Raw genomic sequence first — 72,089 nt, 5'->3', positions numbered from 1 at the left:
GAAACATACTGAAACACAAGAACCCTGAAGAGGGCACTTTTGATTGAAAAGAAAATCTGAAGATGACAGGAAGGCAGAAGCATTTAAAAGTAACTTATCCCTATTCTGACCGATAGAGATGCATGTTAAAGATTTAAGACCCATGCCTGTCTGTTTCAACAATAGAGACAGCAAACAGAATTGAGAAACTGCGAGTACTACGCGTTTTGGTGGACCAATGAGATTTATGTACATGTGGACTTTCAATGCCTAAAAATCGACTTTATTCAGACTGAAAAGTGGACATCCTTTTGGAGTACAAAATGGACTTCGTGACTCTGCAAGTCCACATCACAATGTATTCGAGATGCATATAAACCATCCAGAGTTCTGGCGCAGTTCAGATTGCTGAAATATTCTACTTTCCTGAGAACTAATTTTACAACAAAACAAGAATATGTATTCAGAAGCTAATCGTGGGTCAGAATTCAGAAAAGTTGCTGACAGATTAGGCATCCCAGGACGTAGGTGTTATGCAGTTACGCACCGTCACCGGTACAACAAACAATTCCGGCATTTCTGGGCTGGCCTGGCTGCCCATTGATGGAGGAAGAGAAAGGACGTATACGCAAGAGGAGCGCGCACTTACAGTTGGGGATGACGCAGGGCAGGAACCTGAGGCTGTCGCCGACGTGCATCTGCTTCCACCCGGGCTCGCAGTCGCACCTGTACCCCGGGAGGCCCGTGGTCACCGTGCAGTTCCCCTTCCCGCAGGCCACCGCCTTGCATAGCGACCCTGCTCGCGTCGGCCACACAACCCCAGGTCAGAAACCACGGCCAAGCTCGTAGTAATTGACATCGCCGGCGGCGTTGGGAGAAGCGCGCGGGGAGACTTACCCATGACGGGGGCGAGGAGGGGGCTGAGAGGGGAGAAGAAGTCGGCGGCGGCAGGCCTGGCGGTGATGGCCAGGAGGAGGAGGAGGAGCACCAGCGCGGCGCCGCCGGCGAGTCGTCTCATCTTGGTTTCTTGGTTTCTCTCTCGACTCTGCTGCAGCCGCAAGTACCGCCGACTAGTACCGCTCTGCTGCTGCCCGTTGGTGTTTCCGGTCTCTGCGCTCCCGTGTGTGTGTGGGTGGTTGTTATGATGGAGCTTAAAGAGGCGGATGGATGTGTACAGTTAGTTGGTAGGGAGATGAGGAGGTTTTATGGGGGCTTCCAATATTGACTTGGCAGCGAGGAGCCAAGCAAAGTCAAGGTGGGTTCCGTTTCAAATGGCGCGCTCCTGGATACTTTTCAAATGTATTGTCTTCTGTTTTTCGTAAACTATTGTTCAAATTAGTGACTATAGCTCGATGGATATGGAAATAGTTTTGTTATTTTCAAAAAAGCTACGGGAGTATTTAGCCCAGTTCGCGGTAAACATAGTGACAAACGAATATCCAACGGTTAGGAATGTCCATCATGTGAAATCGCACGGCTAGGAACACTCAATTCGTGAGAGGGCGGATGCTGTTTTACTATTCTTAACTAAGAAGACAATAAATTGTTTATTTAATTAGCGAAAAACGGACCGACTCGTCCACATTGACAGCATAGAGCACTTTGGCCAACCTGGCTACCGATGAGAATGTCCCGGCGTTATCGAGAAGAAAAACACCCGTCAAGAGTGCATACGAGTGTCGTCGTCTCACTCCAAATTCAATTTACTGTAGAGCACCATCAACAAAGCGCTATTCGCGAACTACATGGATCTTGACGTCGACACATGTCAATAGTCAAACACACACCAGCATGAGATGGCTCCGACTTTGATGGTGAGCTTCACAAGAGAAATATGCAAAGTCAGATGCAGATCGAGTTCTTCACAAATGACCACCAAAAGAAAAATAGGTGCATACATTTAATGGACATGGTTGGATGGCCACTTACGTATCCATGTCCCACGCCGTGTCCGCGAACTGATAGCGAGCCCGACTTGAGAAACATTGTTGGAGATGCCCTAACCCCCTGATGTATCACATTTCGGCCGCATCACCCACTCACCCCTAAAAACCAGAATGTTAATCGCGCAAACTTCGTAATACCAGAGAAAACACCCTCTTTGTTGTTCTCTTTGTCTTGCACTCTGGCACGGCGACCTCAAAGGCTTCCCCTACCTCCTCGACTGCCCAAATCATATCCCCGCCGTAGCCGTTATTCTTCATCCCCGTCAGGGGCTCGAGGTCGACCTTGTCTGCACACGAAGTCTTTGCGCCTTCACAGAGCTCTGATGTGCCCCTACCCGTTCCTCACAGCGCACAACATCATCGACATGTGCCTTCACACATCGTTTTTGAAAGTGCAACTATCACTAGATGGTTTTGGTAATTCATAACAACATATAGCTCATTGAGCTAATGCTATTTCAAGATGATTATTTCAGGAAAGCTCAATGATTGGCATGGCATGGATGTGAAAGTGGAACCCTCAAAATGCTAAGGACAAAGGATTGGCTCAAGCTCAAAAGCTCAAGACTCTTCATTTTATATTTTAGTGATCCAAGATCACATTGAGTCTTTAGGAAAAGCCAATACTATCAAGGAGGGATGAGGTGTTGCTTAATGAGCCTCTTGCTTCATGTGCTTAGTGATATGCTCCAAAACCCTCAACTACTTTCCCATATCCACATATGACCTAAACCCTAAGCCAAACTCGGTCCTACCAATTCTTCCTATCCGGCGCCATCGAGTTTCACTTGTCATTAGCCACTGCCAAACCCTAGCAATTCGGTTCTACCGATAAGGATCTCGGTCTCACCGAAATGGGGTTGCAAACTCTCTGTTTCCCTTTCGTAACTTTTCGGTCTCACCGAAAGAGCGAATCGGTCCCACCGAGATTGCAATGTAAACTCAGTGTTTCCCCTTTGTAACTTTTCGGTCTCACCGAGTTCCACTCGGTCTCACCGAAAGAGCAAATCGGTCCCACCGAGTTTGCCTGACCAACTCTCTGGTTAGCTAATTACCAAATTCGGTCTCACCGAGTTTGTGTAATCGGTCTCACCGAGATTACGTTATGCCTAAACCCTAACCATATCGGTCCTACCGAGTTGCATGTCAGTCCCACCGAAAATCACTAACGGTCACTAGGTTTACATTTTCGGTCCGACCGAGCTTATTGATTCGGTCCCACCGAGATTGGAAAACTGTGTAACGGTTGGATTTTGTGTGGAGGCTATATATACCCCTCCACCTCCTCCTCATTCATTGAGAGAGCCATCAGAACACACACACCATTCCAACTCATATGTTCTGAGAGAGAATCACCTACTCATGTGTTGAGACCAAGATATTCCATTCCTACCATATGAATCTTGATCTCTAGCCTTCCCAAGTTGCTTTCCACTCAAACCTTCTTTCCACCAAATCCAAATCCTATGAGAGAGAGTTGAGTGTTGGGGAGACTATCATTTGAAGCACAAGAGCAAGGAGTTCATTACCTACACACCATTTGTTACTTCTTGGAGAGTGGTCTCTCCTAGATTGGCTAGGTGTCACTTGGGAGCCTCTGACAAGATTGTGGAGTTGAACCAAGAAGTTTGTAAGGGCAAGGAGATCGCCTACTTCGTGAAGATCTACCGCTAGTGAGGCAAGTCCTGTGTGGGCGATGGCCATGGTGGGATAGACAAGGTTGCTTCTTCGTGGACCCTTTGTGGGTGGTTGCTTCTTCGTGGACCCTTCGTGGGTGGAGCCCTGTGTGGACTCGTGCAACCGTTACCCTTGGGTGGAGCCCTGTGTGGACTCGCGCAGCCGTTACCCTTCGTGGATTGAAGTCTCCATCAACGTGGATGTAGGATAGCACCACCTATCCGAACCACGAGAAAAACATCCGTGTCTCCAATAGCGTTTGAATTCTCCAAACCCTTTTCTTTACATTCTTGCAAGTTGCATGCTTTACTTTCCGCTGTCTATATACTCTTTGCATGCTTGCTTGAATTATGTGATGATTGCTTGACTTGTCCTAAATTAGCTAAAATCTGCCAAGAACTAAAATTGGGAAAAGGTTAAGTTTTTATTTGGTCAAGTAGTCTAATCACCCCCCTCTAGACATACTTTCGATCCTACAATTTTGCTTCCACCCTCCTCTTCCTCGGCGGCTGCAGACACAACACATGGTAGCATCGCAAGCTATGGTGGAGATGTACGACTCAACAACCAAAGGCCGGCCTCTAGAATCCTCGCCGGAAGAGGAAGCGTGATTGCCAGGGCCGTGCACCTGTGTTTCATTCTTTATTTGTAAAAAGCGAGCAAAAGCTTTTTTCCATGAAAGCGCGACCAGGTAACCCCTATGCCGACGTTGATGCTGAAGCTGGAGGCGGTGAGGACTCGACGGGTGACGGGCGGTGATGCGTCTGCCTCCTCGCCAGCGAGGCGGTTGCCGTGCGCGAGAGGCAAGCGTGGGGGTCTTAGAGCAACTCCAACATTTTTCTTAGAAAGCATGATGTAAATTTTAGGAAAAACAATTCCTGAGAGCTACTTTTGTCATATCTTGTAGAGTAAACTTCTTCCTCTAATCCCAGCAAAAAAAAACTTCTTCCTCTAAAATATGTTTTTTATTTTATTTTTCTTTAATTAAAACTAGATAATGGCCTAGGGTCTGCCATTCAGTGACACGTGTGACGGCCTCCGATGAGACAGTGCGGTTGCGGCTGGCGACAAGCGGTGTGGTGATGCGGGGCGGTCGGGTGGTGGCTCCACAACACATCAGCATGATAGGCAGTGGCAGTGTAGCTGCATTATGATGGGGCCGACGACTGGTCAACGGCGTGGTGGTGTTTCGATGGGCAGTGGCTGTGCGGTGAAGTTGCGGGAGGTTATTTTACCGCCAAAAGTTTACGGGAAGCAAAACTTTTCCTACACCAAAGGGAAGTTGTGGTCAAGTTGATAGGATCCTGTAAATTTATCCACGTTTTGGGATCCGTTGGAACTTTGTGTGTTGGAGTTGTCCTAGCGCGCTTGGACAACTCATTGGCGGCGACGGAGATCGGCGCACGGCCCTGGGTGAGGTGCACGGCGGCGACCTTGAGCCATCCTGAGCCCAGGTTCGGGTGCGAGACGAGGCTGAGAGCATAAAAATCGGTGTTTCTACTGTGTGTTACCGAGTGCGTTTCCAGCCGGAACAGTCGATCGAATCGACCCGCGTACGTGCGCGTCTAGTCAGTACTCCAGGCCAGGCAACCAAAGCCAGGTCCAGATGTACACGGACAGCAACACCGGCCTGTGAAACATCTGGAACCGCTCTTGTAGAAGTACGCGACGAGCCGGGCCACCGGCGCTCCTCCCGTGGACCGACACGGCAAAACCGGTGCGGCGTCGTCCGTCGACGCGGGCAGCCCCGCGAGTGAGAAAATTACATCTACAGTAACTGGACTTGACTCTAGCATTCACTTTGATCACTGTATTCACGAAATCGCAAGTTACGGTCACCGGACTCGCTGAACCGGGTCACTATACGGTAACCCATACCGTTTTGGCTCGTATCACGTGCACGTGGACGAATTTGACGAAAAAAAACGCTTGGACTTGCCAGCTATACAGGACACGTCGAGGGTTTCTTCATCCTCTCCCCTCCTCTGCCGATTCCCATCTCGTTCCCCTCATCCGACTGCTAAATCCCTAGCGCAATCTCTCATCCCCTCCCATGTCGCTTGGATCCAACAGTTGCATCCTCTGCTCCCATGTCCGGCGCGGGTAGCTCATCGGGGGCCGGTGCGGGTTGGCTTCCTTTGATTCAATGCCCTGATTGCAAGATTCGCCAGATTAGGAGGTTTGAGTCCACCACTGAAAAGCATCCTGGGTGGGTCTTGTACAAGTGTATGAATCATAAGGTTAGTACAAGAACATTGACTGGATGTTGTTCTTCATTTGATTTTCATATTTGTTCTTGATTTGATTTTGAGATTTGTTCTTGATTTTGTGAAATAGGTAGGGAAGAAACCTTGCAACTTTTGGCACTGGGAAGCTAGTTACGTTGATTATTTGAAGGTAAATGGACATCTGAGAGGTGAATCTGTGGATAGTAAAGTAGTAGAGATGAAGAAAAAGAAGAACACGACATAAGTGGATCATGAAGATATGATGTGTTGGGGAACGTAGCATAAATTCAAAAAATTTCTACGTATCACCAAGATCAATCTATGGAGTCATCTAGCAACGAGGGAGGATTGGATCTACATACCCTTGTAGATCGCGCGCGGAAGCGTTCAAGAGAACGGGGTTGATGGAGTCGTACTCGTCGTGATTCAAATCACCGATGATCCTAGCGCCGAACGGACGGCACCTCCGCGTTCAACACACGTACGGAACGGAGACGTCTCCCATGCCTTGATCCAGCAAGGAGGAGGGAGAGGTTGATGAAGATCCAGCAGCACGACGGCGTGGTGGAAGTAGCGGGATTCCAACAGGGCTTCGCGAAGCGCTGCGGGAGGAGGAAGATGTGTCACGGGAGGGAGAGGGAGGCGCCAGGCCTTAGATTGGTTTGCTCCTCCTTTTCCCCACTATATATAGGGCCAAGGGAGAGGGGGAGGCGCAGCCCTTGCCCCTTCCTCCAAGGAAGGGTGCGGCCAAGGGGGGGAGGAGTCCATCCTCACCAAGGCACCTCGGAGGTGCCTTCCCCTTTTAGGACTCTCCCCTTTTTCTCTTCTCTTGGCGCATGGGCCTCTTGGGGCTGGTGCCCTTGGCCCATATAGGCCAAGGCACAACCCCTACAGCCCATGTGCCCCCCCGGGGCAGGTGGCCCCACCCGATGGACCCCCGGGACCCTTCCGGTGGTCCCGGTACAATACCGGTGACCCCGAAACTTGTCCCGATGGTCGAAATAGCACTTTCTATATATAATTCTTTACCTCCGGACCATTCCGGAACTCCTCGTGATGTCCGGGATCTCATCCAGGACTCCGAACAACATTCGGGTTACCGCATACTAATATCTCTACAACCCTAGCGTCACCGAACCTTAAGTGTGTAGACCCTACGGGTTCGGGAGACATGCAGACATGACCGAGACGTTCTCCGGTCAATAACCAACAGCGGGATCTGGATACCCATGATGGCTCCCACATGTTCCACGATGATCTCATCGGATGAACCACGATGTCAAGGACTCAATCAATCCCGTATACAATTCCCTTTGTCTATCGGTATGTTACTTGACCGAGATTCGATCGTCGGAATCCAATACCTAGTTCAATCTCGTTACCGGCAAGTCTCTTTACTCGTTCCGTAACACATCATCCCGTGATCAACTCTTTGGTCACATTGCGCATATGATGATGTCCTACCGAGTGGGCCCAGAGATACCTCTCCGCTTACACGGAGTGACAAATCCCAGTCCCGATTCGTGCCAACCCAACAGACACTTTCGGAGATACATGTAATGCACCTTTATAGTCACCCAGTTACGTTGTGACGTTTGATACACCCAAAGCATTCCTACGGTATCCGGGAGTTGCACAATCTCATGGTCTAAGGAAATGATACTTGACATTAGAAAAGCTATAGCATATGAACTACACGATCTAGTGCTATGCTTAGGATTGGGTCTTGTCCATCACATCATTCTCCTAATGATGTGATCCCGTTATCAATGACATTCAATGTCCATGGTCAGGAAACCGTAACCATCTATTGATCAACGAGCTAGTCAACTAGAGGCTTACTAGGGACATGGTGTTGTCTATGTATCCACACATGTATCTGAGTTTCCTATCAATACAATTATAGCATGGATAATAAACGATTATCATGAACAAGGAAATATAATAATAACCAATTTATTATTGCCTCTAGGGCATATTTCCAACAGTCTCCCACTTGCACTAAAGTCAATAATCTAGTTCACATCGCCATGTGATTAACATTCACAGGTCACATCGCCATGTGACTAACACCCAAGAGTTTACTAGAGTCAGTAGTCTAGTTCACATCACTATGTGATTAACACTCAATGAGTTCTAGGTTTGATCATGTTGCTTGTGAGAGAGGTTTTAGTCAACGGGTCTGAATCTTTCAGATCCGTGTGTGCTTTACAAATCTCTATGTCATCTCCTAGATGTAGCTACCACGTTCTATTTGGAGCTATTCCAAATAACTGTTCTACTTGGAGCTATTCCAAATTGTTGCTCCATTATACGTATCCGGCATCTCTACTCAGAGCTATCCGGATAGGTGTTAAGCTTGCATCGACGTAACCCTTTACGACGAACTCTTTTACCACCTCCATAACCGAGAAACTTCCTTAGTCCGCTAGTTACTAAGGATAACTTTGACCGCTGTCCTGTGATCCATTCATGGATCACTCTTGTACCTCTTGACTGACTCATGGCAAGGCACACTTCAGGTGCGGCACACAGCATAGCATACTGTAGAGAGCCTATGACAAAAGCATAGGGGACGACCTTCGTCCTTTCTCTCTATTCTGCCGTGGTCGAGCTTTAAGTCTTAACTTCATACCTTACAACTCAGGCAAGAACTCCTTCTTTGACTGATCCATCTTGAACAACTTCAAGATCATGTCAAGGTATGTGCTCATTTGAAAGTACCATTAAGCGTTTTGATCTATCCTTATAGATCTTGATGCTCAATGCTCAAGTAGCTTAATCTAGGTTTTCCATTGAAAACACTTTCCAAATAACCCTATATGCTTTCCAGAAATTCTATGCCATTCTGATCAACAATATGTCAACAACATATACCCATCAGAAATTCTATAGTGCTCCCACTCACTTTTTTGGAAATACAAGTTTCTCATAAACTTCGTATACACCCAAAATCTTTGATCATCTCATCAAATCATACATTCCAACTCCGAGATGCTCACTCCAGTCCTTAGAAGGATTGCTGGAGCTTTGCATACTTATTAGCATTTTTCAGGATTGACAAAATCATCTGGTTGTATCACATACAACCTTTCCTCAAGAAAAACGTCGAGGAAACAATGTTTTGACATCCTATCTGCAAGATTTCATAAATAATGCAGTGACTGCTAATATAATTCCAACAGACTCTTAGCATCGCTACGAGTGAGAAAATCTCACCGTAGTCAACTCCTTGAACTTGTCAGAAAACATCTTAACGACAAGTCGAGCTTTCTTAATGGTGACATTTACCATCATTGTCCATCTTCCTTTTAAAATCCATCTACACTCAACAGCCTTATGACCATCGAGCTGTTCTGTCAAAGTCTACACTTTGTTTCCATACATGGATCCTCTCTCGGATTTTATGGCCTCGAGCCATTTATCGGAATCCGGGCCCACCATCGCTTCTCCATAGCTCGTAGGTTCATTGTTGTCTAGCAACATGACTTTCAAGACAGGATTACGTACCACTCTGAAGTAGTACGCATCCTTGTCATCCTACGATGTTTGGTAGTGACTTGATCTGAAGTTTCATGATCACCATCATAAGCTTCCACTTCAATTGGTGTAGGTGCCACAGGAACAACTCTTTGTGCCCTGCTATACACTAGTTGAAGTAACGGTTCAATAACCTCATCAAGTCTCCACCATCCTCCCACTCAATTCTTTCGAGAGAAACTTTTCCTCGAGAAAGGACCTGATTCTAGAAACAATCCTTTATTGCTTTTGAATCTGAGACAGGAGGTATACCCAACTGTTTTGGGTGTCCTATGAAGATGCATTTATCCGCTTTGGGTTCGAGCTTATCAGCCTGAAACTTTTTCACATAAGCATCGCAGCCCCAAACTTTTAAGAAATGACAGCTTAGGTTTCTCTAAACCATAGTTCATACGGTGTCACCTCATCGGAATTACGTAGTGCCCCTTTTAAAGTGAATGTGGTTGTCTCTAATGCCTAACCCATAAACTATCGTGGTAATTTGATAAGAGACATCATGGTATGCATCATATCCAATAGGGTGCAGTTATGATGTTCGGACACACCATCACACTATGGTGTTCCAGGCTGTATCAGTTGTGAAACAATTTCCACAATGTCTTAATTCTGTGCCAAACTCGTAATTCAGATATTCATCTCTATGATCATATCATAGATATTTTATCCTCTTGTCACGACGATCTTTCAACTTCACCTTGAAATTACTTGAACCTTTCAATAATTCAGACTCGTGATTCATCAAGTAAATCTACTCAAATCATCTGTGAAGTAAGAACATAACGATATCCACTACACGCCTCAGCACTCATTGGACCGCACACATCAAAATGTATTACTTCCAACAAGTTGCTTTCTAGTTTCATTTTACTGAAAATGAGGCTTTCAGTCATATTGCCCATGTGGTATGATTTGCATGTCTCAAGTGATTCAAAATCAAGTGAGTCCAAACGGTCCATTTGCATGGAGTTTCTTCATGCATATACACCAATAGACATGGTTCGCATGTCTCAAACCTTTCAAAAACGAGTGAGCCCAAAGATCCATCAACATGGAGCTTCTTCATGCGTTTTATACCGATATGACTTACGTGGTAGTGCCACTAGTAGGTGGTACTATCATTACTATCTTTTGGCATGAACGTGTGTATCACTACGATCGAGATTCAATAAACCATTCATTTTAGGTGTAAGACCATTGAAGGTATTATTCAAATAAACAGAGTAACTGTTATTCTCCTTAAATGAATAACCGTATTGTGATAGACATAATCCAATCATGTCTATGCTCAACGCAAACACCAATCTCGATGGTAGAGGGAGCGTGCGATGCTTGATCATATCAACATTGGAAACACTTCCAACACATATCGTCAGCTCACCTTTAGCTAGTCTCCGTTTATTCCGTAGCTTTTATTTCGAGTTACTAACATTTAGCAACCGAACCGGTATCTAATACCCTGGTGCTACTAGGAGTACTAGTAAAGTACACATCAACACAATGTATATCCAATATACTTCTATCGACCTTGCCAGCCTTCTCATCTACCAAGTATCTAGGGTAATTCTGCTCCAGTGGTTGTTCCCCTTATTACAGAAGCACTTAGTCTCGGGTTTGGGTTCAACCTTGGGTTTCTTCACTAGAGCAGCAGCTGAATTGCCGTTTCATGAAGTATCCCTTTGTTCCCTTGCCCTTCTTGAAACTAGTGGTTTCACCAACCATCAACACTTGATGCTCCTTGTTGATTTCTACTTTCGCGGTGTCTAACATCGCGAATATCTCAAGGATCATCATATATGTCCCTGATACATTATAGTTCATCACGAAGCTCTAGCAGCTTGGTGGTAATGACTTCGGAGAAACATCACTATCTTATCTGGAAGATCAACTCCCACTTGATTCAAATGATTGTTGTACTCAGACAATCTGAGCACAAGCTCAACAATTGAGCTTTTCTCCTTAGTTTGTAGGCTAAGAAAATCGTCGGAGGTCTTATACCTCTTGACGTGGGCACGAGCCTGAAATCCCAATTTCAGCCCTCAAAACATCTCATATGTTTCGTGACGTTTCAAAAAACGTCTTTGGTGCCTCAACTCTAAACCGTTTAACTGAACTATCACGTAGTTATCAAAACGTGTATGTCAGATGTTCTCAACATCCACAGACAACGTTCGAGGTTCAGCACACTGAGCGGTGCATTAAGGACATAAGCCTTCTATGAAGCAATGAGGACAATCCTCAGTTTACAGACCTAGTCCGCATAATTACTACTATCAACTTTCAACTAAATTTTCTCTAGGAACATATCTAAACAGTAGAACTGAAGCGCGAGCTACGACATAATTTGCGAAGACCTTTTGACTATGTTCAGGATAATTAAGTTCATCTTATGAACTCCCACTCAGATAGACATCCCTCTAGTCATCTAAGTGATTACATGATCCGAGTCAACTAGGCCGTGTCCGATCATCACGTGAGACGGACTAGTCATCATCGGTGAACATCTTCATGTTGATCGTATCTTCTATACGACTCATGCTCGACCTTTCGGTCTTCTGTGTTCCGAGGCCATGTCTGTACATGCTAGGCTCGTCAAGTTAACCCTAAGTGTTTTTGCTGTGTTCCGAGGCCATGTCTGTACATGCTAGGCTCGTCAACACCCGTTGTATGTGAACGTAAGGATCTATCACACCCGATCATCACGGCGTGCTTCGAAACGACGAACTGTAGCACCGGTGCACAGTTAGGGGAGAACACTTCTTGAAATTTTAATGAGGGATCATCTTATTTACTACCGTCGTTCTAAGCAAATAAGATGTATAAACATGATAAACATCACATGCAATCAAATAGTAGTGACATGATATGGCCAATATCATATAGCTCCTTTGATCTCCATCTTGGGGCTCCATGATCATCTTGTCACCGGTATGACACCATGATCTCCATCATCATGATCTCCATCATCGTGTCTTCTTGAAGTTTTCTCGTCATCGACATGCAAGTCGTGATTCCATTGACAAGAACATGATCAATCTCATACATCACATATATCATTCATCACATCCTTTTGGCCATATCACATCACATAGCATACCCTGCAAAAACAAGTTAGACGTCCTCTAATTGTTGTTTGCATGTTTTACGTGGCTGCTATGGGTTTCTAGCAAGAACGTTTCTTACCTACGCAAAGACCACAATGTGATATGCCAATTGCTATTTACCCTTCATAAGGACCCTGTTCATCGAATCCGATCCGACTAAAGTGGGAGAGACAGACACCCGCCAGCCACCTTATGCAACTAGTGCATGTTTGTCGGTGGAACCAGTCTCACGTAAGAGTACGTGTAAGGTTGGTCCGGGCCGCTTCATCCCACGATGCCGCCGAATCAAGATAAGACTAGTAACGGCAAGCATATTGAACAAAATCAACGCCCACAACTACTTTGTGTTCTACTCGTGCATAGAATCTACGCAATAGACCTAGCTCATGATGCCACTGTTGGGGAACGTAGCATAAATTCAAAATTTTCCTACGTATCACCAAGATCAATCTATGGAGTCATCTAGCAACGAGGGAGGATTGGATCTACATACCCTTGTAGATCGCGCGCGGAAGCGTTCAAGAGAACGGGGTTGATGGAGTCGTACTCGTCGTGATTCAAATCACCGATGATCCTAGCGCCGAACGGACGGCACCTCCGCGTTCAACACACGTACGGAACGGAGACGTCTCCCATGCCTTGATCCAGCAAGGAGGAGGGAGAGGTTGATGGAGATCCAGCAGCACGACGGCGTGGTGGAAGTAGCGGGATTCCAACAGGGCTTCGCGAAGCGCTGCGGGAGGAGGAAGATGTGTCACGGGAGGGAGAGGGAGGCGCCAGGCCTTAGATTGGTTTGCTCCTCCTTTTCCCCACTATATATAGGGCCAAGGGAGAGGGGGAGGCACAGCCCTTGCCCCTTCCTCCAAGGAAGGGTGCGGCCAAGGGGGGGAGGAGTCCATCCTCCCCAAGGCACCTCGGAGGTGCCTTCCCCTTTTAGGACTCTCCCCTTTTTCTCTTCTCTTGGCGCATGGGCCTCTTGGGGCTGGTGCCCTTGGCCCATATAGGCCAAGGCACAACCCCTACAGCCCATGTGCCCCCCCGGGGCAGGTGGCCCCACCCGGTGGACCCCCGGGACCCTTCCGGTGGTCCCGGTACAATACCGGTGACCCCGAAACTTGTCCCGATGACCGAAATAGCACTTCCTATATATAATTCTTTACCTCCGGACCATTCCGGAACTCCTCGTGACGTCCGGGATCTCATCTGGGACTCCGAACAACATTCGGGTTACCGCATACTAATATCTCTACAACCCTAGCGTCACCGAACCTTAAGTGTGTAGACCCTACGGGTTCGGGAGACATGCAGACATGACCGAGACGTTCTCCGGTCAATAACCAACAGCGGGATCTGGATACCCATGATGGCTCCCACATGTTCCACGATGATCTCATCGGATGAACCACGATGTCAAGGACTCAATCAATCCCGTATACAATTCCCTTTGTCTATCGGTATGTTACTTGCCCGAGATTCGATCGTCGGAATCCAATACCTAGTTCAATCTCGTTACCGGCAAGTCTCTTTACTCGTTCCGTAACACATCATCCCGTGATCAACTCTTTGGTCACATTGCGCATATGATGATGTCCTACCGAGTGGGCCCAGAGATACCTCTCCGCTTACATGGAGTGACAAATCCCAGTCTCGATTCGTGCCAACCCAACAGACACTTTCGGAGATACCTGTAATGCACCTTTATAGTCACCCAGTTACGTTGTGACGCTTGAGACACCCAAAGCATTCCTACGGTATCCGGGAGTTGCACAATCTCATGGTCTAAGGAAATGATACTTGACATTAGAAAAGCTATAGCATATGAACTACACGATCTAGTGCTATGCTTAGGGTTGGGTCTTGTCCATCACATCATTCTCCTAATGATGTGATCCCGTTATCAATGACATTCAATGTCCATGGTCAGGAAACCGTAACCATCTATTGATCAACGAGCTAGTCAACTAGAGGCTTACTAGGGACATGGTGTTGTCTATGTATCCACACATGTATCTGAGTTTCCTATCAATACAATTATAGCATGGATAATAAACGATTATCATGAACAAGGAAATATAATAATAACCAATTTATTATTGCCTCTAGGGCATATTTCCAACATGATGAAGATGCTGCTGCTGCTAAAATCACTTCCAGGAGATGTTACAGACTTGGTTGCTATAATGAAGATAGCAGTTGTACTGCTATTTGCAATTCTCTTTGTGTTAATGTTAGTTCTAGTTAGGATGTGATTGTTGTCAATGTTGGCAATTTCTAAGTAAGAAGGAGACTTTTGTGTTGTTTGATGTCAGTGGTAATAGAAACCTTTGTGCCAATAATATTTGTGGAGACAACTTTGCTGTTGGAAATTAGAAAAGTGAAAAATGTTATTATATGGCATGAACTGATGAGACATTTCGCATTTGATAACATGCATTTGACTGTTGAACACTGACAAGAAGGAACAAGATTGAAATTTGAAATTTTGCAGTTGATAACACATAACAGTACTGAACTAAACATGCATTTTACTATTGAAAAAATGAAGAACATGAATTTGGTAACACCATTTCTTTAGCATAACAGAAACTGGTCATTCATAGCTCCTTGATAACACACATAAGTATTTCAAAAGCATACAGTACTAAAAGGTTCACAGTTTAGCATGTCTTAACATCTAGAAATTGCAAAATACTTCATCCATTACATTAAATGGTCATTCAGGACCTGAATTCATCAAACATGTTAACTTTCTTGTGCTTATTTGTTGCAGCAGCTGCTTTTTTCTGCAGTGCAACAATTTTCTTTGCTTCTGCTGCTGCTTTCTTCTCTTCTGCAGCCCTCTTCTTTGCCTCCAGTAGTTCTTGTTTTTTAGCCGCTGTTGCAAGCTTCTTGGCCTCAAGTTCTTGCTTTCTCTTTTTTCTTGCCTCTGCTTTGAAAGCTTCTTTTTCTTGAGCTTTTTGGCCTTTTCAGCCTGTTTCTTGGCAAGGGATTCACCTGCTTTTTGCAAAGCAACAGCTTCCCTTTGTGCTAGGATTTCAGCACACCTCTTTTCATGCAATATTTCATTGGCTTGCTGCTTGGCCTCCCTCGTCACTTCAACTCTAGCTGCAAGATTTCCTAATCTTGTTGAAGTGCTGCTGCCTACAGATGGCATTGCAGCTGTAGCTTCTTTGAGGAAAGAGCTTTCAGGCAATGGTCCTGGCACCTTTCTTTTCCTTGGTTTAGGAGCCTGTAACAGTAGTGAAACATGAGATGTATTTCACATCAAGATCATATTTTTAACAAGGTTCAATGGACATGCCTCATTTCTCATGATTTCCATCATTGAATGTGGATGAAGAGCTCCAATTAGAGGCATGTCATGTTCCTGTGTGACAACAGGCTCCTCACTTGCCTGTGTCATTGATGGTCCAGGTGCTTGTTCTTGTGTTGTAGCCTACACATTTGCAACAAGGTAAAATGGATGTATCGAGCACTGAAATATTAGCCAGAAGCTAAAATGGATGCATCAAGCACTGAAAAATTTGCCACAAGCTAAAATGGATGTATCGAGCACTGAAATATTTGCCACAAGCTAAAATGGATGTATCGAGCACTGAAATATTTGCCACAAGCTAAAATGGATGTATCAAGCACTTAAATATTTGCCACAAGCTAAAATAGATGTATCGAGCACTGAAATATTTGCCACAAGCTAAAATGGATGTATTGAGCACTGAAATATTTTCCACAAGCTAAAATGGATGTATCGAGCACTTAAATATTTCCCACAAGCTAAAATGGATGTATCGAGCACTGAAATATTTGCAAATGTTACCTGTGATAGAGTAGGTTCTTGTTCTTCTTCTTCAAATGTGGCTCTTGGCCTCTTCCTCATTTGCTTCTGCATAGGTTTTGTGTAGCGACCTGACCCGAATGGATCAAGCCTACTGTGCTCCGGTGTCATCCCTGGATCAGTAATGCTGACACCACACAGTACATTGAAGGATTTATAGCAGAGTGACAATCACACACTTATTACATCGTTGTCTCAAAGAGAACTTATTACAATAAATATGGCTTAAGGCCATCTAATAACGATAACAGCGGAAGACTCGGAAGATAAATGGGTCCATCAACTCCAACGGCATCACTGAGTATAGAACCATGACCTAAAAGCACCTTACTCGTCGTCTGAAAAGTCTGCAACATGAAAGTTGCAGCCCGAAAATGGGTCAGCACATGGAATATGCTGGCAATGTAACACATAGAGAGTAATGGAATGAAACAGCTATACTACATGCATATATGGCTGGTGGAAAGCTCTATGGTTACAGTTTTGCATAAAGCCAGTTTTTCCCTACTGCAAAGGAATAAATTTATTTAACTATCATGGTAGTTGTTAAACATCGAGAATGGTTGACAGCATTCCGATCCCAATTAAGTAATTAAAACCCAACAACATTAATTAGAAGTAACGTGATGAGATTCACATGATATTCAAGTACTAGATACTCAAGTTGTCCATAACCGGGGACACGGCTAATCATGATTAGTTTGTTACACTCTGCAGAGGTTTGTGCACTTTTCCCCACAAGACTCGATCGCCTCCGTTTGGTTTCTCGCACTACAGGGTGTTTGAGAAGACGGATGACCGAGACACAGTCTTTCAGAAGCGCTAGCACCTTACATGTGGGTAGACCGGTACACCTACTTTCCCCTACATCTGCTAGTCTACCCGTAAGAGTTCGCACAACTTAGTCAACTATGCCAGAGCCCATAATGGCTTGTGGCTGCACACGGAAGTTACTAGCATGAATGATCTTATGATCCCTTTGAGCCTGGGTGGCGGTCCGAAATAAAAGCAGGCAAGTCCTGATATACATCAGGTGCCTCAATCCACCCAGATGTGTGTTTAAGTTGCCACCTTAGGTAAACCATTAAAGTATCAATCTCACATCTGTCATGGATATCACTCACCCAATCCACGTCTACTAGCATAGCATGGCATAATAAGCAAGCGTAGAAGCAACTCCCAAAGGTTTCATAATAATACAGGTAATAGGTACTACCTCATCTACTTCCCATCCCACAATTTAATTAGATCCTAATCATGCAATGTGAGAGGATTGATCTAATGCAATAAAACATGGGTTGTAGAAAAGGTATGATCAAAGTGTTACTTGCCTTGCTGAGAATCCGCGAGTCCTAGGGTTTCGAAGTAACAAGCGGCGCAATCCGGGTGATCTATCGCAGACAAACAACAAGCACACAATAAGTACTCATCTAATGCACAGGAAAAACTCGAACAAGAGAACGAACCAGAAAGTTCAACTTAAGAACTCCGGTTGCAAAGAAAGAACGAACCGAACAAAGAAACGGAAAACAAACGGCGGAAGAAAACAACTCGGTTCTAGCAGGTTGAAACTAGGTCAAATTTTATTGTGGCAAAAACTTGTTCAAGTTGATTAGTCGGAACGGCGGTTTCAAAACGAAACTCCAGGCGCTTGAATCACCTGATTCCGATAAACGAGCGAGAAGAAAGACTAGAACGAAGATCGGATCTGAGATCACGATCGCGGAATAAATCCGACGAAAAGAAAGAGATGAACGGTTAAACGAACGGGCGTCGTTAACCGGGAAAAATCGGTGATCACGTTCGTTGAGACGAACGGTCCGAAAGAAGAACGAAAACCGATCTAGGGTTTCGGAAGAAAACCGAAACAAAGCCGGAAGAAAAACCGAAAGAAAAAAAGAGAGGAACCGGAACGGTTTTCTAGAAGAAAAACCGAACCGAGGAAAAGAAGAGGCGGCGCGGCTACCTCAGGAGGCGGGGCTCCGGGCGGCGGCGGCGCAAGGAGGAGAGGGGTGGCGGGCTTGGGTGGTGGAGGAAAAGAGAGGGGGGGTGAGTATATATACTAGGAGGGGGGTGTGACTTGGCCAAGGGGCAAAGGGGGGGGGGCGGCGGCCTAGAGTCCCGCTGGGACTCGGCTTCGCGCGAGGGGCTGGGGGCGGTGGCGGCTGGCTGGGCCTTGGCCCGGCTGGCCTGGCGCGCGGGAGCTGCTCCTTTTTTTTAATCGGTTTCGCGCGCAGAAAAACAAAATAAAAACTATCTAAACGAACTCCGAAAAATCTAAAGTAAATTTTCTCCGACTCCTAAAAATGAGTCGAACAAAATGAACTTTTCTTCGGGCCTAAAATGCAATTTTTGAAAACGCGCATTTTTCCCTATCCAAAAAAAACGCAAAAGAACTCCGGCAAAACCAAAACTTGACTTATTCATTAAATCTTCATTTTTCCTAACTTTGGGAAAGTCATATTATTCCCTCTCTCATTTTTTTGATATTGGAAAAATAATTGAAGATGAAATAAATAAATCAAATGATCCTCTTTTCAAATTTGAGAAAACTCTCAAATATGAAAATAACGAAATCTCCAACTCTCTCCGAAGATCCTTGAGTTGCGTGAAATTTCTAGGATCGACCAAAAAGCAAGAAAATATGCTATGCATGATGATCTAGTGTATAACATTCCAAATTGCAAATTTGGGATGTTACAAACCTACCCCCTTAAAAATGAATCTCGCCCTCGAGATTCGGGTTGGCTAGAAAATAGGTGAGGGTGGTCCTTGAGCAAATCTTCTTCTCTTTCCCAGGTGGCTTCATCCTCTGAGTGGTGGTTCCACTGAACTTTGCAAAACTTGATAACCTTGCTGCGGGTAACTCTGCTGGCATAATCGAGAATCTTGACTGGCTTCTCCTCATACGTTAAGTCGTCCTTCAACTGAATCGCTTCGAGTGGCACGGTATCTCTTAGTGGTACCTCCGCCATGTCGGCATGACATTTCTTCAGCTGAGAAACATGGAATACATCATGAACTCCTGACAGCTCCTCTGGTAATTCCAACTTATAAGCGACTTCTCCCATACGTTGCAAGATCTTGTACGGTCCAACGAAGCGCGGTGCTAACTTTCCCTTAACTCCAAAGCGCTTAACTCCTCGAAGTGGGGATACTCGAAGGTAAACTCTGTCTCCAGTTTCGTAAACTGTCTCCTTGCGTTTTGAATCTGCGTAGCTCTTCTGCCTGGACTGGGCTACCTTGAGCCTATCGCGAATCAACTTAACTTTCCGTTCAGACTCCTTAATCAAATCTGGTCCAAAGAATTGACGGTCTCCAACTTCGTCCCATGACAACGGTGTACTGCACCTCCTTCCGTATAAAGCTTCGAAAGGTGCCATCTTCAAACTGGTTTGGTAACTGTTGTTATAAGAAAACTCCGCATACGACAAGTTATCGTCCCAACTAGATCCATAATCTAGTGCACAAGCTCTCAGCATATCTTCCAAAATCTGATTGACTCTCTCGGTCTGTCCATCCGTCTGTGGGTGAAAAGCTGTGCTGAACTCCAGTCTGGTTCCTAAAGTTTCATGCAACTGATTCCAAAACTTTGAGGTAAATTGGGTTCCTCTATCTGATACGATACTCCTCGGAACTCCATGCAAACAAATGATCCTAGTCATGTATATCTTCGCCAACTTAGCACTAGTGTAAGTGGTCTTAACTGGAATAAAATGTGCTACCTTCGTCAAACGATCAACTACTACCCATATCGAGTCATAGCCTGATTTTGTCCTGGGTAGTCCTGTGATAAAATCCATGCCTATATTATCCCACTTCCATTCGGGTATCGGCAATGGTTGTAACAATCCTGCTGGCTTCTGATGCTCTGCCTTTACTCTTTGACATACGTCTCAAACTGCTACATATGCTGCAATATCCTTCTTCATTCCGGTCCACCAGAATGTTTCCTTCAAATCCAAATACATCTTGGTATTCCCTGGGTGAATCGAATAGGGTGAATCATGTGCCTCTTGCAAAATCAACTTCCTGATCTCCGGGTCATTTGGCACATAAACACGGTCCTCAAACCATAGGGTATCGTGCTCATCCTCACGAAATCCCTTTGCTTTTCCTTCGCTCAATTTCTCTTTTATAGCAGCAATCTCCTTGTCAGATTTCTGAGCTTCTCTGATTTTATCCATCAATGTTGACTGAATCTCCAATGCTGCTACATAGCCTCTCGGAACTATTTCCAAACATAGCTCACGAAGGTTTTCTGCTAACTCCTTGGGTATTTCTCCCGTCACTAGGGTGTTGACATGGCTCTTATGGCTTAATGCGTCAGCTACTACATTAGCTTTCCCGGGATGGTAATGCAATCTCATGTCATAATCCTTGATGAGCTCCAACCATCTCCTTTGTCGGAGGTTCAACTCCTTCTGAGTGAAAATGTACTTCAAACTCTTGTGATCCGTGTACACCTCACAATGATTTCCAATGAGGAAATGTCTCCACGTCTTCAATGCATGCACTACGGCTGCTAACTCCAAATCATGCGTGGCATAATTCAACTCATGAGGCTTCAGTTGTCGTGAAGCATACGAAACAACTCTTCCTTCCTGCATAAGCACTGCTCCAAGTCCACGACGTGAAGCGTCGCAATACACCTCATAATCCTTAGTCTGATCTGGCAAAATCAATACTGGTGAGGTAACCAAGCGTTTCTTCAATTCCCGGAAACTAGCCTCACATTCCTCAGTCCAATTGAACTTAGTATCCTTCTTCAACAATTTAGTCATAGGCTTTGCAATCTTTGAAAAATTCTCAATGAACCTCCGGTAGTATCCTGCGAGTCCAAGAAAACTTCGGATCTCTCCAACTGTCGTTGGTGCTTCCCATTCGGTTACGGTCTCAACCTTTGTGGGGTCAACTGCTATACCTTCTCCGGATATAACGTGTCCGAGGAATCCAACTTCCTTCAACCAAAACTCACATTTGCTGAATTTGGCGTATAACTGATGTTCCCTTAGTTTCTCCAAAACCAAACGCAAATGTTTCTTATGCTCCTCTTCATTCTTTGAATAAACCAGGATGTCATCAATGAACACTACGACGAACTTATCCAAAAACTCCATAAACACTTTGTTCATCAGGTTCATAAAATAGGCAGGTGTGTTAGTCAATCCAAATGACATAACGGTATACTCATACAATCCATATCTCGTGGTGAATGCTGTCTTAGGTATGTCCTGCTCCCGAATCTTCAATTGATGGTACCCTGATCGCAAATCGATCTTGGAAAACACTTTAGCTCCTTGCAAACGATCAAACAGATCATTAATCATTGGCAGTGGGTACTTATTCTTGATGGTTACTTCATTCAATCCTCGATAATCAACAACCATCCTTAATGATCCATCCTTCTTTTCCACTAGAAGTACGGGTGATCCCCAAGGCGAAGAACTTGGGCGAATGTAACCTTTATCCAATAACTCCTTAATCTGATTCTTAATTTCCACCAAATCCTTTGCTGGCATCCGGTACGGTCGCTTCGATATTGGGCCTGTACCTGGCAATAACTCAATCAAAAACTCAATGTCTCTATCCGGTGGCATGCCTGGCAATTCCTCAGGAAATACATCAGGAAAATCCTTCACCACTGGTACTTCCTCTTGCACAACTCCTGTTAGGCAGTTTACTTGTGTCCTGTTTGGCACATGCCGGGATACATACTTGATCCTTCTTCCTTCTGGTGTGGTAAGCAAAATTGTCTTACTGGCGCAATCGATGTTTCCTCCATACATCGACAGCCAATCCATACCAAGAATCACATCCATACCTTGGGACTCCAGAATAATTAAATCCGTTGGGAAAACATGCCTTCCTATACTTAATGGCACTTGGAAACATCCTTGTCTGGCCATGTACTCTGCTCCTGGCGAGCTTACTAGCATAGGCGTTTTAAGAATCCTAGTGGGCAGGCTATAATTTTCCACAAATCCCCTTGATATGTATGAATGCGATGCACCAGTATCAAAAAGAACGAGTGCGGTAAATGTCTTAACCAAAAACTTACCGATTACTGCATCAGGCTGATCTTCAACCTCCTCCACATTAACGTGGTTCACCTGTCCCCTATTAAAAGGGTTCGGCTTCTTCCCAGAGCTTCCATTGCCATTTCCATTCTGGCCTTTGGGACATTCATTGGCATAATGTCCGGTCTTGGAACACTTGAAACAAGTGACTTGACTCAAATCTCTCTTGGTTGGGGTCGATGGGGTGGTACGGTTCTGGCCGTTGCTTCCTCCATTCCCATTACCATTCTTGTGGCCATTATGGTTGTGCGAACTACCTCCTCCATGGGTATGCTGAAACTGAAATCCCGGTTTAGGGGTAAAACGGGGCTTCTGCTGGGCTCCAGAGTTATACTTCCCCTGTCCATACTTCCTCTTACGGTTCTCAATCTGCTGTTGCTTTCCTTCAATCATGATGGCACGATCTACCAACTCCTGGTAGTTGTTGAAACTTGCTACCATCAATTGCATGCTTAGTTCATCATTCAGTCCTTCCAGAAACTTCTCCTGCTTAGCTGCATCCGTAGCAACGTCATCTGGGGCATAACGTGCTAACTTGCTGAAATCGTCAACGTACTGGCCAACTGTCCTTCCTCCTTGGCGTAAGTTGCGAAACTCACGCTTCTTCATGGCCATAGCTCCTGCTGAAACATGGGCAGTGCGGAAAGCTTGCTGAAACTGATCCCATGTGACAGTGTCAACTGGGTAAGTGGCTGTGAAATTCTCCCACCATGCTGCCGCGGGTCCGTCAAGCTGGTGAGCGGCAAACTTCACTTTCTCACCATCTGTGCATCCTGCAATGGTCAACTCCCTTCCTATCTTGCGGAGCCAATCGTCTGCTACTATTGGCTCGGTGCTACTGGAAAACACTGGCGGATTCAGCCTAAGGAAATGGGCTAAGTGGTCAATAGGTGGTGGTGGTGGTGGTGGGTTGTTGTTGTTGTTCTGCTGGTTCTGGACTAACATCTGCATCAATTGATTCTACTGCTGGATCAACTGAGTGAGCTCCGGTGGGAATCCATTGTGACGTCTCGGAGGCATCTGAGGGTTTAGAAGAGACGAGATTTAGGAATAGAGTGAGGTCTAAAGGGAAAACACTACCCCAATGCACATGAGCAAATGCACACAAAATCACTTCATTCAATCAAACAAGGGCTTACAATCGGTCTAAAACTATCGCAAAAGTGCTCGACTATTGTGTTTACATGGGGGAATACTACTACTATCTGGTGGTCATCTAGAAATTTGAACCGGTGGAAGACTCCATGATATCTGCTCCAGCTTCGTCTTCAAAGTCGGGTTCACTTGGATCCGAATCGGTGTCGTCGATGATGATGTAGTTGTCTGGACATGCGACGTACTCGTCTTCCTCCTTGGATGCTAACTTCCTCTTGAGTTCTTCAATCTCCTGCTTAAGATCGCCATTGTGTCTCACTAGAGCTACGATCTCGTCCATGTAGTCCTTGCATGTAGACTTCAGTTCTCCTTCTAGCTCGATGATCCTTGCCTTCGCATTCTTCAACTCTATCATATCATTGCACATCTGGTTCTCGTGGTGTCGAATGTGCTGGTTTAACTCCTGGATGAAAGATGCAATGGATCTATCCTTCTTGGTGCTGACTAACTCCCATTGTTCGTCTCGGCGTCCACAAATCTGGTAGATAGTGTCCTTGAGGTCTTCTTGATAAACTTCTCCAATGCGTCCCATGGTGATATGAGCTGCCATGCTCCTTCCCAGACTCCAGGTTGGTGCATTGAAAACACTATCTATAGGCTTCGTGATTGGCGCGAATGTCCTTCCCGGAACGTGAGCTTGAATCTTCCAGCGCTCCTCTTCAGGCAGAGTGGCGTTGAAGGTTCCCGTGAAGCTTGGTAATCCAATGTTCAGGTACTTGGTGACTTCCTTCAGGTGAAATCCAAATGGTGTGCCTTCATCCGGTTGAGCGTACTTAATCTTCGCGTTCGTCATCCTAAAAGAGTAGAAAATATGAGGAGTTAGAAAATGAGAAGAGAATGGTGATCTATGGCTTTAACTTAGTGGTCGTGTCCTACAGTCAGCGTGTGCTCTGATACCATCTCTGTAGCGACCCGACCCGAATGGATCAAGTCTACTATGCTCCGGTGTCATCCCTGGATCAGTAATGCTGACACCACACAGTACATTGAAGGATTTATAGCAGAGTGGCAATCACACACTTATTACATCGTTGTCTCAAAGAGAACTTATTACAATAAATATGGCTTAAGGCCATCTAATAACAATAACAGCGGAAGACTCGGAAGACAAATGGGTCCATCAACTCCAACGGCATCACTGAGTATAGAACCACGACCTAAAAGCACCTTACTCATCGTCTGAAAAGTCTGCAACATGAAAGTTGCAGCCCGAAAACGGGTCAGCACATGGAATATGCTGGCAATGTAACACATAGAGAGTAATGGAATGAAACAGCTATACTACATGCATATATGGCTGGTGGAAAGCTCTATGGTTACAGTTTTGCATAAAGCCAGTTTTTCCCTACTGCAAAGGAATAAATTTATTTAACTATCATGGTAGTTGTTAAACATCGAGAATGGTTGACAGCATTCCGATCCCAATTAAGTAATTAAAACCCAACAACATTAATTAGAAGTAACGTGATGAGATTCACATGATATTCAAGTACTAGATACTCAAGTTGTCCATAACCAGGGACACGGCTAATCATGATTAGTTTGTTACACTCTGCAGAGGTTTGCGCACTTTTCCCCACAAGACTCGATCGCCTCCGTTTGGTTTCTCGCACTACAGGGTGTTTGAGAAGACGGATGACCGAGACACAGTCTTTCAGAAGCGCTAGCACCTTACATGTGGGTAGACCGGTACACCTACTTTCCCCTACATCTGCTAGTCTACCCGTAAGAGTTCGCACAACTTAGTCAACTATGCCAGAGCCCATAATGGCTTGTGGCTGCACACGGAAGTTACTAGCATGAATGATCTTATGATCCCTTTGAGCCTGGGTGGCGGTCCGAAATAAAAGCAGGCAAGTCCTGATAGACATCAGGTGCCTCAATCCACCCAGATGTGTGTTTAAGTTGCCACCTTAGGTAAACCATTAAAGTATCAATCTCACATCTGTCATGGATATCACTCATCCAATCCACGTCTACTAGCATAGCATGGCATAATAAGCAAGCGTAGAAGCAACTCCCAAAGGTTTCATAATAATACAGGTAATAGGTACTACCTCATCTACTTCCCATCCCACAATTTAATTAGATCCTAATCATGCAATGTGAGAGGATTGATCTAATGCAATAAAACATGGGTTGTAGAAAAGGTATGATCAAAGTGTTACTTGCCTTGCTGAGAATCCGCGAGTCCTAGGGTTTCGAAGTAACAAGCGGCGCAATCCGGGTGATCTATCGCAGACAAACAACAAGCACACAATAAGTACTCATCTAGTGCACAGGAAAAACTCGAACAAGAGAACGAACCAGAAAGTTCAACTTAAGAACTCCGGTTGCAAAGAAAGAACGAACCGAACAAAGAAACGGAAAACAAACGGCGGAAGAAAACAACTCGGTTCTAGCAGGTTGAAACTAGGTCAAATTTTATTGTGGCAAAAACTTGTTCAAGTTGATTAGTCGGAACGGCGGTTTCAAAACGAAACTCCAGGCGCTTGAATCACCTGATTCCGATAAACGAGCGAGAAGAAAGACTAGAACGAAGATCGGATCTGAGATCACGATCGCGGAATAAATCCGACGAAAAGAAAGAGATGAACGGTTAAACGAACGGGCGTCGTTAACCGGGAAAAATCGGTGATCACGTTCGTTGAGACGAACGGTCCTAAATAAGAACGAAAACCGATCTAGGGTTTCGGAAGAAAACCGAAACAAAGCCGGAAGAAAAACCGGAAGAAAAAAAGAGAGGAACCGGAACGGTTTTCTAGAAGAAAAACCGAACCAAGGAAAAGAAGAGGCGGCGCGGATACCTCGGGAGGCGGGGCTCCGGGCGGCGGCTTAGGGCGGCGGCTTAAGGCGGCGGCGGCGCAAGGAGGAGAGGGCCGGCGGGCTTGGGTGGTGGAGGAAAAGAGAGGGGGGGGGTGAGTATATATACTAGGAGGGGGGTGTGACTCTGCCAAGGGGCAAAGGGGGGGCCGGCGGCCTAGAGTCCCGCTGGGACTCGGCTTCGCGCGAGGAGCTGGGGGCGGTGGCGGCTGGCTGGGCCTTGGCCCGGCTGGCCTGGCGCGCGGGAGCTGCTCCTTTTTTTTTAAAATCGGTTTCGCGCGCAGAAAAACAAAAGAAAAACTATCTAAACGAACTCCGAAAAATCTAAAGTAAATTTTCCCCGACTCCTAAAAATGAGTCGAACAAAATGAACTTTTCTCCGGGCCTAAAATGCAATTTTTGAAAACGCGCATTTTTCCCTATCCAAAAAAACGCAAAAGAACTCCGGCAAAACCAAAACTTGACTTATTCATTAAATCTTCATTTTTCCTAACTTTGGGAAAGTCATATTATTCCCTCTCTCATTTTTTTTGATATTGGAAAAATAATTGAAGATGAAATAAATAAATCAAATGATCCTCTTTTCAAATTTGAGAAAACTCTCAAATATGAAAATAACGAAATCTCCAACTCTCTCCGAAGGTCCTTGAGTTGCGTGAAATTTCTAGGATCGACCAAAAAGCAAGAAAATATGCTATGCATGATGATCTAGTGTATAACATTCCAAATTGCAAATTTGGGATGTTACATTTTGTCGCAGGTAGGCCTTGCTTGAAGGCAGAGCACCCTTTCTTATTATGTCCAGGATTGTTGCAATGGCTGCAATGAATAATTGTGCCTATGCCTTGTAATCTTTTTCCCTCCTTTCTTTGCTATTACCTCCTCTGGTTGCGTTCTCCTATTCTTGGCCTTTCTCCCTAGTTTCTTCTCATACAAAGGAGGCTTAATTACACAACCACCCATTTTCTGCCACTCCTGTCTTCGCAAGGCATAATAATGTGAGCATATGCTTTGGAGAAATTGCAAAGATCATAACACTTGTGCACCATTTCCTCAGGATCAATTAGCTCATCTCTATAGCAAGCTATGGAGTGGGGCAGGGAATGCCAGTTAATTTCCACCTTCTGCATGTGCATGCCTTGAACTGCAACTCCACAATGTACTCCCTACCATGTGAAGAAACTTGGAAGATTCCCTCTCCAGCATTAGTAGGGTAACAACTATTAGACCATTCTATGTGCTTCAGAAGCCTTTTCTTGATCTTTGGGCAGATTGGACCATTAAATTTCTTAGCCTCTTGCTGCTTGTTATAATGTTTGCTTGAAAGCTGTGACTTGATTCTATCAATCATGGTGATGATTGGCAAGTCTCTAGCCTCCAAAATATATCTACAAGTATTTGAAGAGATAACACATACTTAATGTTGGGGAACGTAGCAGAATTTTAAAATTTTCTACGCATCACCAAGATCAATCTATGGAGTCATCTAGCAATGAGGGAGAGAGGAGTGCATCTACATACCCTTGTAGATCACGAGCGGAAGCGTTCAAGAGAACGGGGTTGATGGAGTCGTACTCGACGTGATCCAAATCACCGAAGATCCTAGTGCCGAACGGACGGCACCTCCGCGTTCAACACACGTACGGAGCGAGGACGTCTCCCGCGCCTTGATCCAGCAAGGAGGAGGGAGAGGTTGAGGAAGAGGGCTCCAACAGCAGCACGACGGCGTGGTGGTGATGAAGCTGCAGTACTCCGGCAGGGCTTCGCCAAGCTCTTATGGAGGAGGAGAGGTGTTGGGGAGGGGAGGGGCTGCGCCTTGGATGTTGTGTGCAGCCCTCCCCTCACCCCTCTATTTATAGGGGAAAGGGGAAGGGGGCCGACCCCCTCTAGATGAGATCTAGAGGGGGGGCGGCGGCCAAGGGGAGGGGGGTTTGCCTCCCAAGCAAGGGGGCGCCCCCCTTAGGGTTTCCCCCAACCCTAGGCGCATGGGCCCTAGGGGGGTGTGGCGCCCCAGCCCACTTGGGCTGGTTCCCTTCTCCATACAGCCCATAAGGCCCTCCGGAAGAGGTGGACCCTCCCGGTGGACCCCCGGAACCCCTCCGGTGGCCCCGGTACAATACCGATATGCCCCCGAAACTTTTCGGCGACCATATGACAACTTCCCATATATAAATCTTTTCCTCCGGACCATTCCGGAACTCCTTGTGACGTCCGGGATCTCATCCGGGACTCCGAACAACATTCGGTAATCACATACAAGTCTTCCTAACAACCCTAGCGTCACCGAACCTTAAGTGTTTAGACCCTACGGGTTCGGGAGACATGCAGACATGACCGAGATGACTCTCCGGTCAATAACCAACAGCGCGATCTGGATACCCATGTTGGCTCCCACATGCTCCACGATGATCTCATCGGATGAACCATGATGTTGAGGATTCAATCAATCCGTATACAATTCCCTTTGTCAATCGGTACGTTACTTGTCCGAGACTTGATCGTCGATATCCCAATACCTTGTTCAGTCTCGTTACCGGCAAGTCACTTTACTCGTACCGTAATGCATGATCCCATGATCAACCACTTGATCACATTGAGATCATTATGATGATGCATTACCGAGTGGGCCCAGAGATACCTCTCCGTCATACGGAGTGACAAATCACAGTCTCGATTCGTGCCAACCCAACAGACACTTTCGGAGATACCTGTAATGTACCTTTATAGTCACCCAGTTACGTTGTGACGTTTGGCACACCCAAGGCACTCCTACGGTATCTGGGAGTTGCACAATCTCATAGTCTAAGGAAATGATACTTGACATTCAGAAAAGCTACAGCAAACGAACTACACGATCTTTGAGCTAAGCTTAGGATTGGGTCTTGTCCATCACATCATTCTCCTAATGATGTGATCCCGTTGTCAATGACATCTAATGTCCATAGTCAGGAAACCATGACTGTCCTTTGATCAACGAGCTAGTCAACTAGAGGCTCACTAGGGACGTGTTGTGGTCTATGTATTCACACATGTATTACGATTTCCGGATAACACAATTATAGCATGAACAATAGACAATTATCATGAACAAAGAAATATAATAATAACCATTTTATTATTGCCTCTAGGGCATATTTCCAACAGTCTCCCACTTGCACTAGAGTCAATATTCTAGTTACATTGTGATGAATCGAACACCCATGCAGTTCTGGTGTTGATCATGTTTTGCTCTAGGGAGAGGTTTAGTCAACAGATCTGCTACATTCAGGTCCGTATGTACTTTACAAATCTCTATGTCTCCATTTTGAACACTTTCACGAATGGAGTTGAAGCGACGCTTGATATGCCTGGTCTTCCTGTGAAACCTGGGCTCCTTGGCAAGGGCAATAGCTCCAGTGTTGTCACAGAAGAGAGTCATGGGGCCCGACGCATTGGGTATGACTCCTAGGTCGGTAATGAACTCCTTCACCCAGACTGCTTCTTGTGCTGCCTCCGAGGCTGCCATGTACTCCGCTTCACATGTAGATCCCGCCACAACGCTTTGCTTGCAACTGCACCAGCTTACTGCCCCACCATTCAAAATATACACGTATCCGGTTTGTGACTTAGAGTCATCCAGATCTGTGTCGAAGCTAGCATCGACGTAACCCTTTACGACGAGCTCTTCGTCACCTCCATAAACGAGAAACATTTCCTTAGTCCTTTTCAGGTACTTCAGGATATTCTTGACCGCTGTCCAGTGTTCCATGCCGGGATTACTTTGGTACCTTCCTACCAAACTCACGGCAAGGTTTACATCAGGTCTGGTACACAGCATGGCATACATAATAGACCCTATGGCTGAGGCATAGGGGATGAAACTCATCTCTTCTATATCTTCTGTCGTGGTCGGATATTGAGCTGAGCTCAATTTCACACCTTGCAATACAGGCAAGAACCCCTTCTTAGACTGATCCATATTGAACTTCTTCAATATCTTGTCAAGGTACGTACTCTGTGAAAGACCAATGAGGCGTCTTGATCTATCTCTATAGATCTTGATGCCTAATATATAAGCAGCTTCTCCAAGGTCCTTCATTGAAAAACACTTGTTCAAGTAGGCCTTTATGCTTTCCAAGAATTCTATATCATTTCCCATCAATAGTATGTTATCCACATACAATATGAGAAATGCTACAGAGCTCCCACTCACTTTCTTGTAAATGCAGGCTTCTCCATAAGTCTGCATAAACCCAAACGCTTTGATCATCTCATCAAAACGAATGTTCCAACTCCGAGATGCTTGCACCAGCCCATAAATCGAGCGTTGGAGCTTGCACACCTTGTCAGCATTCTTAGGATCGACAAAACCTTCCGGCTGCATCATATACAATTCTTCCTTAAGGAAACCATTAAGGAATGCCGTTTTGACGTCCATTTGCCATATCTCATAATCATAAAATGCGGCACTTGCTAACATGATTCGGACGGACTTCAGCTTCGCTACGGGTGAGAAAGTCTCATCGTAGTCAACCCCTTGAACTTGTCGATAACCCTTAGCGACAAGCCGAGCTTTATAGATGGTCACATTACCATCTGCGTCTGTCTTCTTCTTAAAGATCCATTTATTTTCTATGGCTCGCCGATCAACGGGCAAGTCAGTCAAAGTCCATACTTCATTTTCATACATGGATCCTATCTCGGATTTCATGGCTTCCAGCCATTTGTCGGAATCCGGGCCCGCCATCGCTTCTTCATAGTTCGAAGGTTCACCGTTGTCTAACAACATGATTTCCAAGACAGGGTTGCCGTACCACTCTGGTGCGGAACGTGTCCTTGTGGACCTACGAAGTTCAGTAGCAACTTGATTTGAAGTTTCATGATCATCATCAACAACTTCCTCTCTAGTCGGTGCAGGCACCTCAGGAACATTTTCTTGAGCTGCGCCACTTACCGGTTCAAGAGGTAATACTTCATCAAGTTCTACCTTCCTCCCACTTATTTCTTTCGAGAGAAACTCTTTCTCTAGAAAGGACCCATTCTTGGCAACAAAGATCTTGCCTTCGGATCTGAGGTAGAAGGTATACCCAACAATTTCTTTAGGGTATCCTATGAAGACGCATTTTTCCGATTTGGGTTCGAGCTTTTCAGGTTGAAGTTTCTTGACATAAGCATCGCATCCCCAAACTTTTAGAAACGACAGCTTAGGTTTCTTCCCAAACCATAATTCATACGGTGTTGTCTCAACGGATTTCGACGGAGCCCTATTTAAAGTGAATGCGGCAGTCTCTAAAGCATAGCCCCAAAATGATAGCGGTAAATCGGTAAGAGACATCATAGATCGCACCATATCTAATAGAGTGTGATTACGACGTTCGGACACACCATTACGCTGAGGTGTTCTAGGCGGCGTTAGTTGTGAAACTATTCCACATTTTCTTAAGTGTGTGCCAAATTCGTGACTCAAGTATTCTCCCCCACGATCTGATCGCAAGAACTTGATTTTCCTGTCACGTTGATTCTCAACCTCACTCTGAAATTCCTTGAACTTTTCAAAGGTCTCAGACTTGTGTTTCATTAAGTAGACATACCCATATCTACTCAAGTCATCAGTGAGGGTGAGAACATAACGATAGCCACCGCGAGCCTCAACACTCATTGGACCGCACACATCGGTATGTATGATTTCCAATAAGTTGGTTGCTCGCTCCATTGTTCTTGAGAACGGAGTCTTGGTCATTTTACCCATGAGGCATGGTTCGCACGTGTCAAATGATTCGTAATCAAGAGACTCTAAAAGTCCATCTGCATGGAGCTTCTTCATGCGTTTGACACCTATGTGACCAAGGCGGCAATGCCACAAGTATGTGGGACTATCATTATCAACCTTACATCTTTTGGTATTCACACTATGAATATGTGTAGCATTACGCTCGATATTCATTAAGAATAAACCATTCACCATCGGAGCATGACCATAAAACATATCTCTCATATAAATAGAACAACCATTATTCTTGGATTTAAATGAGTAGCCATCTCGTATTAAACGAGATCCTGATACAATGTTCATGCTCAAAGCTGGCACTAAATAACAATTATTGAGGTTTAAAACTAATCCCGTAGGTAAATGTAGAGGTAGCGTGCCGACGGCGATCACATCGACCTTGGAACCATTCCCAATGCGCATCGTCACCTCGTCCTTCGCCAGTCTCCATTTATTCCGCAGCTCCTGCTTTGAGTTACAAATGTGAGCAACCGCACCGGTATCAAATACCCAGGAGCTACTACGAGTACTGGTAAGGTACACATCAATTACATGTATATCACATATACCTTTCGTGATGCCGGCCTTCTTGTCCGCTAAGTATTTGGGGCAATTCCGCTTCCAGTGACCACTTCCCTTGCAATAAAAACACTCAGTCTCAGGCTTGGGTCCATTCTTTGGCTTCTTCCCGGCAGCTTGCTTGCCGGGCGCGGCAACTCCCTCGTCGTCCTTCTTGAAGTTCTTCTTACCCTTGCCTTTCTTGAACTTAGTGGTTTTATTCACCATCAACACTTGATGTTCCTTTTTGACTTCTACCTCTGCTGATTTCAGCATTGCAAATACTTCAGGAATGGTCTTTTCCATCCCCTGCATATTGAAGTTCATCACAAAGCTCTTGTAGCTCGGTGGAAGCGACTGAAGGATTCTGTCAATGACCGCGTCATCCGGGAGATTAACTCCCAGCTGAGTCAAGCGGTTATGCAACCCAGACATTTTGAGTATGTGCTCACTGACAGAACTATTTTCCTCCATCTTACAGCTGAAGAACTTGTCGGAGACTTCATATCTCTCGACCCGGGCATGAGCTTGAAAAACCATTTTCAGCTCTTCGAACATCTCATATGCTCCGTGTCTCTCAAAACGCTTTTGGAGCCCCGGTTCTAAGCTGTAAAGCATGCCGCACTGAACGAGGAAGTAATCATCAGCATGTGTCTGCCAAGCGTTCATAACGTCTTGGTTCTGTGGGACGGGTGCGTCACCTAGCGGTGCTTCTAGGACATAATCTTTCTTGGCAGCTATGAGGATGATCCTCAGGTTCCGGACCCAGTCTGTATAGTTGCTGCCATCGTCTTTCAGCTTGGTTTTCTCTAGGAACGCGTTGAAGTTGAGGACAACGTGGGCCATTTGATCTACAAGACATATTGTAAAGATTTTAGACTAAGTTCATGATAATTAAGTTCATCTAATCAAATTATTCAATGAACTCCCACTCAGATAGACATCCCTCCAGTCATCTAAGTATAATATGATCCAAGTTAACTAGGTCGTGTCCGATCATCACGTGAGACGAACTAGTCAACATCGGTGAACATCTTCATGTTGATCGTATCTTCTATACGACTCATGTTCGACCTTTCGGTCTTCTGTGTTCCGAGGCCATTTCTGTACATGCTAGGCTCGTCAAGTCAACCTAAGTGTATTGCGTGTGTAAATCTGGCTTACATCCGTTGTATTCGAACGTTAGAATCTATCACACCCGATCATCACGTGGTGCTTCGAAACAACGAACCTTCGCAACGGTGCACAGTTAGGGGGGAACACTTTCTTGAAATTATTACGAGGGATCATCTTATTTAAGCTATCGTCATTCTAAGCAAATAAGATGTAAAACATGATAAACATCACATGCAATCAAATAGTGACATGATATGGCCAATATCATTTGCTCCTTTGATCTCCATCTTCGGGGCTCCATGATCATCGTTGTCACCGGCATGACACCATGATCTCCATCATCATGATCTCCATCATCGTGTCTTCTTGAAGTTGTCAGGTCAACTATTACTTCTACTACTATGTCTAACGGTTTAGCAATAAAGTAAAGTAATTACATGACGTTTATGTTGACACGCAGGTCATAAATAAATTAAGACAACTCCTATGGCTCCTGCCGGTTGTCATACTCATCGACATGCAAGTCGTGATTCCTATTACAAGAAAATGATCAATCTCATACATCACATATATCATTCATCATTCATCACAACCTTTGGCCATATCACATCACAAAACACTTGCTGCAAAAACAAGTTAGACGTCCTCTAATTGTTGTTGCAAGTTTTTACGTGGCTGCTATAGGTTTCTAGCAAGAACGTTTCTTACCTACGCCAAAACCACAACGTGAATTGCCAATTTCTATTTACCCTTCATAAGGACCCTGTTCATCGAATCCGATCCGACTAAAGTGGGAGAGATAGACACCCGCCAGCCACCTTATGCAACTAGTGCATGTCAGTCGGTGGAACCGGTCTCACGTAAGCGTACGTGTAAGGTTGGTCCGGGCCGCTTCATCCCACGATGCCACCGAATCAAGATAAGACTAGTAACGGCAAGCAAATTGACAATATCGACGCCCACAACTACTTTGTGTTCTACTCGTGCATAGTAACTACGCATAGACCTAGCTTTGATACCACTTTTGGGGAACGTAGCAGAATTTTAAAATTTTCTACGCATCACCAAGATCAATCTATGGAGTCATCTAGCAACGAGGGAGAGAGGAGTGCATATGCATACCCTTGTAGATCACGAGCGGAAGCGTTCAAGAGAACGGGGTTGATGGAGTCGTACTCGACGTGATCCAAATCACCGAAGATCCTAGTGCCGAACGGACGGCACCTCCGCGTTCAACACACGTACGGAGCGAGGACGTCTCCCGCGCCTTGATCCAGCAAGGAGGAGGGAGAGGTTGAGGAAGAGGGCTCCAACAGCAGCACGACGGCGTGGTGGTGATGAAGCTGCAGTACTCCGGCAGGGCTTCGCCAAGCTCTTATGGAGGAGGAGAGGTGTTGGGGAGGGGAGGGGCTGCGCCTTGGATGTTGTGTGCAGCCCTCCCCTCACCCCTCTATTTATAGGGGAAAGGGGAAGGGGGCCGGCCCCCTCTAGATGAGATCTAGAGGGGGGGCGGCGGCCAAGGGGAGGGGGGCTTGCCCCCCAAGCAAGGGGCGCCCCCCTTAGGGTTTCCCCCAACCCTAGGCGCATGGGCCCTAGGGGGGTGTGGCGCCCCAGCCCACTTGGGCTGGTTCCCTTCTCCATACAGCCCATAAGGCCCTCCGGAAGAGGTGGACCCTCCCGGTGGACCCCCGGAACCCCTCCGGTGGCCCCGGTACAATACCGATATGCCCCCGAAACTTTTCGGCGACCATATGACAACTTCCCATATATAAATCTTTTCCTCCGGACCATTCCGGAACTCCTTGTGACGTCCGGGATCTCATCCGGGACTCCGAACAACATTCGGTAATCACATACAAGTCTTCCTAACAACCCTAGCGTCACCGAACCTTAAGTGTTTAGACCCTACGGGTTCGGGAGACATGCAGACATGACCGAGACGACTCTCCGGTCAATAACCAACAGCGGGATCTAGATACCCATGTTGGCTCCCACATGCTCCACGATGATCTCATCGGATGAACCACGATGTCGAGGATTCAATCAATCCATATACAATTCCCTTTGTCAATCGGTACGTTACTTGTCCGAGACTCGATCGTCGGTATCCCAATACCTTGTTCAGTCTCGTTACCGGCAAGTCACTTTACTCGTACCGTAATGCATGATCCCATGATCAACCACTTGATCACATTGAGCTCATTATGATGATGCATTACCGAGTGGGCCCAGAGATACCTCTCCGTCATACGGAGTGACAAATCCCAGTCTCGATTCGTGCCAACCCAACAGAAACTTTCGGAGATACCTGTAATGTACCTTTATAGTCACCCAGTTACGTTGTGACGTTTGGCACACCCAAGGCACTCCTACGGTATCCGAGAGTTGCACAATCTCATGGTCTAAGGAAATGATACTTGACATTCAGAAAAGCTACAGCAAACGAACTACACGATCTTTGAGCTAAGCTTAGGATTGGGTCTTGTCCATCACATCATTCTCCTAATGATGTGATCCTGTTGTCAATGACATCTAATGTCCATAGTCAGGAAACCATGACTATCCTTTGATCAATGAGCTAGTCAACTAGAGGCTCACTAGGGACGTGTTGTGGTCTATGTATTCACACATGTATTACGATTTCCGGATAGCACAATTATAGCATGAACAATAGACAATTATCATGAACAAAGAAATATAATAATAACCATTTTATTATTGCCTCTAGGGCATATTTCCAACACTTAATCCATTATGAAGAGAGAACACATAGCAAGTACATGAACAATTGAAGAACACATAGCAAGTACATGAACACATAAATGTACCACTTACTTATTGAAAACCTCACAATTGTTGTTTAGTAAAATATCACATTTGGGCAAATCAGTCTGGAATGCCCTAACCCAAGTGTTAGGCCTCTTCTCTACAAGCCAAGCATGAGCCTCACTATCAAGAAGTCTCATCTCTTCCATATATTCTTCATACCGGTCAGTTGTGGTGCACCTAGCTATCTTCCAGAGCTGGTTTTTCAGAACATCTCCTCTGTATTTCTCTCTGAAATTCTGCCAAAGGTGCTTGACACAGAATCTGTGTTCTGAGTCATGAAAATGCTGCTCTACAGCATTTATTAGGCCCTGCAAGTTTTGTAAGTCAGTCAGTAAGTAAGTGGATATCAAACATGCCAGTATGTAAGTAAGTAACTATGTACATATCTTTACCTTTTGCTTATCAGACATGACAGTCCATGCTGAGGTGTTCTGAATCCCAAGATCCTGTTTCAGTGTTCTCATAAACCAGCTCCAAGTGTTAGTATCTTCAACATCTACAATGCAGTGTGCCACAGGATAGATACAATCATTAGGATCCATGCCAACTGCAGACATAAGCACACCTCCATACTTAGTTTTCAAATGACATCCATCAAAACAAATTATGGGTCTACACCCTGCAAGGAATCCTCTTTTACATGCATCAAAACTGAAGTAGCATCTGTTGAACCTTGATTCATTGTCCAATTGAATGAAAAATGTGCTGTCAGGGTTGGATCTTCTAACTTCATTTGCATAATCCCAAAGCATGTTGTACTGTGCCTCCTCATCTCCATGGATTATCTTCAATGCATATCTCCTTGCTCTGGTTAGTTTACTACAAGAAGCTGCCATATTCCAGTCCTTTTGCACTAACCTCCCAAAATTTCTCAAATTCATTCCTTGATCTGCCCTGAAGTACCCCAAGTACTTTTCTGCAAGATATCTAGCAGTAAATGCCTTTACTTTCCACTTCTTAGAACATTTGTGTTCATCATTGTAACTCTTGATGACCATGCAGTTTGTTCTGCTATCATAACTACACCAAATGTTCCAGGGGCAGTGGGACTGACATTTTGCTGAAATTCTTTTCCTGTCATTTACTGGCAATTTGATCTCAAATCTATTTTTGCAAGCATATTCTCTCACTGCTTTTCTAAACATTTCTGGTGGCTGGAAAACTTGTCCAATTTTGAATTGTGGATCATGCAAATCTTCCTTCTTAAAGCTTTTAAATTTGTACTTTGCACTTGCTTCATCATCAGAATCTGGGAACTCAAGGTCTTCTTCATCTGATCCTTGTACAGGGTCTGGCTTTGCTCTAATATGAACATCAGTAGGCTCCTCCACTGTCTCCTCTTTAAGATCATCATCTAAATCACTGACATTATAATCACTATCTACAATCTCATCAACATAGTCTGATCCTTGTTCACTCCCATTTACTTCAGCATCAGAAACCGACCCTTGACTGTCATATGCAACAGAGCCATCCTCTTCACTCTGCTCCACATCTTACTCCTCATTTGCAGCTGCTTCTTTTGCTGCTTGCTCTGCAACTGCTTCTTCTGCAACTTCTTGTGCATAATTCTGTTGTACTGCTTGCTCTGCAACTGCTTCTTCTGCAGAATTTGTTCCTTCTGTTGCTTGCTAAAAGATCGTGGATGTCGCCTAGAGGGGGGGTGAATAGGCGTTTTAAAATAATTACGATTTAGCCTTGAACAAATGTGGAATAAACCTAGCGGTTAATTTGTCAAGCACAAAACCTAAAACAACTAGGCTCACCTATGTGCACCAACAACTTATGCTAAGCAAGATAAGCAACTATGTGATAGCAAGATATATCACAAGAAACAACATGGCTATCACAAAGTAAAGTGCATAAGTAAAGAGCTCGGGTAAGAGATAACCGAGGCACGCGGAGACGATGATGTATCCCGAAGTTCACACCCTTGCGGATGCTAATCTCCGTTTGGAGCGGTGTGGAGGCACAATGCTCCCCAAGAAGCCACTAGGGCCACCGTAATCTCCTCACGCCCTCGCACAATGCAAGATGCCGTGATTCCACTAAGGGACCCTTCAGGGCGGTCACCGAACCCGTACAAATGGCAACCCTTGGGGGCGGTCACCGAACCCGTACACTTTGGCAACCCTTGGGGGCGGTCACCGGTACCCGTCAAATTGCTCGGGGCGATCTCCAAAACCTAATTGGAGACCCCGACGCTTGCCCGGAGCTTTACACCACAATGATTGAGCTCCGAACAACACCAACCGTCTAGGGCGCCAAGGCACCCAAGAGGAACAAGCTCTAGGGTGCCCAAACACCCAAGAGTAATAAGCTTCTCAAACTTCACTTCCACGTATCACTGTGGAGAACTCAAACCGATGCACCAAATGCAATGGCAAGGGCACACAGAGTGCCCAAGTCCTTCTCTCTCAAATCCCACCGGAGCAACTAATGCTAGGGAGGAAAATGAGAGGAAGAACAAGAAGGAGAACTCCAAGAACTCCAAGATCTAGATCCAAGGGGTTCCCCTCACATAGAGGAGAAAGTGATTGGTGGAAATGTGGATCTAGATCTCCTCTCTCTTTTTCCTCAAAAACTAGCAAGAATCCATGGAGGGAATGAGAGTTAGCAAGCTCAAAGAAGATCAACAAAGGGGGAAGAACACGAGCTCAAAAGGGTTAGGGTCAATGGGGAAGAAGACCCCCTTTTATAGGAGGGGGAAAATCCAACCGTTATGTGCTCAGCCCGCACACGAGCGGTACTACCGCTCCTGGTCCCGGTACAACTGGGACTCACAGTATACGTGCAGAACCCTACCAGGCGGTACAACCGGGCGACCAGGCGGTAGCACCGGTTGAGAAGAACAACCGGACCAACCGCCCAACCACCGCTCAACCACCGCATAGGAACAGAAGGGAGTCACCCCTGAGTGCGGTAGTCGAGCGGTACCGGGCCGGTGCAACCGCATGGCCTTGAGTGCTCGGGCGACTAAGTCCTGAGCGGTAGAACCGCTCCGGACACCGGTGGTACCGGTACGACCGGACCAACCGGGCCACCACCGCCCGAGTACCGCATCAAAACAGAGGCCTGGCCGGTACTTGGGCGGTGCCTGGCCGGAACAACCGCCCAAGTCTTTGCTGAGCAAGTTGGCGGTACCACCGCCCGGAAGCAGCGGTACAACGGCTGAGAGCTCCAAGCGGTACTACCGCTGGGGCAGGCGGTACTACCGCTGGGACCAGACAAAAACCACTCTCAAGAAAACCAGAACTGCCATAACTTCTGCATATGAGCTCCGAATTGAGCAAACTCAAGCTTGTTGGAAACAAGACGACGAGTAGCATCAAAACAGCGACTGGATAAAGTAAGAAGAGGCAGGGGAGGTATGCCAACAAATAGAGGAGTGAAACCTCCAACCAAGAAGAACCGGCAAAACCTCCAACATCAAAAACATCATAGAAGATGCATGTGAACTCCGTTTTCGATGAACTCGAGCTTGTCATCAAGATGACCATAAGCTCTAAGACTCACAAAGAGAAGCAAACAAGAACCAAGAAAGATGATGCAAGGATGCAATGGTTTGAGCTCTCTACGAACGATACGATCAAGCTACTCATCGAGAGCCCCCCTTGATAGTACGGCAATCGATCCTATAACCCGGTCTCCCAACTACCATCATGAGACCGGTAAAATAGAAAACCTATCAAGGGCAAACCTTTGACTTGCACATGGTCCACTTGAGCTAGATGATGACAATCTTGACTCCCTCAAGTTGAACCACCTTTCTTGATTGTGTTGACTCGATGAAGACTAGTTGATTGCTCCCCCATACTCCACTATGGGTGAGCCACTCTTCCGCACATCTTCACAAGTCCATTATCACCACAAAGGACGGCAAGCTTCAAGCATTTGATCTCTTCGTGATGCTCCACTTGAACTTGCACACCGCAACCTAACCCCATAAAGAACTCTCACGAAGACCATGGGTTACTACACAATGTTGGAAATATGCCCTAGAGGCAATAATAAAAGCATTATTATTATATTTCCTTATTCATGATAATTGTCTTTATTCATGCTATAATTGTGTTATCCGGAAATCGTAATACATGTGTGAATAATAGACACCAACATGTCCCTAGTAAGCCTCTAGGTGACTAGCTCGTTGATCAACAGATAGTCATGGTTTCCTGACTATGGACATTGGATGTCATTGATAACGAGATCACATCATTAGGAGAATGATGTGATGGACAAGACCCAATCCTAAACATAGCACAAGATCGTATAGTTCGTTTGCTAGAGTTTTCCAATGTCAAGTATCTTTTCCTTAGACCATGAGATCGTGTAACTCCCGGATACCGTAGGAGTGCTTTGGGTGTACCAAACGTCGCAACGTAACTGGGTGACTATAAAGGTATACTACGGGTATCTCCGAAAGTGTCTGTTGGGTTGACACGGATCAAGACTGGGATTTGTCACTCCGTGTGACGGAGAGGTATCACTGGGCCCACTCGGTAATGCATCATCATAATGAGCTCAAAGTGACCAAGTGTCTGGTCACGGGATCATGCATTACGGTACGAGTAAAGTGACTTGCCGGTAACGAGATTGAACGAGGTATTGGGATACCGACGATCGAATCTCGGGCAAGTAACATACCGATTGACGAAGGGAATTATATACGGGGTTGCTTGAATCCTCGACATCGTGGTTCATACGATGAGATCATCGAGGAGCATGTGGGAGCCAACATGGGTATCCAGATCCCGCTGTTGGTTATTGACCGGAGAGCGATCTCGGTCATGTCTACATGTCTCCCGAACCCGTAGGGTCTACACACTTAAGGTTCGGTGATGCTAGGGTTGTAGGGATATGTATATGCAGTAACCCGAATGTTGTTCGGAGTCCCGGATGAGATCCCGGACGTCACGAGGAGTTCCGGAATGGTCCGGAGGTAAAGAGTTATATACGGGAAGTCTTGTTTTGGTCACCGGAAAGGTTTCGCGCATTATCGGTATTGTACCGGGAGTGCCGAAAGGGGTCCGGGGTCCACCAAGGGGGTCCACCTGCCCCGGGGGGCCACATGGGCTGTAGGGGTGTGCGCCTTGGCCTATATGGGCCAAGGGCACCAGCCCCAAGAGGCCCATGCGCCAAGAGATGAGGGAAAGGAAGAGTCCTAAAGGGGGAAGGCACCTCCTAGGTGCCTTGGGGAGGATGGACTCCTCCCTGGCCGCACCCTTCCTTGGAGGAAGGGCCAAGGCTGCGCCCCCCCTCTCCCTTGGCCCTATATATAGTGGGGGGAAGGGAGGGAAGCCACACCTAAGCCCTGGCGCCTCCCTCTCCCTCTCCAACACCTCCTCCTCCTCCATAGAGCTTGGCGAAGCCCTGACGGAGTACTGCAGCTCCACCACCACCACGCCGTCGTGCTGCTGCTGGAGCCATCTTCCTCAACCTCTCCTTCCCCTTGCTGGATCAAGAAGGAGGAGACGTCACGCTGACCGTATGTGTGTTGAACACGGAGGTGCCGTCCGTTCGGCGCTAGGATCTCCGGTGATTTGGATCACGTCGAGTACGCCTTCCTCATCCCCGTTCTTTGAACGCTTCCGCGCGTGATCTACAAAGGTATGTAGATGCAATACGATCACTCGTTGCTAGATGAACTCCTAGATGGATCTTGGTGAAACCGTAGGAATTTTTTTTGTTTTCTGCAACGTTCCCCAACAGTGGCATCATGAGCTAGGTCTATGCGTAGTTCTCTTGCACGAGTAGAACACAATTTGTTGTGGGCGTTGATGTTGTCAACTTTCTTGCCGCTACTAGTCTTATCTTGCTTCAACGGTATTGTGGGATGAAGCGGCCCGGACCAACCTTACACGTACGCTTACGTGAGACTGGTTCCACCGACTAACATGCACAAGTTGCATAAGGTGGCTGGCGGGTGTCTGTCTCTCCCACTTTAGTTGGAGCGGATTCGATGAAAAGGGTCCTTATGAAGGGTAAATAGAAGTTGACAAATCACGTTGTGGCTTTCACGTAGGTAAGAAAACGTTCTTGCTAGAACCCTTTTGCAGCCACGTAAAACTTGCAACAACAATTAGAGGACGTCTAACTTGTTTTTGCAGCAAGTGTTCTGTGATGTGATATGGCCAAAGTTGTGATGAATGATGAATGATATATATGTGATGTATGAGATGTTCATGCTATTGTAATAAGAATCACGACTTGCATGTCGATGAGTATGACAACCGGCAGGAGCCATAGGAGTTGTCTTTATTTTTTGTATGACCTGCGTGTCATTGAGAAACGCCATGTAAATTACTTTACTTTATTGCTAAACGCGTTAGCCGTAGTAGTAGAAGTAATAGTTGGCGAGCAACTTCATGGAGACACGATGATGGAGATCATGGCGTCATGCCAGTGACAAGATGAACATGGAGCCCCAAGATGGAGATCAAAGGAGCTATGTGATATTGGCCATATCATGTCACTATTATTGTTTGATTGCATGTGATGTTTATCATGTTTCTGCATCTTGTTTACTTAGAACGACAGTAATAAATAAGATGATCCCTCATAATAATTTCAAGAAAGTGTTCCCCCTAACTATGCACCGTTGCGACAGTTCGTTGTTTCGAAGCACCACGTGATGATCGGGTGTTAGATTCTAACGTTCACATACAACGGGTGTAAGACAGATTTACACATGCAAACACTTAGGTTGACTTGACGAGCCTAGCATGTATAGACATGGCCTCGGAACACAGAAGACCGAAAGGTCGAGCATGAGTCGTATAGAAGATACGATCAACATGAAGATGTTCACCGATATTGACTAGTCCGTCTCACGTGATGATCGGACACGGCCTAGTTAACTCGGATCATGTTATACTTAGATTACTAGAGGGATGTCTATCTAAGTGGGAGTTCATTGAATAATTTGATTAGATGAACTTAATTATCATGAACTTAGTCTAAATTTTTTTACAATATGTCTTGTAGATCAAATGGCCAATGTAGTCCTCAACTTCAACGCGTTCCTAGAGAAAACCAAGCTGAAAGACGATGGCAGCAACTACACGGACTGGGTCCGGAACCTGAGGATCATCCTCATAGCTGCCAAGAAAGATTATGTCCTACAAGCACCGCTAGGTGACGCACCTGTTCTCCCTGCAGAACAAGACGTTATGAACGCTTGGCAGTCACGTACCGATGACTACTCCCTCGTTCAGTGCGGCATGCTTTACAGCTTAGAGCCGGGGCTCCAAAAGCGTTTTGAGAGACACGGAGCATATGAGATGTTCGAAGAGCTGAAAATGGTTTTCCAAGCTCATGCCCGGGTCGAGAGATATCAAGTCTCCGACAAGTTCTTCAGCTGTAAGATGGAGGAAAACAGTTCTGTCAGTGAGCACATACTCACTATGTCTGGGTTGCATAACCGCTTGACTCAGCTGGGAGTTAATCTCCCGGATGACGCGGTCATTGACAGAATCCTTCAGTCGCTTCCACCGAGCTACAAGAGCTTTGTGATGAACTTCAATATGCAGGGGATGGAAAAGACCATTCCTGAAGTATTTGCAATGCTGAAATCAGCAGAGGTAGAAGTCAAAAAGGAACATCAAGTGTTGATGGTGAATAAAACCACTAAGTTCAAGAAGGGCAAGGGAAAGAAAGCTTTCAAGAAGGACGGCAAGGGAGTTGCCGCGCCCGGCAAGCAAGCTGCCGGGAAGAAGCCAAAGAATGGACCCAAGCCCGAGACTGAGTGCTTTTATTGCAAGGAAAGTGGTCACTGGAAGCGGAACTGCCCCAAATACTTAGCGGACAAGAAGGCCGGCAAAACGAAAGGTATATGTGATATACATGTAATTGATGTGTACCTTACCAGTACTCGTAGTAGCTCCTGGGTATTTGATACCGGTGCGGTTGCTCACATTTGTAACTCAAAACAGGAGCTGCGGAATAAGCGGAGACTGGCGAAGGACGAGGTGACGATGCGCGTCGGGAATGGTTCCAAGGTCAATGTGATCGCCGTCGGCACGCTACCTCTACATTTACCTTCGGGATTAGTTTTAAACCTTAATAATTGCTATTTAGTGCCAGCTTTGAGCATGAACATTGTATCAGGATCTCGTTTAATTCGAGATGGCTACTCATTTAAATCCGAGAATAATGGTTGTTCTATTTATATGAGAGATATGTTTTATGGTCATAATCCGATGGTGAATGGTTTATTCTTAATGAATCTCGAGCGTAATGCTACACATGTTCATAGTGTGAGTACCAAAAGATGTAAGATTGATAATGATAGTCCCACATACTTGTGGCACTGCCGCCTTGGTCACATAGTTGTCACACGCATGAAGAAGCTCCATGCTGATGGACTTTTAGAGTCTCTTGATTATGAATCATTTGACACGTGCGAACCATGCCTCATGGGTAAAATGACCAAGACTCCGTTCTTAGGAACAATGGAGCGAGCAACCAACTTATTGGAAATCATACATACTGATGTGTGCGGTCCAATGAGTGTTGAGGCTCGCGGTGGCTATCGTTATGTTCTCACCCTCACTGATGACTTGAGTAGATATGGGTATGTCTACTTAATGAAACATAAGTCTGAGACCTTTGAAAAGTTCAAGGAATTTCAGAGTGAGGTTGAGAATCAACGTGACAGGAAAATCAAGTTCCCGCGATCAGATCGTGGAGGAGAATACTTGAGTCACGAGTTTGGCACACACTTAAGAAAATGTGGAACAACTCACGCCGCCTGGAACACCTCAGCGTAATGGTGTGTCCGAACGTCGTAATCGCACTCTATTAGATATGGTGCGATCTATGATGTCTCTTACCGATTTACCGCTATCTTTTTGGGGCTATGCTTCAGAGACTGCCGCATTCACTTTAAATAGGGCTCCGTCGAAATCCGTTGAGACGACACCGTATGAATTATGGTTTGGGAAGAAACCTAAGTTGTCGTTTCTAAAAGTTTGGGGATGCGATGCTTATGTCAAGAAACTTCAACCTGAAAAGCTCGAACCCAAGTCGGAAAAATGCGTCTTCATAGGATACCCTAAAGAAACTATTGGGTATACCTTCTACCTCAGATCCGAAGGCAAGATCTTTGTTGCCAAGAATGGATCCTTTCTAGAGAAGGAGTTTCTCTCGAAAGAAGTAAGTGGGAGGAAAGTAGAACTTGATGAAGTATTACCTCTTGAACCGGAAAATGGCGCAACTCAAGAAAATGTTCCTGAGGTGCCTGCACCGACTAGAGAGGAAGTTAATGATGATGATCAGGATACTTTTGATCAAGCTCCTACTGAAATTCGAAGGTCCACAAGGACACGTTCCGCACCAGATTGGTACGGCAACCCTGTCTTGGAAATCATGTTGTTAGACAACGGTGAACCTTCGAACTATGAAGAAGCGATGGCGGGCCCGGATTCCGATAAATGGCTGGAAGCCATGAATTCCGAGATAGGATCCATGTATGAAAACAAAGTATGGACTTTGACTGACTTGCCCGTAGAGCGGCGAGCCATAGAAAATAAATGGATCTTTAAGAAGAAGACAGACGCAGATGGTAATGTGACCATCTATAAAGCTCGGCTTGTCGCTAAGGGTTATCGACAAGTTCAAGGGGTTGACTACGATGAGACTTTCTCACCCGTAGCGAAGCTGAAGTCCGTCCGAATCATGTTAGTAAGTGCCGCATTTTATGATTATGAGATATGGCAAATGGACGTCAAAACGGCATTCCTTAATGGTTTCCTTAAGGAAGAATTGTATATGATGCAGCCGGAAGGTTTTGTCGATCCTAAGAATGCTGACAAGGTGTGCAAGCTCCAACGCTCGATTTATGGGCTGGTGCAAGCATCTCGGAGTTGGAACATTCGTTTTGATGAGATGATCAAAGCGTTTGGGTTTATGCAGACTTATGGAGAAGCCTGCATTTACAAGAAAGTGAGTGGGAGCTCTGTAGCATTTCTCATATTGTATGTGGATGACATACTATTGATGGGAAATGATATAGAATTCTTGGAAAGCATAAAGGCCTACTTGAACAAGTGTTTTTCAATGAAGGACCTTGGAGAAGCTGCTTATATATTAGGCATCAAGATCTATAGAGATAGATCGAGACGCCTCATTGGTCTTTCACAGAGTACGTACCTTGACAAGATATTGAAGAAGTTCAATATGGATCAGTCTAAGAAGGGGTTCTTGCCTGTATTGCAAGGTGTGAAATTGAGCTCAGCTCAATGTCCGACCACGACAGAAGATATAGAAGAGATGAGTTTCATCCCCTATGCCTCAGCCATAGGGTCTATTATGTATGCCATGTTGTGTACCAGACCTAATGTAAACCTTGCCGTGAGTTTGGTAGGAAGGTACCAAAGTAATCCCGGCATGGAACACTGGACAGCGGTCAAGAATATCCTGAAGTACCTGAAAAGGACTAAGGAAATGTTTCTCATTTATGGAGGTGACGAAGAGCTCGTCGTAAAGGGTTACGTCGATGCTAGCTTCGACACAGATCTGGATGACTCTAAGTCACAAACCGGATACGTGTATATTTTGAATGGTGGGGCAGTAAGCTGGTGCAGTTGCAAGCAAAGCGTTGTGGCGGGATCTACATGTGAAGCGGAGTACATGGCAGCCTCGGAGGCAGCGCATGAAGCAATTTGGGTGAAGGAGTTCATCACCGACCTAGGAGTCATACCCAATGCGTCGGGGCCAATCAAACTCTTCTGTGACAACACTGGAGCTATTACACTTGCCAAGGTGCCCAGGTTTCACAAGAAGACCAGGCACATCAAGCGTCGCTTCAACTCCATTCGTGAAAATGTTCAAGATGGAGACATAGATATTTGTAAAGTACATACAGACCTGAATGTAGCAGATCCGTTGACTAAACCTCTCCCTAGAGCAAAACATGATCAACACCAGAATTCCATGGGTGTTCGATTCATCACAATGTAACTAGATTATTGACTCTAGTGCAAGTGGGAGACTGTTGGAAATATGCCCTAGAGGCAATAATAAAAGCATTATTATTATATTTCCTTATTCATGATAATTGTCTTTATTCATGCTATAATTGTGTTATCCGGAAATCGTAATACATGTGTGAATAATAGACACCAACATGTCCCTAGTAAGCCTCTAGGTGACTAGCTCGTTGATCAACAGATAGTCATGGTTTCCTGACTATGGACATTGGATGTCATTGATAACGAGATCACATCATTAGGAGAATGATGTGATGGACAAGACCCAATCCTAAACATAGCACAAGATCGTATAGTTCGTTTGCTAGAGTTTTCCAATGTCAAGTATCTTTTCCTTAGACCATGAGATCGTGTAACTCCCGGATACCGTAGGAGTGCTTTGGGTGTACCAAACGTCACAACGTAACTGGGTGACTATAAAGGTATACTACGGGTATCTCCGAAAGTGTCTGTTGGGTTGACACGGATCAAGACTAGGATTTGTCACTCCGTGTGACGGAGAGGTATCACTGGGCCCACTCGGTAATGCATCATCATAATGAGCTCAAAGTGACCAAGTGTATGGTCACGGGATCATGCATTACGGTACGAGTAAAGTGACTTGCCGGTAACGAGATTGAACGAGGTATTGGTATACCGACGATCGAATCTCGGGCAAGTAACATACCGATTGACGAAGGGAGTTGTATACGGGGTTGCTTGAATCCTCGACATCGTGGTTCATCCGATGAGATCATCGAGGAGCATGTGGGAGCCAACATGGGTATCCAGATCCCGCTGTTGGTTATTGACCGGAGAGCGATCTCGGTCATGTCTACATGTCTCCCGAACCCGTAGGGTCTACACACTTAAGGTTCGGTGACGCTAGGGTTGTAGGGATATGTATATGCAGTAACCCGAATGTTGTTCGGAGTCCCGGATGAGATCCCGGACATCACGAGGAGTTCTGGAATGGTCCGGAGGTAAAGAGTTATATATGGGAAGTCTTGTTTTGGTCACCGGAAAGGTTTCGCGCATTATCGGTATTGTACCGGGAGTGCCGAAAGGGGTCCGGGGGTCCACCAAGGGGGTCCACCTGCCCCGGGGGGGCACATGGGCTGTAGGGGTGTGCGCCTTGGCCTATATGGGCCAAGGGCACCAGCCCCAAGAGGCCCATGCGCCAAGAGATGAGGGAAAGGAAGAGTCCTAAAGGGGGAAGGCACCTCCTAGGTGCCTTGGGGAGGATGGACTCCTTCCTGGCCGCACCCTTCCTTGGAGGAAGGGCCAAGGCTGCGCCCCCCCTCTCCCTTGGCCCTATATATAGTGGGGGGAAGGGAGAGCAGCCACACCTAAGCCCTGGCGCCTCCCTCTCCCTCTCCAACACCTCCTCCTCCTCCGTAGAGCTTGGCGAAGCCCTAACGGAGTACTGCAGCTCCACCACCACCACGCCGTCGTGCTGCTGCTGGAGCCATCTTCCTCAACCTCTCCTTCCCCTTGCTGGATCAAGAAGGAGGAGACGTCACGCTGACCGTACGTGTGTTGAACACGGAGGTGCCGTCCGTTCGGCGCTAGGATCTCCGGTGATTTGGATCACGTCGAGTACGCCTTCCTCATCCTCGTTCTTTGAACGCTTCCGCGCGTGATCTACAAAGGTATGTAGATGCAATCCGATCACTCGTTGCTAGATGAACTCCTAGATGGATCTTGGTGAAATCGTAGGAATTTTTTTTTTGTTTTCTGCAACGTTCCCCAACACACAAAGCGTAATTGACAATTCTTACCATACCATGGGATCACTTGATCCCTCTCGGTACATCTTCTGCGCTTTGTGAGTTGATCAACTTGATTCACTCTTGACTTAGTCTTGATCATCCTTGAACCTTTCCAATTCTCTTCATTTGAATGATGTCTTGGAGGTAGACATGAATGATCACACAATCTTCTTTTTCAAGACATGCTTGCAATAAGCTCAACTCTCACATGACCAATCTTTGGATAATTCCTTAAATAACACCTTGGTCGACACAAACTCTCCTTGAAACCAACACATGTACTCCAAGAAAAGCCTATGGAAAAAACCTTCAAATATAACTCAAGGCAACCATTAGTCCATAGAGATTGTCATCAATTACCAAAACCAAACATGGGGGCATCGCATATTCTTTCACTTGCTCTGCAAGTGCTTCTTCTGCAACTTGTTCTGCAGCTTCTTCTTCTGCTAGGTCTGCATCATCTGTAATGGTGACATGAGTGACAAACTTACACTACATTTTTTCCACTGCTTCCTCCTTAATTTTCCTGTCCAATAAATCCTGCTTAATCTTCTGCTTATGCTTCTCTAGTGCTTCCTCCTTAATGATCTGAATTGGTTTGATAGGACTAACAATAGTAGGCAGGTCTGCTACGGGAAACTCTATCACATCATCCCAGTCAAACTGCCTGAAACTCTCATCATGATCAAGATACATTTGCAAAAACTTGTGCCCAAATGTTACATGTGCCCTCATGTTAAGACAGTTGTCATTGCAAGTGATCTTCACAAGACCACCTTCAGTCATTGGTTTATCAGGCATGCAGTAATACATTTGCAATCTCCCCTTCACTTCATAGCCCAATTCTTCTACCAGATCTTCTAACTTCTCGACAGTAAGTGTATCCCCCTCCACATAATCATACCACATGTTTTCTCCATTGACAAATGCACGATTTTTACCAACTCCAAGGAAATAGCCACCAAAATTGATGCAAAGACTGAAGTTTGATAAGTAGTCAATTTCATCTGCAGATTTACATAAAACCCTAGATTAACTGCCTAAAATCCATATCAGAACGGAAACCCTAGCAGTAACATCAAAATCTGAAGGCAAATAAGAGCGTGCAACCACCTAATCGACCTCAAATCGATTAGATTCGGAGAGAAAAGGGGGGGTTTTACAGAGGTTCAGGGAGAAAACAGGGGCTTACCATACACAGGTGGTGGGTCTCCTTCTGCTCGGCGACGAGGCGCCATGGTTCAAGTCGTCGACGAACCCTCTGGCCGCCGTTGCTCCGTCGGTGGATGCCTCCGCCGGCGGCGACGAAACCCTAGCCGATCAGCACCGCCATCGCTTCCCCTTTCCTTTCTCCTCTCCTCTGCCTCGGAGGCGTCGATGAAAATGTGAAGCGTGCTCGACCAAACAGGGGGGAGGAGGGAATGCAAAATAGCTCGGTCGCTGCTCGCTTCTTTAAGTTTTGTCGACGTGTCATGTCCAGCTGTCGAGTCAAAGCGGGTTTCTAGTCAAATCGGGCCGATACGAGCCGAGACGATATGGGTTACCGTATAGTGACCCGGTTCAGCGAGCCCGCTGACCGTAACGTGCGATTTCGTGAATACAGTGATCAAAGTGAACCTAGAGTTAAATTCAGTTACTGTAGATGTAATTTTCTCCCCGCGAGTCCTCGGCGTCACGGGATTTCACCGCACCGGGCCGAGCGCGCGCGCTGGCTCACGGTTATTTCCAGCTGCCGTGCCCACAACGGAAGCGGACGCCGAGCGTAACGGAAAGATCCTCCCCCAAAAATCCCCCGCCCGCCCCCAAATTCAATACCCTCCCTCCCCGTCCACGGCCACCGCCTCTCGCCCCCCTCCTCCCCTCCACCTCCACCTCCACCGCCGCGCGCCACCCGCCCCCCTCCTCCCCTCCGCCTCCGCCGCCACCGCCGCGGATGGAGCTCGTCGCGGCGGGTTGCCAGACGGCGGCGCCGTTCGCGCTCTGCCCGGGCCAGCATCTGCTCGCCGTCGGGATGGCGGCGCAGGGCCGCGGTGACGCCGGGAGACGGGCGTCGCGGGTGGACGTACTGCGCCTTCTTCGGCCCAACGGCGAGCACCACCTCGGAGGTCCGCTGAAGGTGGACTGCGTGCTCGGAGCTCCAGGCCTGCGCAGGCTGGCGTGGTCCACGACACCGACGGGTTACCAGCCTGACTTCGCGCTCCCAGATGAGGTGCTATACCAGGCCGGCCTCCTCGCCGGTGGATTCGAGGACGGCACAGTGCGCATATGGGACCCTAAACCCGCGCTGCGGTACCCCCCCCCCCCCCCCCCCCCCCCCCTCTTGTGATTTGATTCCCCTCTTATCTTCCATTAGGATATTCTGTTCAGAAATTCAAGCAATCATCAAGGTGAAACACACTGTTGCTAGGGTCCCAACATTCTTAGTTTTGTTCCTAAGGTTGATTCTGTGGAAGGCCGTTTATACAGCAGACTCAAGCACTGATGTTTCGACTAGCGCATGTAGTACTACTTAAGTCCTTCACATTCAGAATAAAAACAATATCGGCGGGTAGCTATATGGAACTAACATACATAATCCATGAACTGCCTTCTTAAGTTTGTATGATACTAGACACTATGGTGCGGGTACTTACTCTATAGCATACAAATGCAGTGTCAACATTTACTCAAATAAGCATATCTTCATATACAGCCGCATAGGAGACACACATGAAAAGGAGCATGAAACAGAAAATCAATATGGGCCTTATTACCATTTTACTGGTCACATATCACTGGATTCTGCAGGTCGTCCACCAGCTCAAGGCTGATGATGAGTTCTGGTTCAGGAAGCTTTAGGGGCTGATGCTGAGTTCTGGTTCAGGAAGCTTTAGGGGCTGATGCTGAGTTCTGGTTCAATAAGCTTTAGGGGCTGATGCTGAGTTCTGGTTCAGGAAGCTTTAGGGGCTGATGCTGAGTTCTGGTTCAATAAGCTTTAGGGGCTGTTTGATGTGGCCATGCCAATCGTTGGCTCGCCAAATAATTGGCGCTCGATTTCCCCACCCACGACCTGCCAAAAAGTTGGCTAAAAACTGAACTAGAGCTGCCGCTGAGCCATGAGCGCACCAATTATTTGGTCCCCATCGAAATGAACACCCATGCTGGATCAATGTCCAATATTTTGTCAGGGCTTCTCAGGGCAATTAACCAAACAGCCCCTTGTGTTAGTCTTTTTTCAGTGTAGTTTGTGTGGCCTCCTGGTCGTTGCTACTTATGTAGTTTAGTTTAGTTGGTCCACTTGGTTCAGGCTGGTTGTAAGGTCGTTGTATTCAGACTAGGGAACTTTGGTTGTTGATATCATTTGCATATTTCAGCTTGCACTTTTTTTGTTGATATCCTGATATAAAATTTGAATCTGTCTTACCTAGTGCCATTTGCTACTTGTGCAGCTGGGATTTGGGTGAGGGAGTTCCAGAGAAGCCTAAGGCTGTATGGAGGTTGGACGACGATCCTAAAAATGCGCTTACTCTGGAAGCACAAATGTACGTGTGTTTTCAGTGCCATGTGTATTTATTCCCAACACCATTAGTTTATTCTTTATCGGTACTTCTCTATTGTGTTGCAGCCCCGCAACAGTTGCAGATATGCATGCCAAAGTAAGAGAAATGAAATGGGCATCGTATTACGATCACGACTCGAGAGGTATGAACAGGGCCGGTGTTGGTGTCAAAACCGGCGGATCTCGGGTAGGGGGTCCCGAACTGTGCGTCTAGGACGAATGGTAACAGGAGGCAAGGGACATGAAGTTTTACTCAGGTTCGGGCCCTCTTGATGGAGGTAAAACCCTACGTCCTGCTTGATTAATATTGATGATATGGGTAGTACAAGAGTAGATCTACCACGACCATGGGGGGCCTCGGCCCAATCTAATAGATCGGGAGACGACGTGGTGAGTACCCCCTAGTCCAGGACATCGTCAGTAGCCCCCTGAACCGGTCTTCAAGTTAGGGACGCTCCTCGATTCTTCTGAACTGTTCTTCATCTTCGGTCGTCGGTCTTGAAAACTGGTTCAACAAATCTTTATCTTCGATCTTGAGGATCGCCGAAATGCATTCGACGAGTTTACACGTCGGGTATCCGAGGAGCCCCTTTAAGTTTCCGGCCTTTACCAATGCCTTGTTATTTTTATGCCACACCTCGGGTTTGAAGTTGTTCCCGGGCGGCAGCGTCCTCTTGCGTCCGTGCTCCAACACCGGACTGTATTCAAGGTATCTTTTGCAACCGAGCACCAACGCCGGACCGCTTCCCAGCTCCAACGCCGGAATGTATCCGAGCTCCAACGCCGGACTATGTATCCGAGCTCCAACGCCGGACTGTATATCCGAGCTCCAACGCCGGACTGTATCTGAGCTCCAACGCCGGACTATATCCGAGGTGTCGTAAATCACCTTGGTTCAAAGAAGTTTGAAGGAGTTTAGCCGACCTTAATGCCGGAAATGCCCTCTATGGAGCCAGCCACTAGCGCCCGAGCTTTATGCCGGGCTGCTTCCGAGGTGGTGCACCACCCCGAATGTGGGCCGATTTTTGTGAATATTTTTTATTGGTGCAATTTATTCTCTGCCGAGATATATAGCCAGTAGCCCTCAAGGTGTGTATCGGTCTAAAACCCGAGATGCACCTGAAGGATGACGTAAGACCGCCGATCCCAGTAGCCGCTGAGACTCAGGTTGATTTGCAAAATCGGCCTGAGGATCAAGTCCAAGCTCGGCAGAATACTTCGGGACACTAAAAGCGTCGTGCTCAGTCCTCGAGACTCAGGTTGGGTGCGGCCGACCAACCTAAGGATCAAAATCTCCTCGGAAACTATATTGCACATAAAATTTTCTGCATTGGACAGACAATGCAGTAGCCCCCGAGACACTGGTCTGGTGGTAACACCAGATTAGGGGATCAATGTGCCCTTTTAATATTTGTAAATAATAAGCCCGAAGCCCAGTAGCCCCCGAGCCTTAATGCGGGCACAGTTTGCCGAATTAAGGATCAATATCCATAGTAAAATCACAAATTATGTGTAATGACTCTATGTATCCAAGTACTTTACGTCATTAATGCTCGGATCCGCATTGTACAAAACTTTGTTAACCGACCATCGGCTTCCACCTCCTCGGCCAGTAGCCGAGGAGTGTTTGTCCTACTTTATAAAGCCTTTATGAGGGCAAAGATTTACAACAAACAAGGCAATCTGGCCATACGGTTTTATAAACAAAGGTACGCAAAGAGTTATATTACTGTTTAACAGAAGAAATGTCTTCCAAAGAAAATAGTCCCGCTCTCGGTTCCTTTCTTTGGGTTGTCATGCTAAGCATGATCATTAAACCTCAGCTCTAATGTAAGAGCAAAATATTGAGGATTTAGTTTGGGAGGCCAGTTAATAGCCCTCGGTAGTGTTCGGCGACAGTCGGGGTCAAGCCGTAAACACTTCGGCCAATGTTATGAACGGCCCATCGTTTAACATAGTCATCGGATCGCTGACCAGTTTACGCTTATTGTGAAAGTCAGTTTTCGGCTTTCTCCACTGAGGTGCTTAACCATGTGAGCTGGAAGCACAATAGCAGTGGTTCTCCCTTTGCACGCCTAGCCGAACAAAACGGAACGTAGGAAGCAAGTGCAAGAGCCGGGCAACCCAACTATTGACCGAAGACACAATTCGAAACCGATGCATATATAGCAATATCTGAGAATGTTTTTGCCGAATCCCTAAATGTGTCCGGCGTTGCACTGCGAGACTAATGCTGGAAAAGCACAAATAGTTTAGAAGTGCCAAAAAGCTTGGAAAACCAAGAAACGTCAGTAAAAACATGACGTCCGAACAATATCAAGTGTTCGGTGCCAATCCGAAAGTTGGTCTTAGAAAAAAGAAGTGCTTCTGTCGTGCTTTAACATGGTACATCCTATCTCAAGACTTCGAGCGGGTCAGCCTACGGCTTCAACCTCCTATCCCGAGGGCGGAGTACTTCTCATCAGGCCAGTTTAGCAAACTAAACTCTAGCGGCTTTGAGAGAGAAATTAGGCTCCCCGGCTAGTGACCGCACACTCGTGTCGAAAAAAGGAGTGATAAATAATAATAATAAAACTTTGCAACGACTAAGAAGAAGAACACTTATTATAAAACGGCTCAAATAAACTTAAGAGCCCCCAAGTGACTTGGGTAGAAGAATGATTGCATGTACCGAAGTACTTATATCATATCTATGTTCAACTGAACTTTAAACGCGTCTTAACCGACCGTCAGCTTCTCCCTCTTCGGTCAAGGACCGAAAAGTGTCATGTACTCCTTCGGTCGAGAATATCGACGGTGTTTCCAATAACCAAGCAATCAGGCCATAAGGCTGTAACAGACAAAGCGCGCTCAGGGAACTTATGCTATATTACCGTGAAGTGTAAGAAGCATCTTCGAAGAAAATAGTACCCCCACCGATACCTTTCTTTGGTGCCCATTATTATTATGAGACTTGTGCAATAGATTTTTTGTACTCATGAGTTCCGTTGTGTGCCGGCCATCATTGAAAACTATAAGAGCGCTAGCTTTCGGCTTCACCCAGTCTGAGGTCCGGCTCGGGCGACCCGATCGTGACAATCGCAGAGGTGCTCCCTTTACTCCCTAGCCGAACAATCGGGAATGTAGGGGTAAACACAGGAGCGAGGCAACCCAGCTTGCAAATCGCTTAAGTCAATATGGTGCATATTGTGGCGTAATACACGAACAAGGAACGAAGTCGTACAAGTATAATCATATGCAAGTGGAAAAACTTCATGAAGGAAGCCCCCAAATGAATTGGGTATTTGAATTTATGCGTCACAAACAAAGTTTGGATAAGGAAATTTTTTACAAGCAACTTTTTTCCAAAAAAGTATAATGCTTGGTCGAACCGAACACAAGTTAGAAATTAAAGCTTTGAGCATGAAAGCGACTTAGCTGGTTAATGTGTTCGGTATTGATGACGCGGTCCGAGCTTGATGCGGGGCAAGGTTCCATCCCCCAAGCTGGTCCCGAGGTGGCGGAGCGGAGAGCTCGACACGTCGAAGTGGTGACATAGCACGGTCAATGCAGACTGGCAGAGTGACGCCGAAGTCCCCTGATCATTTTCCTGTGCACAAAAATTAGTGCAAACCGGAGATAATAGTAATAATGATAATTAAAAAAATGTTGCATAATAAATAATTTATGCAAAGTGAGGAATAGAAGAAATATGGCCTGGCGCCGAAGTCAATGTCGATGCAGGGCGTCGGCGTGATGTAGTAAAGGCGTGGCAAAGCCTGAATTCACAGGTCGGTCCAAGCTCCGGATGCGGCGTTCGCCGGACTATGTACGGAAACTGATCGAACCACCACGCGACCGTCGTTGATGCGGTCACCATTTGATAGACCTGTGTACATATCATGGACAAACCAGAGTAATAATTCCTTGGGAAAAATGAACCCAAACAAGCAAAAAATACTGGGATTAATAGCACCTGGTTTATTTGTTATAGCAATCCGAAGGAAGGTGATTCCCAAAATTGGGACTCGCTCCGCACACCCATTGCCTGATGGGCGATAAAACAACGGCATGGCAATGCTGGTAAAGGTTGACTTGCCGAGGCAAAGCCCTCGGCCCAGCTAATGTGACGGAGCTGGTCGGCTAGTGACGCTGAAGTGTCCGGAGTAGGTTGATGAAGAGATGGCGAAGCCCCCGGTCCAGCCGAGATGTCGAAGCCTCGACGTCAGCCGATAAGTCGAAGTAGGTCGGCATGATGGACACCAGCTTGTAGAAGCAATAGTGCGGCCCTGTCGATGCAGGTCGTGACGTGGTCGATGCCGGCTTGATGAAGCGACCGTGCGGCGATGCCGGTATGCCCGCTCCGTGTAATCCGTGGGGCGGCGATGTTGATGATGATTTATCCTTCGCGATGCTGGACTCTTGTTCGGCTTGCCGAGATGATGATCCGAAGAAGTTGAGCTTGGCTAAAGTGACGACGTGTCTAGCGCAGGTCGGCAGCCGTGGAGTAATATTGCCGGACTGGTTTGACACCAGCATGATGTTGAAGATCATGTTCAAAAGATCTTAAAGTTAGTGGGATGTGTTCGGAAACAAAACACAATACCCCATACAAAACTTCCTTCAAAAGGGATATCTGACATCCCGTTCATAAAAAAGATGAACTCGGGTCGGATTCGTTTTCGCGCAGAAAACAAATCCGAAAAGTGATGCACTAATCGGAAGGTTCCCGGAGTTTGGACGGTCGGATCGAGATGAAATTTTGAGAGGTGGTAGATATAGGAATTCCGCAGCCGATCAACGGTTGGATCTTCCAAAGGATGTCCGAGCTAGAAGCTGGACACCACGCCCTAAACTCATCCAAATTCCCATCCAGATTTGACAGGGCTTCGGTATATCGTGGATTGCCAGAGATTCCTCCATCGGAACTCGACGAAATTTTCCAGGGTTGTTATAGACTCAATTCCGCACAATTCCACCAAAGCGATCGTCAAAGCGATACTCAAGGAGGTGGTGGCGGCAGATACGAGTTCGCTGTCCAAAAAAAAAAAACAGCACGGTCGCTTGAGGGCAATGTTGACGTTGAGCCCCCGAGCTCCATAGATGATTCCTCCGTGATCTTGATAGAGATCGGAGTTGATGTTTGATGAAGGCCCTCGTCCGAACATGGTGATCCGAACACGGGGCGCAATTCTTGGTCGAACCAAGGTGACCAGTCGAACTGGTGACGAAGATGCCGAAGTCGCAGTTGATCTGCAAGCGAGCCATCGATCCTTTTGTCGATCACACAGCGGAACTCTCAATGAAAGCACCAATGTCGGTGTCAAAACCGGCGGATCTCGGGTAGGGGGTCCCGAACTGTGCGTCTAGGCCGGATGGTAACAGGAGGCAAGGGACACGAAGTTTTACCCAGGTTCGGGTCCTCTTGATGGAGGTAAAATCCTACGTCCTGCTTGATTAATATTGATGATATGGGTAGTACAAGAGTAGATCTACCACGAGATCGGAGAGGCTAAACCCTAAAAGCTAGCCTATGGTATGATTGTTGTTCTGTATGTTGTCTATTCTATCGACTAGCCTGGCCCTGGTTTATATAATGCACCAGAGGCCTAGGTTAACAAGAGTCCTAGCCGAATACACCGGTGGGGAGAAGTCCTTGTCTTGATCGCCAAGTCTTTGTGGAATCTTCCTTGTATGCGGCAGCTGTCCGAACTGGCCCATGAGTATACGGCCATGGGGGGCCCGGCCCAATCTAATAGATCGGGAGACGACGTGGTGAGTACCCCCTAGTCCAGGACATCGTCAGCCGGCCCTGGGCCAGGGCAGCAGGGGCGACGGCCCTGGGCCCAGCCAAACTAGGGGCCCCGACCTAGTGCTGCAACCTGCAGTGTATACATAGATATGGGCCCTGATAAATTGGTGCAAATAAAAAAATGCCTCTAGAAAGGAAGGCCCATCTCGTACAGAAGGCAGAAACCCAACAGCCGAGTGGCCTGAACCTGAAGGCACACATGCACATGGCGAGCGATTTTGTTCCTCGTCAGACTACACACCGACGCCGGTTCGTTTTCTCGCCTGTTCGCCTCCACAGATCGGCTGATCGGGGCATCCGGCGACTGCGAATCTGCGACAGCTGCCACCGGCGGATGCTGGCACATAGGGTGCGTTGGCAAAGAATAGCAGGGGACAAAGGTAAATATCTAGATGAATTTCTCTTAGCCCTCAATCTTAATCTAGTGAATAGTGATTAATCTATAATCTTCTTTCTACGGCAGAGTTCCATCATCTGTTGCTGCCGACTTGGTCGTGAGGACCTGGACTTGTTGTAATCTTGTTTCCTTGATGATTGATGGATAGCTGAAGCATGAAGAACACGGATTGTCACTGATTTACTGCAACCTTCAGCCTTCAGGTGCCTTCACTCCTTTTCTTGCAAACATGCTGTCCAAAAAAGACGAAAAGAACAGATAATTCCATTGGATTGTAGAAGGGAGCTATGCATAAATATATTGTAAGGAATGAATCTACTGATAATCTTGAGGAATTAGATGGCGCTGGTGCTGAAGAACTACAACCTGCTGAGAATGAGACCACTGTTTCTGGAGCCGTTTCTCATGATTACTGAAGGCTTGGAGGTTTGTTAGCATGTCATTTCTTTTTGTTTATGCTCTGTAACTTCTATGATATATGATTCAGACCTTAAGTATGGCATTGTTATCATATATTATTTACCAAGACAAGGAAAATTACCACTGTTTATTGTAGCTTCGCAAAAAAAATCTATCAATGCATGGAATTATATTTTTTGCCTCCAATTTCGCCACTGGGCCCATTCATTTGAGTTCGCCCCGGGGCCTCCGAAACTCCAGGACCGGCCCTGGGTATGAACACTCGCTGTTGATGTTTCTTCGGTAAGGCTATGGTTACAACACTTCAAGAGTCTGTTAGGCTTTTGCTGGTGCTGATGTTACGTGGCACTTTCTTTCCTGTACTTTGTATATATTTTGACGCTGACTCTGTTTATCCGTTATCACCAAAGATAGTGGGATCCGGTCTTTTGATTGTATGGAATAGAAAAGATAACAGTGGGTGATTCCACAATTCTGACCATGCTAATGCAAAATAATGCAGCTTGGTTAGAAGATGATATTGTCTCCAAAGATCCAGAACTGTATCTGTATCCCGAGGAGGGTGAGATGGAGCTAGTCGCGAAGTGCAAGATTTTCCAAGGCCCAGTGAGTGTTTTATTTTATAATTGCTCTAAATGGTACACACGATCTAGAAGTTGGAACAACTTAAATATTGGAAACTACTGCAGGTTTTGGGGTTATCTTCCAATGATCTGCATCCGTATTGGATTGCTACTGCTGCTCCAGGTGAGAGCATCTGTGTCCACGATATAAGCTATCCAACTGAGCTGTGCAAGTTGACATGTGAGGTAGGTGTATTCAACTATTTGCCTTATCACTTGTTCAGTTTCTTAGAGTTAGTCCTGGACTGATAGTCAGTTTAAAGTGAGTAAACAACATTCAACTGGTTGTTGGTTGGCACAAGATGCAAGTGTGCTGTTGGGATATAATCATAAATGTGGTAGTCTTGAGAGGTTATCCAGTTGGGTATTTTGATGATATCATGCTTAGTTCCTCTGGTGTTATGTAAACAGGTTTGTCTATGTTTTTTGAAGCTTAACGATTTCGGATCAGTGAAAGAGGAGAAGGTGCAGATGACATCCCTAAAATGGAATAAGATATACCCTACAGCCCTGGCTGCCACGAGCAGCAAAGGCACCACAAGTAATCTCTATGTGTGTGTGTGTGTGTGTGTGTGTGTGTGTGTGTGTGTGTGTGTGTTCCTATCGCATGAATTATTTCACAGAGGTCTGGGATCTCAGAGCTGCAAAGCTGATGACAGCATTCGGCAATACAAAAGTCAAGAGCCTCTCAGATCTGGAGTTCAGCTGGAATAATCCCATGCACTTGGCCGTTTCAACCGCAAACAATGGTACTTCAGCAGCTGTGACGGTATGCCAAAAAATATTTTTTGTGACTTATTATGGGAGTCACTCTGTATTTAGTCTCTGATCAGTTGATATTTGGCTTCTCCTCAGGTTTGGGATATGAGATTCAGCCGCACGCCCTATCATGAGTACAGCACCGGTACCTCAGGTGTAAACTGTCTCTCTTGGAATCGGTCTGGCCAACTTCTTGCGTCTCATACCGACGGTACGATAAGCTGCTGTGATGTATACAGCAAGGAGGTAATATTGCAATGAACCATAACTTGCATAGTTTCACATTTCGAATTCATATAAAGCAGTAGTGATCTGTGTGTCAATTACAGATGATACAGGGGTTGACTAGGGCTTGGCATGGTGATCTGGGTGTCACTTGGACACACTCTGAGAATGCATTTGCCACACTGTCCTCAAAGTATGGAGTCAGGCTGCATGAGATGTAAGTCGAATGATTTCCATTTCTTTTCGTTGTATTCTGCACCTCAAAGTATGGAGTCATTTGCACACTGTCCTCAAAGTGACCTTTACGAACTTTTAACAAATTTCGTTTTGTATTTTACTTTTGTAGGAGTGACCAGAGGATTTACCCGTGAACCTGTGATGACATGACTGAATAGTGATTGCTGGTGGAGAAGGAGATGCTTCAAAAGCCGAGCTAATGGATACTGGAGATTGAGAAAGAGAGAGAGAGAGAGTCGACAACCTTACGATGTAGGATGTAGAAAATACTAACAATACCATGCATTTGTTCGATGCAATTCTGTTCGAGGCAACTTAACACGCTTTCTTCCGCATGTCCCACAAGGAGATAGGAAAAGGAGATGGGGGCTCACGTGTACAGCCCTTGATTTACTGGTTTTCGATACCTGTATATGCAAGTGAGATAGATTTACAAGTTTGATTGATTGATTGATTAATCAGTTCCGCATTGGTTCTGGTTGGGCGTGTTGCTCGGTTGTACTCACGTCACGTACGACTAGTTTAACCTCCGAATACGTACGGTAGGAATGTACGGATTGGTTGAGGTGATGTTGCAGGGTGAGCTCTCTGTGTTAACATGTACTCCTTCCGTTTCATAATATAAGAGCATTTTTTACACTAGTTTTTTTTTGAGGGGGCATTTTTTACACTAGTGTGGTGTCAAAAACGCTCTTATATTGTGGGACGGAGGGAGTATATTTCTAGGACTCTATGTTGCGGCCTATTCATCTTGTTAAGCTAGGATTCTCATGTTAGCCTCCCGATGTAATCCTTCCTTGTCCCTCACGTTGTGGCGATCCTTCTCATGGTCGTACTCCTCTGTCTATTGGGTCTGGCGCCCCACCTATATAACATGATCGTTGTGATTAAGGGAGGGTGTTAACATGTATATTCCCAGGACTCTATATGTTGCGGCCTAGTCATCTTGTTAAGCTAGGATTCTCATGTTAGCCTCCCGATGTAATCCTTCCTTGTCCCTCACGTTGTAGTGATCCTTCTCATGATCGTACTCCTCCTCTATATGTGCTATTGGGTCTGGCGCCCCACCTATATAACACGAAACCATCGGCTAGAACCAGCATGACGTTCTACCAAAGTTGATACTACGTGTCGGTGGTAAAACCGACAGACCACAGGGGAGGGGGTCCTCGAGCTGTGGATCTCGGATCGATGGGTAACAAGGGATGAAGGAGACAGTATTTACCCAGGTCCAGGCCCTCTCGAAGAGGTAATTACCTATGCCCTGCTTTGATTGTATTAATGGTTGTGTACCGAGTACAGGCTTGATCTACCTCAAGATCGTAAGTTGTGTTCTAAGTACACGTCAAGTCTTCCGCAGATCCCATCTTGATCACGTCGAGGTATGAGGCTTTCGGAGTCCTTCCTTTTGAGAATGGTGGCCCATAAGCTTGGCCAAGGACCGTGGGCCAACTAGGTTGGTACCCCCTACTCCAGGATACGGTCAGTGGTCCCCGAACTGGTCTTCGTCACCGAGGACGACACCCCTCTTCGGTTGAGTGACTTCGGCTTTGAGTCTTCGGCTTGACAGGACGAGTTCCCATGTATTGTTTCGAGTTCGGCTTAGAAGTCTTTGGGTCGTTCGACGAGTTTTACTTAGTGTTCGAACCTACCGCACGCGGCTTTCGGGCCCTTCCCTCGATCACCGTGCAGTCTGGGGAATCAGGCTGCTTTATGGTAGGATGCCGAAACGTCACCCCCTTTCCTCTTTATTTAACAGGTAAACAGTCCAAAGTTACAGCAAAGCGCATCTTGACCTTCCCTCTTCGCATCCTGGCACAAATTCTTTCCCTTCTCCCCCAAGGTCTAGCCTCGAGAGTATTTCCAGAAATGGCGAGTGATGCAGGCTCCTCGAAGCGATCCCACGACCCCCTCAAGGGTGACTGGGGGAGCTGCTCCGTTACACGCCTTCAGCTGGAGCGACTTGCCACCCAAGGCTACTTGCCGGATTTAGATGTTGCTTCCACTTACCTGGGCCTAATATCCGTGGAAGGGCAGGTGCATGCTGATAACCACCTCATCCCTCACGGGGACGAGCGTGTATGTTTTGTTCCATTTCTCCTCCATGGCCTGGGGTTTCCTATCCACCCCTTTTTGCGTGGCCTACTCAAATTCTATGGGAGCCAACTCCATCACCTCACCCCAACTCAATTTTACACATCGCAGGGTTCGTCGCCCTATGTGAAATGCACCTCGGATGTGCGGCGCACTTCCGGCTGTGGAGGAAGTATTTCTACGTGATGCCCTGCTCCCGAGTCGGAAAGCTACACGAACTGGGCGCGACTGAGGTCTGCCGGATAGCTGGGACTGACTACCCCGTATGCACCCCTTGAGAGGATGTCGACATTTAGGTGTATGAATGGTTTTATATGGATGATGTCCCGCTGCATGACCCGGTCCGGCCTGGGCTCCCAACATTCTCCTCGGAGCCCCCGAAGAAGCGTTACAACTGGAGGCCACAGAGTGCCACTCAAGAGGACGATGCCAATGTGGCTCGCCTAGCGGCTCAAGTAAAGCTTTTATCAAGCATCAGCCTCACTATCATAGATGTGATGGCAACGATGATCAACCGAAGAGTCGAACCTCTTCGACAACGTCAGCACCTGTTGTGTATGTACAACAGAACCGACGATGCCACCCGATCAACTCGGGAAGGCTTCAAAGATCAGACGGCCTTTGGGACAGCCCTGGATGGATTATACCAGGGAGAGGCGGCGAAATTTGAGAAGCGGAAGTTCATAGATGGGCTGTCTTACTACAACCTCGCCGATATAGTAAGTTTTCCTGAATTTCCTTGTCCATCCGAGCTGTTTCATTTTTTCTCTTCTGATCAATCATCCAATATATCCGAACAGAGATGGAGGCGCTGGGTCGGGACCCTGAGTTGCCCCGTGCCCGAGCCCGGGGCGTATCAACGCGATAATGATCCCAGCTTCGATGAAGACAAAGAATTGTCCATCATATATGAGGGGGGGGTGTAACACCCTCGATGCGACTATAGCTCCCACGTGTCGAGGCACGACTTAGAGACATAATCGCACTGAAGGCATATGTTGCAAGTTAGGCAATCTTCACAACATCCCATGCAATATGATAATAAAAGGGGAGATAACATAGTTGGCTTACACTCGCCACGTCAATCAAATACATAAATAACATTACATCAACCAAACACTCATGGCCCGACTACGGCGCCAAAATAAAAGAGAACCCAACATGCGACAACGGTCCCGTTCACCCCCCAACTGGGCACCACTACTGATCATCGGGAAAGGAAACATAGTAACGTTGAGAGTCTTCGTCGAACTCCCACTTGAGCTCATACGCGTCTGCTGGAGCGGAATCATCGGGCCCTGCATCTGGTGTAATAGTAATCTGTGAGCCACAGGGACTCATCAATCTCGCGATCAAGACTATTTAAGCTTATAGGTATGGCAAGGTAAATATGTGGAACTGCAGCAAGCGACTAGCAAGTATGGTGGCTAACTTATTCGCAAAAGAGAGCGAGAAGAGGAGGCAAAGCGCGAGCGAGAAACTAGAGAGCAACCTGCGCAAACATTACTCCAACACCATGTCCACTTCCCGGACTCCGCCGAGAAGAGGCCATCACGGTAACACCCTCAGTTGATTCATTTTAATTAAGTTAAGGTTCAAGTTATCTACAACCGGACATTAACAAATTCCCATCTGCCCATAACCGCGGGCACGGCTTTTGAAAGTTCAAATCCCTGCAGGGGAGTCCCAACTTAGCCCATGACAAGCTCTCATGGTCAACGAAGGAATAGACCTCCTCCCAAGACGTTCCGATCAGACTCGGTATCTCGGTAATTCAAGACACTTCGACAGGTTAAAACAAGACCAGCAACACCGCCCGAATGTGCCGACAAATCCCGATAGGAGCTGCACATATCTCGTTCTCAGGGCACACTCAAATGAGCAAGACGTCGGGTAGGCCAGCCCAGAGTTGCCCCTGGTAGCCCCGGACATCGCTCGGTGGGACCAACACTCAGAGGAGCACTGGCCCGGGGGGGGGGGGGTTAAAATAAGATGACCCTTGAGTCTGCAGAACCCAAGGGAAAGAAAAGGCTAGGTGGCGAATGGTAAAACCAATGTTGGGCATTGCTGGAAAAGCTTTAAACAAGGCGAACTATCAAGGGGTTCCCATTATAAGATCGCTTTAAACCGGTTGCGTTTACTTTTTGGTTTTTCGATCTAAGATCGCTTTGCGTCGCCCGCCACCGTCGTCGATACCCCCGTGCCTCTACTCCGACACCGGCGCGACCACCCGGCCTCCTCCCCGATCCGGCGGCCCGTCCCGGCCGTTGTTCGCGCGTCTGCCTGCATGTTGATCTGCGCCGACCGTCGTCGCCCTCATCCGATCAGGATCCTACATCACCTCACCTCCACCCCGCTTGGCTGTATCTGTGCGCCGGCCCTGGCGCTGCGCCACACATGATGCGTGGACCGTCTGTGTTGTGATGTGCCGCTTGCGCCCCTCTTGGACGTGGGTTGTGTGCATATGCCAGCTGTTTGTGCGTCCCTCACGCATGCCCTTGGTGGCTCGGCCACCTCATCACCGACCGGAGACCCCGACCTTGCGAGCGGCCAGACTGATCACTTGGTCGCCGCTCCGCTTCATCCGCACCGCGCGACCGACCTAGCTAGTTGCTTGCGTGTGCCTCCACAGGTCCTATGAAGATCATCCCCAAGAAGAGCGCGCCCATCCACCGATCGAGCGTTGGGCTGCCGCTGCATCGCCACATCGGGCCGTAGTGTCGCTGCCCCATGGTTCTCCCTGCGGCAGCATGACTTGCGCGTCGCCCCTTTGGGTTGTAGCACCGTGGCACGTGGTCCCCGCCTACACCCGAGGCCGTTCCCGTGGCTGCACCGACCAGCACGCCGCCGCTGCGCCACCCTTCGGGCCGTAGCGCCATGGCATGCGGTCAACGCCGCAACTCCGAGGTCTTCCCGCCGCTGCGTCGCCCCTTCGGGCCGTAGCGCCATGGCCCATGGTCCACTCCGCCTTCCCCGCACGTCGACTTCCCATGGTATGCGCCGTGCCGTCTTCCTTGGCGCGGGAACGCCACCGTCTGTGTTGGTCTTTGTCATGTTGTTGGGTTCCTCGCCTACTTCGAGCACCGCCGCCGCACTCCTAACCTCGCCGCCACTGCCGCCATTAGGCCGTCGTCGCTGCTCTTCTTCGGCACCGCCGCTGCTACCCCTGTAGCCGCCGCCTGTCCACCCCCTTCGTCTTCGTCCAACACCAGCTTGTCGCCAGCGTTGCTGTCATCTTCCCCGACCACTTAGTCTACTCCGACCACCGTCGTGACATCGGCCCCACGCCAATTGGCGCCAGAACCATCGTCGAGTCTTCTTCTCTGCTAGCCCCTACAACTCCTTGACATGGGGTACAACTCGTGCAGGTCCCTCATCTACGCATGCCTAGTGCTAACAACACCGATGCATGTCTTCATCCACGACGTGTCCCCGGACCTGGCAAGCCTGGTGCGACACTTCATCAACTTCGTCTTCGTCCATCTATGCATGCCCAATGCTGGCAACACCGATGCGTGCATTTGTCTACGACGTGTCCCCGGGTTTGGCAAACCCGGTGCGACGCCTCGTCAACAACGTCTTCTTTCCGGTGCACCGCTACTTTGACGCCACTGCACCCATGACTAACTCGGTGCCTCCTTGTGTCCACGGCTCCATAATGACTTCCTCGACACTGGCCACCCCATATCGACATCGACCACGACATTCTTCACACGGCTACCTCGACCACGACTGCAACACAAAGGGTTACCACCTTGCTTGAGCAATCTCATCGGTTTCCACTCTATCCACGATTTCTGCGACGCATCGACCGTTACAACTGTGTCTGTGTGTATGTGTGTGTGTGTGGGGGGGTCTGTTGGCTTGCTTTCTGATTTTCTCTAGTCTCACCGTCTGCGTCGCTACCGCTGTGATTGTGGGAGATGTTGAGTATTATGATTATTAGGAAGTATAGGATCGACTAGGATTTGGTCCTGCCTTGTCTTGTATTCCTATATATATGCCCACGAGGATCAAGCAATAAACAAAAATTCCACCAATCCCTCTATTCCATGCTAACAATAGCTATACACCATCTGCTCCTTGGATGCCGACGCGTGGATGACGTTGCCCTGGCCTCCACCTCCTACAAGATCTGCAAGTGGCTCTGGTGCATCGTGTCGTTGAAGGCCAACTTCTCTAGCAGGTGCGTCATGCCGACGGATTCGGTCGACTAGTTGATCGAGCCTGACACCACACGCATAACAACAAATTTGGAAATCCACCACACGGAGCGTCATCGGAGATCGACAATGCCGCATCATACGATGCTATAAACCTATCATCGTAAGGAGGATGGCGGAAGGTGAGGTAATACCGGGACATCCTCAGAGGCGACGCGGACACCGTTGGAGAGCATGGTGATGTGGGTAGGGAGGTGGGTGAGATGGTTGGGGAGGAACGATGGGAGATCAAGCCTTGGCAGGGGGTGCATGAGTGAGGTCGAGCGCACGACAGAGGCCGCACCACCGTCACAGAGCCACCATGCCATCTTATTCGTCGTCGCCGCCCACTGGACCTCGCGGCGCCCGTGCGACACACTCATGATGGGGAGGCATTGGGGAGGAGAGAAAAACGGTAGTATGAGAGGAGAGAATAGAGGGGGACATCAGTTGCATGATGTAACACCCTCGATGCGACTATATCTCCCACGTGTCGAGGCACGACTTAGAGGCATAATCGCATTGAAGGCATATGTCGCAAGTTAGGCAATCTTCACAACATCCCATGTAATATAATAATGAAAGGGGTAGATAACATAGTTGGCTTACACTCGCCACATCAATCAAGTACATAAATAGCATTACATCATCCAAACACTCATGGCCCGACTATGGCGCCAAAATAAAAGATAACCCAACATGCGACACGGTCCCAATCACCCCCAACTGGGCACCACTACTGATCATCGGGAAAGGAAACATAGTAACATCGAGAGTCTTCGTCGAACTCCCACTTGAGCTCATACGCGTCTCCTGGAGCGGAATCATCGGGCCCTGCATCTGGTGTAATAGTAATCTGTGAGCCACAGGGACTCATCAATCTCGCGATCAAGACTATTTAAGCTTATAGGTATGGCAAGGTAAATATGTGGAACTGCAGCAAGCGACTAGCAAGTATGGTGGCTAACTTATTCGCAAAAGAGAGCGAGAAGAGGAGGCACAGCGCGAGCGAGAAACTAGAGAGCAACCTGCGCAAACATTACTCCAACACCGTGTCCACTTCCCGGACTCCGCCGAGAAGAGGCCATCACGGTAACACCCTCCGTTGATTCATTTTAATTAAGTTAAGGTTCAAATTATCTACAACCGGACATTAACAAATTCCCATCTGCCCATAACCGCGGGCACGGCTTTTGAAAGTTCAAATCCCTGCAGGGGAGTCCCAACTTAGCCCATGACAAGCTCTCACGGTCAACGAAGGAATAGACCTCCTCCCAAGACGTTCCGATCAGACTCGGTATCTCGGTAATTCAAGACACTTCGACAGGTTAAAACAAGACCAGCAACACCGCCCGAATGTGCCGACAAATCCCGATAGGAGCTGCACATATCTCTTTCTCAGGGCACACTCAGATGAACACTACGTACAACTAAAACCAACCCTCAAGTTACCCCGAGGTGGCGCTGCAAGTGGCTCTATTTGGACCAACACTCAGAGGGAGCACTGGCCCGGGGGGGGGGGGGTTAAAATAAGATGACCCTTGGGCTCCGAAAACCCAAGGGAAAAAGAGGCTAGGTGGCGAATGGTAAAACCAAGGTTGGGCATTGCTGGAAAAGCTTTAATCAAGGCGAAATATCAAGGGGTTCCCATTATAACCCAACCGCATAAGGAACGCAAAATCCGGGAACATAACACCGATATGACGAAAACTAGGGCGGCAAGAGTGGAACAAAACACTAGGCGAGAAGCCGAGCCTTCCACCCTTTACCAAGTATATAGATGCATTAAGATAACAAGATAATATAATGGTATCCCAACAAGTAAAATAAATGTTCCAACAACGGACTCCAATCTTCACCTGCAACTAGAAACACTATAAGAGGGGCTGAGCAAAGCGGTAACATAGCCAATCAACGGTTTGCTAGGACATGGTGGGTTAGAGGTTTGACATGACAATTTGGGAGGCTTGAAAGCAAGTGGTAGGCATCGTAGCATTGGCATAGCAAAAGAGCGAGCAAACTAGCATAGCGAAGATAGTAGTGATTTCAAGGGTATGATCATCTTGCCTGCACAGTTGTCAGAGTTGACTGGATCCTCGAAAGCAAACTCAACGGGCTCCTCGTTAGCGAACTCGTCTCCCGGCTCTACCCAAACAAGACAAACAAGCAACAAGGATACAATCAACCACGTGCAAGACCAAGCAATATGATGCAATGATGATATGTTATGCGGGATGCGATGCGGGATGCAAAATGCAAGATATGACAGGAAATGCATGAACCTGGCCTCAACTTGGAAAACCAAGTGTGCCACTGGAAAGATGAGACGAAATCGCTTGAAAACGTTATAAAGAACGCCGGAATCGGAGTTACGGTTTGAAAATGGCAAGCGATTCAAATATGACACCGGTCTGCGATTTACAGCAAGTAGCCAACTAAAGGCAATGAGATGAACATGCTACAGCCACCAAACATGACAACAAAATACATGGCAGGGATGCACACAAGATGCTTAACAAAAGTCTAGCACTGAGCTACGGCCAATTCATCCATTAACAGGTTCAAACAAGCATGGCAAAAATGCATATGGCAAACAGATCTCAGACTTGGTGAAATCAACACTTGTCTGGAATTTCAGATCAGGTAGCCCTCTTCGGAGCCACAAAACTACATGTTACAGGACCTGAACATGGCAAAGTAAAGCACGGACTGGAGCTACTCAAAGGTCTTAACAAAAGTCCCTTAGTGACCTTGAGCTAAAAGGGATAAGAAAATACAATTGCAAGCACGTGAACATAGCAAAAACATAATCAGTTTTCAGACTTAGTGAAAACTGACACATGCTGAAATATAACTCAAGTAGGAATGTTTACGAGCTCGATGCACTCACTACGGTGCAAGTCATGGCAAAACAAGCATACACCCATCAAGAAGGCACAAAATGCAAGCTAGACATGGCAAGAACAATAGCATAGCGTGCACGGATCAACTACAACATCACCGACAAAATTGCAAACAAGTTGACAATCTGCCCAGATTCACAAAGTAGCAAAAGTAGAGCTCGATTGACTCAAGCTAGGGCGCTCCATAATTGTAAACAAAGACATGGATGGATAGAGCACTACAATTATAACAAAACTCCCTTACTGATCATCCTCAAAAGAGGCACGAATCACTAGGAACCAACATGAACATATGGCAACATGAGATAAACAGCTCCAGGACTTAGTGAAATTACTAAGTCCCTGAAAACAGACTTATCAAGTGCACCACTTTGCAAGCTTGCACAAGTCACCACACACATCAAAAAAATACATGGGTTGCACCTCTGGAAAGACGACAAAACCCTTAACAAAACACATGTAGAGCATCAGGGCATATCATGCACACATTAATCATGGCAAAAATGACAAAAGTGCTAAACGGAGTAGCAGATCTGACAATTAACTCAAGTAGCCCTCTTATAACAGCATTTCGGGCATCAAGATGAGCTCAAATGAAAATGATGCAGCGGAATGAAATGATGTACTCTCTGAGATGAACACTTTGATATGCTATATGTATGAATCGGAGCTACGGATGCAAAGTTACGGAGCTACGAACATGAGCACTTGGACTGAAAATAACAGGGACTTAGAAAAAAAACAACCCTCAGATCTAGGGTTTGACCGGCGCGCGAACAGAGGCGGCGGCGGGCACTGTTCACGGCCGGCGGATCCGAGGTCGCCGGCGGCCGGCGAGGGTGAGGCGAGGCCGGAGAGGTCGCCGGGGCGGCGGCCGGAGCGCGGCGGCGCGACGCGGTGGCGGCGACTGGCGGTGGCGGCACGGCGCGGTGGCGGTGGCGGCGGCGGCGGCTCGGAGGATAGGGAGGTGGCGATGCAGCGCGGTGGCGGCGGCGCGGGCGGCTTGGGCTGCGGGGGCCGTCCCTGGGCCTGGCGGGTCGCGACGGTGGAGGCGGTGGCTGCGCCACGTGGCAGCACGCGGATGGCTAGTGGCGGCGTGTCCGGCGCCGGCGGAAATGTCCGACGCGCGCGAGGGGTGGATCTAGGGTTTGACGAGGGGGATCCGAATTTCGGGGAAGGGGTCTATATATAGGCATTGGAGGATCTAGGAGAGTCCAAATGAGGTGCGGTTTTCGGCCACGCGATCGTGATCGAACGCTCTAGATGATGGAGCAGAGTTAGGTGGGTTGTGGGCCAAATTGGAGGGGTGTTGGGCTGCAACACACACGAGGCCTTTTCGGTCCCTCGGTTAACCGTTGGAGTATCAAACGAAGTCCAAATGATACGAAACTTGACGGGCGGTCTACCGGTAGTAAACCAAGGCCGCTTGGCAAGTCTCGGTCCAATCCGGAAATGTTTAAACCCCACACACGAAAGAAAGCTAGAAATGACCACCGGAGGAGAACAAAGCGCCGGAATGCAAAACGGACAACGGGGAAATTGCTC

At 46.9% G+C, this 72,089-nt stretch overlaps 2 protein-coding genes and 1 pseudogene across 4 annotated transcripts in view; 1 reads left to right on the top strand and 2 right to left on the bottom strand.

The window, feature by feature from the left end:
- The window catches only part of LOC125554172 (uncharacterized), a 2,203-nt gene extending 1,061 nt beyond the window's left edge, over window positions 1-1,142 (bottom strand). The window contains exons 1-2 of the mRNA XM_048717770.2: window positions 877-1,142; window positions 629-775 (exon numbers count right to left, since the gene is read on the bottom strand). Of these exons, the coding sequence (XP_048573727.2) occupies window positions 629-775; window positions 877-997 (268 nt within the window). The 5' untranslated portion in view covers window positions 998-1,142. The remainder of the gene's footprint in view (window positions 1-628; window positions 776-876) is intronic.
- Window positions 1,143-15,184: 14,042 nt separating this feature from the next.
- Window positions 15,185-50,593, bottom strand: LOC147976573 (uncharacterized; annotated as a pseudogene).
- A 578-nt stretch (window positions 50,594-51,171) lies between these two features.
- LOC125552720 (uncharacterized) lies at window positions 51,172-61,984 on the top strand. 3 transcript variants are annotated; one of them, XM_048716396.2, is made up of 12 exons: window positions 51,172-51,644; window positions 52,784-52,876; window positions 52,960-53,171; window positions 58,964-59,064; window positions 59,148-59,507; window positions 60,004-60,107; window positions 60,191-60,310; window positions 60,557-60,665; window positions 60,784-60,893; window positions 60,980-61,129; window positions 61,213-61,325; window positions 61,455-61,984. In XM_048716396.2, exons 6-12 carry the CDS (start codon window positions 60,069-60,071, stop codon window positions 61,477-61,479), a joined length of 666 nt encoding a protein of 221 aa, XP_048572353.1. In that variant the 5' UTR covers window positions 51,172-51,644; window positions 52,784-52,876; window positions 52,960-53,171; window positions 58,964-59,064; window positions 59,148-59,507; window positions 60,004-60,068; the 3' UTR covers window positions 61,480-61,984. The 3 variants fall into 3 exon arrangements, with proteins under 3 accessions (XP_048572353.1, XP_087375000.1, XP_087374999.1); XM_087518874.1 differs by having other exon boundaries at window positions 52,960-59,064; window positions 59,148-59,284; window positions 59,421-59,507; XM_087518873.1 differs by having other exon boundaries at window positions 52,960-59,064.
- The last annotated feature ends 10,105 nt before the right edge of the window (window positions 61,985-72,089 follow it).

Source organism: Triticum urartu, chromosome 4A (assembly GCF_056163025.1).
Source record: "Triticum urartu cultivar PI428250 chromosome 4A, HENAU_Tu73, whole genome shotgun sequence".
Classification (NCBI taxonomy): Eukaryota; Viridiplantae; Streptophyta; class Magnoliopsida; order Poales; family Poaceae; genus Triticum; species Triticum urartu.
This window is presented reverse-complemented; position numbering and strand designations above follow the sequence as displayed.

What these genes read in the sequence shown, in the direction of transcription:
- LOC125552720 (XM_048716396.2), top strand. Translation starts at nt 60,069, where the DNA reads ATGGAGCTAGTCGCGAAGTGCAAGATTTTCCAAGGCCCA. An exon ending in GCAAGATTTTCCAAGGCCCA is followed by an intron (nt 60,108 to 60,190) that starts GTGAGTGTTTTA and finishes AAACTACTGCAG; the next exon opens with GTTTTGGGGTTATCTTCCAA. An exon ending in GGAGTCAGGCTGCATGAGAT is followed by an intron (nt 61,326 to 61,454) that starts GTAAGTCGAATG and finishes TTACTTTTGTAG; the next exon opens with GAGTGACCAGAGGATTTACC.